At 38.7% G+C, this 72,089-nt stretch overlaps 1 protein-coding gene, 1 non-coding gene and 1 pseudogene across 2 annotated transcripts; all 3 read right to left on the bottom strand.

The window, feature by feature from the left end:
* Positions 1–40,427: 40,427 nt before the first annotated feature.
* LOC148562432 (small nucleolar RNA R71) lies at positions 40,428–40,535 on the bottom strand. Its single transcript, XR_015887222.1, has one exon. It is a non-coding gene; the product is annotated as a small nucleolar RNA R71 (small nucleolar RNA).
* A 10,193-nt stretch (positions 40,536–50,728) lies between these two features.
* On the bottom strand, positions 50,729–52,184 carry LOC148562431 (uncharacterized). Its single transcript, XM_088490887.1, has 3 exons — positions 51,633–52,184; positions 51,482–51,536; positions 50,729–50,919 (listed from the first exon to the last, which is right to left on the bottom strand). Exons 1-3 carry the CDS (start codon positions 52,182–52,184, stop codon positions 50,729–50,731), a joined length of 798 nt encoding a protein of 265 aa, XP_088347013.1.
* A 117-nt stretch (positions 52,185–52,301) lies between these two features.
* LOC148562430 (uncharacterized) lies at positions 52,302–57,241 on the bottom strand (annotated as a pseudogene).
* Between the last annotated feature and the right edge of the window lie 14,848 nt (positions 57,242–72,089).

The raw sequence follows: 72,089 nt of genomic DNA, 5'->3' as shown, positions 1-72,089 counted from the left end.
TTGCAACAGCCTACCATCCTCAGACTAATGGGCAAGCCGAGGTGTCAAATAGAGAGATAAAGCATATCTTGCAGAAGATAGTCAAACCTCATAGAAGAGACTGGAGCACCAGGATACAAGATGCACTCGGGCATACAGAACAGCATACAAAACACCCATTGGGATGAGTCCTTTCTGCTTAGTTTATGGAAAAGCTTGTCATCTCCCTGTTGAAATAGAGCACAAAGCCTTCTGGGCAGTAAAGGAATGCAACATGGGAATTGGAAAAGCCGGAGCTGAAAGGAAGTTGCAATTGCAGGAACTGGATAGCCTTCGCCTAAAAGCTTATGAGAACTCAAGACTATACAAGGAGAAGATGAAGGCTGTACATGATCAGCACATCAAGAGGAAAGAGTTCCAATCTGGGGACTTAGTCCTCCTCTATAAATCTCGACTGAGGCTCATGCCAGGCAAGTTGAGATCAAGATGGGAAGGTCCATACAGAGTAGAGAAGGCCGAACCGTACGGAGTTTATCACCTAAGCCATCCTTCAAGCTCTGAACTTATCAACGTTAATGGACATCGTTTAAAGCTGTACCATGGCGAGAAGCTGAAGAAAAATAAGGTGCTTGAGATCTTCCTCTTGGAAGATCCCCACATAGCCGAAGACTGAGCTAGTGGAGCGTCCAACTTATGGACGTTAAAGCAAAGTGCTAGGTGGGAGACAACCCACCATGATATCATCGTTCTTCTCTTTACTTTTAGTTTTCTTATTCAATAACTCTTCTCTTCATTAGTACATTTCGTGCATCTGCATTTACATACCTTTATTTAAAAAAAAAATCACGCAACGCGACTGCCTCATTGACGCGTCCGCGTCGCAAGGAGCTGGGAGATAATAATAATATGAACAGAGAGTTACGCAGGAGCAGGGCTGGAGGCGTGCCAATGGCACAAACCGTCCCACGCGACTGCGTCGCCGACGCGACCGCGTCATATGGGAACAATGGCCTCCCACGCGACCGCGTGCCTCACGCGGCCGCGTGACCTGGATTTCAACGTAACAAGGGTGCACGACCGAAAGTTGTGCTAGAGTAGTGCTGGATTGGTGCTGAGCGCATAATCCTTCCCACGCGGCCGCATGACTCACGCGGCCGCGTCACATCCTAATATTTGACCACTCACGCGATCGCATGCCCCATGCGATCGCGTCACCCAAAATTTGGCACTAATATGATTTTGAACAGAGAGTTGTGCGAGTGCGAGGCTACCCTCGCGCCAATGGCATAACTCGGACTACCGCGTCATTCAGTTTTAAGCGCAAGTCACGCGATCGCATGCCCCACGCGACCGCGTCGCTTGCGCCGCACTGTTTTTCTAATTTGCCAATTATCATATCTTTTTCTCCCTAAATCCTATTTTCTTTTTTCCCTCCTTATTTCTTCTCCCTCTCTTCCTTCTTTCTCACTTTTTTACTCTCTCTCACCCCCATTAACAAGGTTTTTCTTTTCTTTCTCCTTCTCTCCTTACTTTTCTATTTTTTTTCTTATTTTTATATGTTATCTTCTTTTCTTTTCTTTTTACCTTCATTATTCATATTTTCTTTTTCTTTCCTTTTCCTTTTTACTTGGTGTTATCAATTTATGTGAGTCATTATTTATTATTATATGCTTGTGGATTGTTGTAAATTTGTTTGGCAATTATATATTACCTTTTAAAGGGTTGCTTGCATGTTCAATTTAATACTTTCCTTACCCTATTTACCATGTATGCTATATGTTTGTGAAAAAGCCAATATAGCATTATGCATTCTTCTACATTATCCTACTATTCAATGCTTGCTTTTCACAAATTTCCTTTACTATTTTATTCATTAAATTTAATTGTCAATACAAACGTGATGGTTTGTTATGAGTGATGCTTGATCTATGCTACTCATGCCCTTTGCCGGCATGCCAATAAACACCTTGCATTCACTTGTCATCATGTGCACCAGCTATTTTCCATTAATAAGTTTTCACATGTACTCATGAGCGTGTGTTAACATCATTTACCTTTTAATGTGCATTTATAACCATCCTTTTCCGTTCTCTTCCTTGCTTTACCCCTTTAAATTTAATTTACTTTCTCTTCCTTTTTCAGGATGGCCACCAAGAAAGGAAAGGAGAAAGCCACCCCCAAACAACCAGCAAGAAGAGGTACAAAAAGAGTACTAGTGGCAGAACCTTCTTCAACTGCGGTAAAGCCTTCAACAAAGAAGATTAAGAGGATCATAAAGGTTGATGATAAAGAAAAAGCCTTCCCAGTAAAGGACACTGCGCGATTCCCTAATCGCTACTGTGAGCAGATGTTCCCCATCCTGGCTGAAAGGAGTTACAACAACGAATACCTTCTTCTCCTCCCGCCCAATACTACTACCTTTGTTGAGCCGCAAATTACCCGGAGACAATGGGGTTTCCTACAGAGACAGCCAAGGCAGGTCAATCTTTCTTGGGTAGTCGAGTTCTACTCCAACTTCCACCTGCCAACCCTGCAGTCTGTCTTTGTCCCTCAGAAACAAGTCCCCATTACAGAAGAGGCCATTCAAAAAGTTCTAAGTCTTCCCCCTATCCCTGAAGGATTGGACGCCTTTCAAGAAGCCGCACTCAAGCGCCAGCTGTACCAATTTGACTCGGACGCCGTTCTCAGAGTTATCGCACTACCTAGCAGCCGATGAATCTACGGATACCATCGTACCCGCCCTAAGGGAATTTCGGCTTCAGCACTTACCTTGGAGGCTCGCGTATGGGCACAGATTATGTCCCATTACGTCTTTCTGAGCACTCACGAGTCCTCCTTCACTGCGGACATGGCCGTTTTACTATGGTGCATCCTTACAAACCAACCTCTGAATCTACCAAGACATATCCGGAATGCCATGGAACACGTACAAATTGCGGGTAACTTACCTTTCCCTGCCCTGGTCTTAAATCTTGTCTCAGCAGCCAGAGCCTCCTACAGAGCTGGGGACACCAAAGCCATACTTCCACAGGATGATCAGTATGTCCCCAACGGGAAATACCTTAGACTTCCAGCAACCACTATTAGCCCGCCTACTGAACTAGTTGAAGATATTCCTTCTTCAACACCACAAGCACCCTCAACAGCCCAAATGCTCCAGCAAATACTTCAAAAGTTGGATCGGCAGGAACAGAAAGCTAAGATGAGAGAGCGCCGTAATAAGCGCCGATTCACATACCTCAAGGAGCTGATCATGGGAAAATTCAAGGACTCAGATACCCCGGACTCTACTTCCTTTACCAGCACAGGGAGCCATGATGGTCCCGACTGTGGAGATACTGCTACCAGCTCACCTTTGTTCTTGACAGATAGCACCGAGGACAGTGCAAAGCCTTAAGTGTGGGGAGGTCAGTCAGTACCTGACTTCCGGAGGTAAATTCTCTTCCCTAGCACCAATAAATTAGGATATTTAGTTAGATTTTTTCGTTTATAGAATAGGATAAATTGCATAGTAATAGGTTAGTTGCATGCATGTTTCGCTTGATTAAAAAGACAATAAGTTTCTTCTAAGACCCTATCTTTGGAACAAAATTTCAATAATTTTAATTAAAACTTTTATGTTAAATTTGCTTGAAGTTGTATTTGGAACATGATTTTTGAGCTAAAGAACACACAGCCTGTGAGATTTGAGCCTTTATGAATGGTTACATTATTTAACCATAATTATTTTATTCTTGTGTGTTTACTTCTCTATGATTGTAATCTATATTTTGATTCATCCTATATGTCCAATATTTATTATATTTATATGTTTGCATATGATTGAGGCCATTATTTGTTTAGCTCACTTATCCAAATAAAGCCTACCCTTCCAATTACCTTTGTTAGCCACTTTGAGCCTTTAAATCCCATTTGTTCTATATTTTACCACATTACTAGCCTTAAGCGGAAAAACAATTATATATCCCAAATTGAATCTTTGGTTAGCTAAAGATAGAATTGTGTGAGTCAATCAAGTATGGGAAATTGTGGGAACAAAGGATAATAAGGGAATGAGTCATGATAATATTATGGGAATTTGGATACCTACTCATGTGAAACTATAAGAATTAAAAATCTATGTGCATTAATAAGCTGTGTTATTTTTATGTTTCTATGTTTAAAAAAAAAACCCAAAAATATTCAACAAATAAATAAGGGGACAAAATTACCCCAATGTTAATTTAAGAATTCAAGGGTCAATGCATGTATGATAAAATCAAAATAAAAGATTGAAACATGAATATGGAATGTGAAAGGAAATTTCTGGGTAGCTAGGTACGAATTCTAAAGTTATATAGAATATATATATATAGGTTATGTTAAAGCTTGGGTTAATTAAAGATTCAATTTATAAGCTTACTCAGCCATATATATATCCTTACCCTTACCTTGGCCCCATTACAACCTTGAAAAGACCTCATGATGTTTGCATTGGTATATTAAATGTTGTTGATTGGTTAGGAGAAGAACAAAAATTAGAGAGCATGATTAGAGAAGGACAGAGTGATGATCCTATACACTAGAGAGACTAGAGTGTACATACATCATCAGTGAGGGTTCCATGCTTGAATTTCTATGTTCCCTGCTTTCATGAGCTATCTTCTTGCATTTTTATCTGTTCTTACTGTATAAGAATTGAGTTAGTGGAATTTGATTTGTAATTATTTTGAAGAGCTTATTTACTTTAGATCAAGTGGACAAGAATCATATAGTTGCATTCACATATATAGGTTGCATTGCATTTCATGGGTTTTACATGCTCTTACTCATTCATTTTATCTCCTTTAACTAAGCATGAGGATATGCTAATGTTTAAGTGTGGGGAGGTTGATAAACCACTATTTTATGGTTTATATTGTGTTTATTTATGTGGTTTTATCATGATCATTACCTACTTATTCGTTAAATAAGCATGCATTTATAATTCCTTCCTAAGTTATTGCATGATTGAAAACTTGCTTCCTAGAGACTTTTAATCATGTATTTTATTTCTCTTTTATTCCATTCGATGCCGTGATCTGTGTGTTAAGTGTTTCAGGCTTTATAGGGCATGAATGAGTTGGAGATTGGAAAGGAAGCTTGCAAAAATGGAAGGAACACAAGAAATTGAGGAGATGACCAGCGAGAAGCGACGCGGCCGCATGGATCACGTGACCACGCGAAAGAAAGAAAATCACAGTGACGCGGCCGCATGGATGACGCGACCGCGCGGCATGGAATAGCACAAGTAACGCGGCCGCATGGACAATGCAACCGCGTGGCAAAGTAGAAAGCCGAATGTCGCGGCCGCATGGATGACGCGACCGCGTGACATGCGCGATCTGCATAATCTGCAGAATCGTTGGGGGCGATTTCGGGCCTTATTTTGACCCAGTTCTCGGCCCAGAACAGCAGACTAGAGCCAGAGAACATGCAGAAACCAACAACAACACTCATTCCGCATAGTTTTAGTTTTTAGATCTAGTTTTCCTCTCCTCTAGGTTTTCTCTCTACACATTCATAGTTTTTAGGATTTGTTATGTTCATTGTTTTTGCATTGGGATATTGAGAAGAGTTATTGCCTCATCAAGACTTCGACATTCTAGTTCGTTCTCTTTACTTATCTCTTACTCTTCCATGTTCCTTAATTTACTTAATTTCACTATTGGATTATTTTAGCATTTATTAATACAAGAATTATTTTTATTTTTAATTAATCTTTTGATCATTATTTATTCATGTCTTTCTTTAATTCCCTTTCTTATGTTATGAATTTCACAATTACAATGAGCGATAGTTCCCTGACTTGATGGGGAGTTGATTGAAAAGAACCCTTGAGTTGGGATGCTCAAGAGAAAGATTGTAATTGGATTTATTGTTGGATTTCTCTCTAGTCACTAACACCAATCCTCCCAAGAGTGGATTGGAACTTGTGGATAGAACAGCATTCCAACTTGTTTGACTTTCCCTTACTTAGTAAGGGAAAACTAAACAGAATAACCCCCAATTATCAATTAATCTTGAGAGTACTGTAACAAGAATAGGGCTTCCAGCTAATCAACTTCCAGTCAAGGCTTTTATTTAAATTTATATAAATTCTCTAATTTAATTTGCCATTCAACTCAAACCTTTTTGAAAACATCTGATTAATAAAATAGCACACTTTTCTGCAACTCGTTGGGAGACGACCTGGGATTCATACTCCTAGTATTTTAATTTTAATTTCTGTGACACCCTTCTAAAGTGATAAGCAGATTTCTGGTTGGTTGAGAACTATACTTGCAACACATATTTTATAATCATTCTTAACTCGCCAATTTCCGCTCGCATCAAAGGTAACCATGTAACTAAGCTCAAATCTCACAGGTTGTGTGTTCTTTTGCTAAATAACCATGTTCCAAATACAACTTCAAGCAAATTTAACATAAAAGTTTTGATTAAAATTAGTGAAATTTTGTTCTAACAAAAATAGGGTCTTAGAAGAAACTTATTATCTTTTCAATAAAGTAAAACATGCATGCAACTAACCTATTACTATGCAATTTATCCTATTCTAGAAAAGAAAAACTAACTAAATATCCTATTTTATTGGTGTTAAGGAAGAGAAATTACCTCCGGAAGTCAGGTACTGACCGACCTCCCCACACTTAAGGCTTTGCACCGTCCTCGGTGCCATCTGTCAGGAACAAAGGTGGGTTGGTAGCAATATCTCCACAGTCAGGACCGTCATGGCTCCCTGTGCTGGTAAATGAAGTGGAGTCCGGGGTGTCTGGGTCTTTGTATTTTCCCATAAGTAGCTCCTTGAGGTATGTGAATCGGCGCTTGTTACGGCGCTCTCTTAGCTTTGCTTTGTGTTCCTGCCGATCCAACCTTTCAAGTATCTGATGGAGCAGTTGGTTTGTTGTAGGTGTTTGTGGTGTTGAAGGAGGGATGTCTTCAGCTGGTTCAGTAGGCTGGCTTGTAGTGGTTGCGGGAGGTCTGATGTATTTTCCATTAGGGACGTACTGATCATCCCGTGGGAGCATGGCTTTGGTGTCTCCAGCTCTGTAGGAGACTCTGACTGTTGAGACAAGATCGGAGACCAAGGCGGGAAAAGGTAAGTTGCCCACAATGTGTACGTGTCCCATGGCATTCCGGATGTGTCTTGGTAGGTTTAGAGGCTGGTCTGTAAGGATGCACCATAGTAGAACGGCTATGTTTGCAGTGAAGGAGGACTCGTGGGTGCTCGGAAAGACGTAATGGGACATAATCTGTGCCCATACGCGAGCCTCCAAGGTAAGTGCAGAAGCTGATATTCCCTTAGGACGGGAACGATGGTATCCATAAATCCATCTACTGCCAGGTAGTGCGATAACTCTGAGAACAGCGTCCCAGTCAAATTGGTACGTCTGGCGCTTGAGTGAGGCTTCTTGAAATGCGTCCAGTCCTTCTGGAGTAGGGGGAAGATCTAAAGCTCGTTGAATGGCCTCTTCTGTAATGGAGACTTGCTTCTGACGGACATAGACAGACTGCAGGGTTGGCAGGTGGAAATTAGAGTAGAACTCGACTACCCAGGAAAGATTAACCTACCGTGGCTGTCTCTGTAGCAAACCCATTGTCTTCGTTCAATTTACGGCTCAACAAATTCAGCAATACGGGTCGGGAGGATAAGAAGGTATTCGTTGTTGTAACTCCTTTCTGCCAGGATGGGGAACATCTACTCACAGTAGCGGTTGATAAATCGCGCAGTGTCCTTTGCTGGGAAGGCTTTCTCTTTTTCATCAACCTTTATAATCCTCTTAATTCTTTTTGTTGAGGGTTTAACCGCAGTTGAAGATGGCTCTGCCACTAATGCTCGTTTGGTTCCTCTCCTCGCTGTTGATTTGGGAGTAGCTTTCTCCTTATCTTTCTTGGTGGCCATCCTAAAAGAAAGAAAAGAGAGAGTATGTTAAAATGTCAAGGGTTAGAGCAAGGAAGAGGGCGGGAAAGGTGGTAAACAATGCACATAAAAGATGAATGATGCTAACACATGGTCATGACTACATGTGTAAAATCATTAATGGAAATATAGCAAGTGCATATGATGACAATTAAATGCAAGGTGTTTATTGGCACGCTGGCAAAGGCATGAGTAGCATAGATCAAGCATTCAATGTCCAAGTTAGATTACCAAGTCTTTCAAACTAATAACCTGTTTGTAATAGCAATTATATGGAATTAATATAATATGAAAAGTGTTTTGTGAAAAGCAAGCATTCAGAGTAGTAGAATAAAAGATATCAAAAAACAGTGCATAATGCCATACAGGCGTTTTCACAAAACACATAGCATGCATGGTAAATAAGCTATTGAAAATATTAAATTGAACATGCAAGCAACCCTATAAAATTAATATATAATTGCCAAACAATTCCTTAATAATCCACAAGCAAATCATAAGGAATAATAATGACCCTAATAAATTTTCAACACCAATTAAAAGAAAAAGAAAGAAAAAGAAAACATGGATAATGAAAGTAAAAAAAAAAAAGAAAAGAAGAAGAAAACATAAAAATAAGAAGAAGAATAGAAAAGTAAGGAGGAAAGAAGAAAAGAAAAACCTTGATAATGGTGGTGAGAGAGAGAGAGAAAGTAGAAAGTGAGAAAGAAGGAAGAAGGAAGAAAGGGGAAGAAAGAAATAAGAAGGGAAAAGAAAAAAGTAGGATTTGGGGAAGAGAAAGATAAGATATTTTGGCAGATATGGATATGTTGTGCGGCACTGGCGACACGGACGCGTAGGGTACGCGTTCGCGCAAATTGCACTTATATGAATCGACGCGGACGGGTCGGTCACGCGGACGTGTGACTCGTTCTGTACTACTGGCGCGAGGGCAGCCTCGCGCTCGCACAACTCTCTGTTCGAAACTCATTGTTGCCAAATTCCAGGGTGACGCGTTCGCGTGGTGGACGCGATCGCGTGAATGGCCAATATTGAAAGATGACGCGAACGCGTGGGGCATGCATTCGCGTGGTAGGGTCTCTGCGTCTAGCGCCATTCCAGCCCCAGTCCAGCGTAACATTCTGCCATACACCCTTTCTTACGTCGATTTTCATGGCACGCGTTTGCGTGCTCGACGCGGACGCGTGGGAGGCATGTTTCCCATATGACGCGGACGCATCAGCGACGCGGTCGCGTGGGGCAATTTGTGCTAAAGGCATGCCTCTAACCACGCTCTCGCGTGACTCTCTGTTCGATTTCTTTTTCTTCCTTACGCACATATGACGCGGACGCGTCGGCGACGCTGTCGCGTCGCGTGCCATTTTTTTTTCAATATGCAAACGCAGATGCAAACTATAGGCACTACTACTGAGAAGAGTTATTGAGAAAGGAAATAAAGAGATAAAAGAAAGAAACGATCATACCATGGTTGGTTGTCTCCCACCCAGCACTTTGCTTTAACGTCCTTAAGTTGGACGCTCCACTAGCTCTGTCTTCTGCTGTTGGTGGATCCTCCAAGAGGAGGATCTCTAGCTCTTTGTTTTTCGTCGCCTTCTTACCATGATATGGCTTTAAGCAATATCCATTAACTTTGATGAAATCAGAGCTTGAAGGATAACTCAGGTGGAAAACTCCGTATGGCTCAGCATTCTCTACTCTATATGGACCTTCCTATCTTGATCTCAACTTGCCTGGCATGAGCCTCATTCTAGAGTTGTAAAGGAGGACAAAGTCCCCAGGATAGAACTCTCTTCTCTTGATGTGCTTATCATGCACAGCCTTCATCTTTTCCTTGTACAGCCTTGAGTTCTCATAAGCTTCTAGGCGAAGGCTTTCTAATTCTTGCAGTTGCAACTTCCTTTCAGCTTCGGCTTTCTCAAATTCCATATTGCACTCCTTCACTGCCCAAAAGGCTTTGTGCTCCACCTCAACTGGGAGGTGACAGGCTTTTCCATAAACTAAGCGGAAGGGGCTCATCCTAATGGGTGTCTTGTATGCCGTTCTGTATGCCCAGAGTGCATCTTGTAGCCTGGTGCTCCCGTCTCTTCTATGAGGTTTAACTATCTTCTGCAAGATATGCTTTATTTCTCTGTTTGACACCTCGGCTTGCTCATTAGTCTGAGGATGGTAGGCTGTTGCCACTTTATGAATTATCCCATGCTTCTTCAGTAATCCTGTTAGTCTCCTGTTACAAAAATGGGTGCCTTGATCGCTCACGATTGCTCGTGGTGATCCAAAGCGATAAATGATATGGTTTCTAACAATGGAAACAACAGTGTTAGCATCGTCAGTGCAGGTAGGAATTGCTTCTACCCATTTAGAAACGTAATCTACAACTAACAATATATAAAAATGACCATTAGAATTTGGAAATGGACCCATGAAGTCAATGCCCCAAACATCAAAAATTTCACAGAAAAGGATAGTCTATTGAGGCATCTCATCCCTCTTGGATATATTACCAAACCTTTGGCATGGAGAACAAGATTTACAAAATTCAGCAGCATCTTTAAAAAGAGTAGGCCACCAGAATCCACAGTCTAAAATTTTTCTAGCTGTTCTTTGAGGGCCAAAATATCCTCCACTCTCAGATGAGTGGCAGGCCTCTAAAATGGACTGGAATTCTGATTGAGGCACACACCGTCTAATTACCTGGTCAGCGCCACATTTCCATAAATATGGGTCATCCCATATATAATATTTGGACTCGCTTTTCAGCTTGTTTCTTTGATGCTTAGTAAAGTTTGGAGGAAAAGTGCGGCTGACTAGATAATTAGCTACAGGCGCATACCAAGGGACTACTTCAGATACTGTTTGTAAGTTGTCAAATGGGAAATTATCATCTATAGGAGTGGAGTCATCCCTAATGTGCTCAAGGTGACTCAAGTGGTCTGCCACTAGATTCTGGTTACCACTCCTATCCTTAATTTCTAAATCAAATTCTTGTAGTAAAAGTATCCAACGTATAAGCCTTGGTTTGGACTCCTTTTTAGCTAATAAATACTTTAAAGCTGCGTGGTCTGAGTACACTACTATTTTAGCACCAAGTAAATAGGCTCAGAATTTATCCAGAGCAAAAACAATAGCAAGAAGCTCTTTCTCGGTAGTAGTGTAATTAGACTGAGCAGCGTTTAAAGTCTTAGACGCATAAGCAATTACAAAAGGGTCCTTACCTTCACGCTGAGCCAGCGCTGCTCCGACTGCATGATTGGAAGCATCGCACATGATTTCAAATAGCTGGCTCCAGTCTGGTCCTCTCACAATTGGACCTTGAGTCAGGGCGGTCTTCAGTTTATCAAACGCTTGTTCGCAATCCTCACTGAACTCGAACTCAATATCTTTCTGCAGTAGTCTGGATAAGGGTAGTGCTACCTTACTAAAGTCCTTAATGAATCTCTGGTAAAAACCTGCATGGCCAAGGAACGAACAAACTTCCCTCACAGAGGAGGGGTAAGGTAAACTAGAAATAATATCCACCTTTGCTGGATCTACAGAAACGCCAGTATTAGACACAACATTTCCTAGTACAATCCCTTATTTAACCATAAAATGACATTTTTCAAAATTCAATACAAGGTTTGTACTGACACATCTATCTAATACTCTAGATAAACTATCTAAGCAAAGGCTAAATGAATCACCATAAATGCTAAAATCATCCATAAAAACCTTCATACATTTTTCAATAAGGTCAGAGAAAAGACTCATCATGCACCTTTGGAAAGTAGCTGGTGCATTGCACAAGCCAAAGGGCATTCTCTTATAAGCATAAGTGCCAAAAGGACATGTAAAAGTAGTCTTTTTCTGATCTTTAGGAGCTATATGGATTTGAAAATAGCCTGTATAACCATCTAAAAAGTAATAATGGGATTTACCTGACAGGCGATCAAACATCTGATCAATGAATGGCAAGGGGTAATGATCCTTGCGAGTGGCTTGGTTGAGACGCCTATAGTCAATGCAAAATCTCCATGAATTCTGCACTCTAGTTGTCAGAAGCTCTCCATGCTCATTTCTTACTGTAGTGATTCCAGACTTCTTGGGCACCACTTGTACTGGACTGACCCATTCACTATCTGAGATGGGATAAATGATATATGCCTCAAGTAGCCTGTCACTTCTTTCTTGACAACTTCTAAGATGGTGGGATTCAATCTTCTTTGAGGTTGACGGACAGGCTTTTCTCCCTCTTCTAGGAATATCCTGTGCTCACAAACTTGAGGGTTGATGCCTACTATATTCGCTAGGCTCCATCCAATTGCTTTCTTGTGTTTTTTCAGCACACTGAATAGCTGTTCTTCTTGTTGAGAAGTGAGCTCCCTTGCAATGATAACTGGAAATTTCTACTTGTCCTCAAGGTAAGCATACTTGAGGTGTGGAGGAAGGGGATTTAATTCTAATTTCTGCTCATAGATAGGCTCTGGATCATCTGGAGCTGGCGATAATGGTGAAGTGCTCTCATTGTCCTCAGAAAGTGTCCCCACACTTGGACCTTGTTCCATGTACTTCTCTTCTAATTCCTCCTGGTGAACTTCAGCCATGGTTTCATCTATAATGTCACATTGGGAGATAGAATGATCATCCAGAGGGTGCTTCACAGCTCCATTTAAACTGAATTTCACTATTCTGCCATCTATTTCAAAAGAAGAAGTTCCGGAAAATGCGTCCAGCTTGAACTTTGAAGTCTTCAGGAATGGTCTTCCAAGCAGGATTGATGATGGCCTTCCTGAGTCATTAGGGGGCATCTCCAAGATATAGAAGTCAATGGGAAATATGAGCCCCTTAATGCTCACTAATACATCTTCAGCAATTCTAACCACTGTAATAATGCTTTGAGTAAACTACCATTTGTACCCACGAAAGTTGAAAACGCTGACATATCTACCCATAGAAAAAAGAAATTACCATTTGTGCCCATAAAAAATTGTTTTTACAGGCAAAATTATCCAAACCCTAAAAAATTATCTAAAATCCCTAAATTACCCTCCTCTCCACACTATCATCTCCTTCCTCCTTCCTCTCTCTCTCTCAATGTTCACAGCCACCTCCCTCCTCTCTCTCTCTCAATGTTCACAACCACTCAATCCCAGCATCAACCACAAACTACTGTCTCACCCTCCTCATCATCGTTCACCCTTCTCCGCTAGCAACGTCGCGGACCTCCGCCAGCCCAAGAGCACCGCGCCAGCTTCTCCTCGCCACCATCACCATCGGCCTCAAATCAGAGCCTACCGCGTCAGAGACCCTTGTCAGTGACCACCCCTCCTTCTCTCTTTCCCTGTCTCGGTCTTGCCGACCAGAGGACCTTCGCTCCCACTCCGCCCCTGTTTTGCCGTCGCTAGTAACCCTAGAGCCGCAGTGCCCCCTTCTCCTCTTTTCACCGCCGACCACCCTCACCTACCGGGGCTACCTTCTCCTCATCACCGAACCAGTGCCCCTGATGGGCCACTGCGCCAGCCGCCCGCCACCGCGGTCCCCTTTGCGAACCAAAATCGCGGTAAGCTCTCTCTCTCTTTCTGTCTCTTTCACCATTTTTCTTTTCCCCCAGAAAAAGTGAATCCAAATTAATACATGAGGCTTCTGTGTTTGATTGTTCAGATTTGATCCTCTCTCCTCACTCTCTTCTCACCTTGGATCTGTGTTCTTATTTGCCCTATTTCTATTAGCTTTCTCCATGACACCCTTTTCAATGTTTTGTTCTCTCAAACAGCTTCAGATTCAGCTGAAACCAAGATCCAATTTTGACTCTCACCCATCGTCATCCATTTTAAATTCCTCTCTGGGTTGATTTTGATTCCTCCAAAGGTGAAGGTTATGGTGATGAAGGAGTGACAATGAAGTGGTTTGTGGCAGAGGTGGTTTGTGGCAGAAAAATAGAGGTTAGATCAGAGAGTGTTCATGTGACCAAAGAGAGAGATGGGGGATGATGGTAGCAGTGGTAATGATAAGGGTATTTTGGGGTTTTTAGATAATTTTTTAGTGTTTGGTGCGAAACTCATGTTTTATGGGTACAAATGGTAATTTCTTTTTTCTATGGGTAGATATGTCAGCGTTTTCAACTTTCGTGGGTACAAATGGTAGTTTACTCTAATGCTTTTATCTGCTAACACAAAATGAGCTGCCGACCTTTTTAAGGGAGGGAGCCTCAAAGTATCATATATAGACAAAGGCATTATACTAACACACGCTCCTAAATCACACATGCAGTCAGAAAATATCACACCTCCAATAGTACAATTAACCATACGTGGACCTGGATCACTACACTTTTTAGGTATACCTCCCATTAAAACAGATATAGAACTACCTAAAGGAATAGTTTCTAATTCATTAATTTTGTCTTTATGTATACATAAATCTTTTAGAAACTTTGCGTATTTAGGTACTTTCTGAATAACATAAAAAAGGGGAACAGTTACCTCAACCTTTTTGAATATTTCTACCATTTTGGGATCAAGTTCCATCTGCTTCCTGGGCTTCCTTGCAATTTGTGGAAATGGAATAGGAAGGGTATTTTCTGCAGCGTCTGCATCCTTTGGTGCTTCTTTCTGTGGTTGAGCTTCTTCTTCTTCAACCATGTCTTGTATGTCCTCTTCCTCTTCAGCATCTTCTACTTCCACCACCTCTTCAGCTGAGGCGTGTTCTGATGGGATTGGCTCCTCCTGATTCCTCTCTTGCAGTGTTGTTCCAGACTTTAGGGTGATGGCATTGATGCCACCATTTGGATTGGGTAAGGGTTGAGAAGGAATTCCACTGGAGCTTGCATGTTGAGTGTTTGAGGTATTGGATGACCCCATCTGAGAGATGAGAGCTTGTATAGTGGATGTTAGACCATTAAATGAACTTTCCACGTTCTTTTGTCCTTGCGCAATGGATTGAAACACCTCGTCATTCGAAGAGGAATTAGAATAAGTGATCTGAGGAACTTGTTGTTGGTTGTGCTGTGGTCCTTGGGATTGCCTCAGGTGAGGTGCTCTGTAAGGCTGGTTCTGGTTCTGCTGCCTGTTGTTGTTGTTATTCCACCTCTGATTTCCTTAATTGTCTCTGCCTCCTCTGTTATTGTTGTCCCTCCAACTCTGGTTAGAATTATCTCTCCAACCTTAGTTGGAATTGTCCTGCCATCCATGGTTGTAGCTGCCACCTTGATTGTATCCTTGATTGGGGCGGTCATAGAAGTTATGAGTGGCTGCCACAGTGTTGTCTTCCTGTTGGAGCTACGGACATTCATCAGTATAATGGCTATAATCAGCACAGATTCTGCACAATCTCTGTGGGACTAACTGTTGACTTTGCTGTGGTGGAGAAGGTTGAGCTTGCTGAGCTTGTTGTTGACTCAACTGCATCTGCCTCAGTAAGTTGGTCATTTCACATATACTCTGAGTCAGAGCAGTAGTCTCTCTGCTAGAGGATACCTCTGCAACAGCTTTTGACCGGCTTTATTTCTGCCTATGATTCTGAGTAGATTCAGCCAAGTCGCTGATCAGTTGCCATGCCTCATCAGTGGTTTTATACTTTTTCATAGACACATTGCTAGCACTTTCCAATGTGGTCTTATCTTGAGGCCTCATACCCTGTGTGACGTAGCCGAGCAACACTATCTTGTCAATCATATGGTGGGGACATGCTTCCAGAAGATTGTTGAAGCGCTCCCAGTATTCGTAGAGAGTCTCGGATTTGTCCTGAACAATCATGAAAATGTCTTTTCTCAGTTTATCAGTAACTTCAGCTGGAAATAATTTTTCCAAAAATTCTCTTCTAAGTGTATCCCAGTCAGAAACAGTTGCTGCGGGTTGAGTGTAGTACCACTCTCTCGCCTTTTCCTCAAGAGAGAATGGGAAGGCTTTTAACAAAATAGAAGTTTCATCTGCACCATCGCACCTAACAGTAGAACAGGCTGCTTGGAAATTCCTAAGGTGCTTGATAGGCTCTTGAGCAGGTAAGCCATGAAACTTAGGCATCAAGTTGAGAAGTGCAGTCTTTATTTCAAAATCTGCAGCCACCGCTGGGTGATGCGCTTGAAACGGTTGTGATAAAACACTATTTTATGGTTTATCTTGTGCTCAATTGAGTGGTTTTTATCAACTCTTTACCCACTTATTCGTACTATTTGCATGGTTTTACATTTGCCTTCCTAATTATGTGCTATGATTGAAAACATGCTTCTTTGGCCTTAAGTTCCCTATGTTTAATCCTCTCTTATTACCATTAGATGCCTTGATATGTGTGTTAAGTGATTTCAGAAATTACAGGGCAGGAATGGCTCAGAGGATGGAAAGGAAGCATGCAAAAGTGGAAGGAATACAAGAAGTTGGAGAAATTACTAAGCTGTCCAGCCTGACCTCTTCGCACTCAAATAGCTATAACTTTAGATACATAGGTCCAAATGACGCAGTTTTAGTTGCGTTGGAAAGCTAATGTCTGGGGCTTCGATTTGATATATAATATACCATAGTTGCCCTGACGCTAGATGACGCGAACGCGTGCTCCACATGGACGCATCGTAGTGACGAAAAATCAGCGTGTATGAATTTGCAACCAGCGAATTCTGGGTTGTTTCTGACCCAGTTCTCGTCCCAAAAAACACAGATTAGAGGCTATAAAGTAGGGAAATGCATCCATTCATGAGAAGAAGCTCACAATTCACAATTTTAGGAGTAGATGTAATTTTTAGAGAGAGAGAGGTTCTCTTCTCTCTCTTAGGATTTAGTTTTAGGATTTAGGATTATTTCTTCTTCATCACAGGTTCAATGTTCCTTTTATTTATTTTTCTAATTTAATTTATGAACTCTTCCATGTTACATTTGATATCTTTATTAGTGCTAATTGAGGTATTTCAGAATTATGATTGTTTTCTTTTATTTATTATATAAATAATTTGGATTTTTCCCTTTTGGCTTTGGTTGAGTCATTGGAGACTCTTGAGTTATCAAACTCATTGTTAATTGAAAATTGGAATTCTTCAAGAATTAATTCGAGTTCCACTAACTCTAACTTTTCCCAAGGAAAGACTAGGACTTGAGGAGTCAGAATTAATTCATCCACTTAACTTACCTTCATAATTAGAGGTTAACAAAGTGGGAGAAAAATCTAATTCTCATTACAATTGATAAGGATAACCAGGATAGGACTTCCAGTTTTCATACCTTGCCAAGAGTTTTATTATCTATTTAATTTAATACAATTTCCTTTCTTGCCATTTACTATTCTCGCTTTTTATCTTATACATTTAAAACCCCCAATTTACAAACTCATAACCAATAATAAGAACACCTCCCTGCAATTCCTTGAGAAGATGACCCGAGGTTTAAATACTCGGTTATCAATCTTAAAGGGGTTTGTTACTTGTGACAACCAAAACGTTTGTAAGAAAGGTTGATTGCTTGGTTTAGTAACTATACTTGCAACGAGAGTTTACTATAACTTCTAAACCATCAATCTCCAGTTCTTTCAGGTTGCATTGTAAAATCAGGGGCTCCAGCTTCCTGGATAGTAACTCTTCTAGGTGCTGCCATGTCACCTGCACGTAAATCAACCGAATCAGTAGAAAGGGAGCTTGTTTCTTCCTTACGTGACGTTTCAGATTCGCCCTCGGGGAGGACTAACCGACGCCGAGCTTGCCTTATACGTGAAATAGTTCTTTCAATCTCAGGATCAAATACTGGCAAGCTTGGATCAGGAAGTGAACGCGTCATTTAACGAAAGAAACATTCAGCTCATAGTAGCAAAAATAAAATAAAATGCAAATAAATAAATTCCAATCAATAACTTAGCACTCCATTGCAACTCCCTGGCAACGGCGCCAAAAATTGACGTGGCGGAAATTGGCGAGTTAAGAAATTATTATAAGAGATACGTTGCAAGTATAATTCTTAACCAACCAAAAATCCGCTTATCAATTTAGAAGGGGTTATCACAAAATTAGAATTAAAATACTGAGAGTATGAATCCCAGGTCGTCTCCCAACGAGTTGCAGAAAGATGTGCTATTTTATTAATCAGATGTTTTCCAAAAGGGTTTGAGTTTGATAGACAAGAAATTAAATCAGAGAATTTATGTAATTTAAATAAAAACCTTGACCGGGAGTAGATTAGTTAGAAGTCCTATCCTTGTTGGAGTTCTCCCAAGATTAATTGATAATTGAAGGTTGTTCTGCTCAGTTATCCTTTACCAGATAAAGGAAAGTCAAGCAAGTTGGAAGTCAGTTTCTATTCACAAGTTCTAATCCTCTCCCTTGGGAAGGACTAGTGTCAGTGACTAGAGGGCGACCCAACGATAAACCCAATTACAATTTTACTCTTGAGCATTCCAACTCAAGGTTCTCCTTTCAACCAACTCCCAAGCAAGTTATGGAACTACTCGCTCATTATGAATGTAACATTCACGAAATAAGAAAAGGAAATAAAGAAAGACATGATAAATAATAATAATCAAAGAGACCAATTAAAAATAAAAACAGTTCTTGTATTAATAAATTCTAAAAAAATAATCCAATAGTAACTCTGAATAAATTAAGGATATAAAAGAGTAAGTGACAAGTAAGGAAAACAAACTAGAGTAATAAAGTCTTGGCAGAGGTAATAACTCTTCTCAATATCCCAATCCAAAAAGCAATAAAAACAAAATCCTAAGAACTATGAATGTGTAGAGAGAAAAACCTAGAGGAGGAGTAAATTCAGATCTAAAAACTTAAAATTATGCGGAACGAATATTGTTCCTGGTCTCTGCATGTTCCCTGGCTCTAATTTGCTTTTCTGGGCCGAAAACTGGGTCAAAACATGGCCCAAAATCGCCCCCAGTGAATTCTACAAATTCTGCAGATCGCGTACATCACGCGATCGCGTCATCCAGCATTTTGCCTTGCCACGCGTGCGCGTCGTCCACGCATTCGCGTCACTCATGCAGCTTTCAGTTCACGCGTTCGCGTCAGGCACGCGAGTGCGTCACTATGATTTCTCCCATTCGCGCGGTCGCGTGAGCCATGCGTCCGCGTCGCTTCTCGCTGGTTATCTCCTTAATTTCTTGTGTTCCTTCTATTTTTTGCAAGCCTCCTTTTCAATCTCCAAGTCATTCATGCCCTATAAAGCCTGAAACACTTAACACACGGATCACGACATCGAATGGAATAAAGGAGAATTAAAATACATAATTAAAAGTCTCTAGGAAGTAAGTTTTCAACCATGGAGTAATTTTGGGAAGGAATTGTAAATACATGCTAATCATATGAATAAGTGGGTAAATATTTGATAAAACCACACAATTAAACATAATATAGACCATAAAGTAATGGTTTATCACTCTTTTTCTTGTAGGCCGAGCTTGTCGAAGGCGGATTTGAACAGGATATCCACGGAGCTTCCTTGGTCTACCAATGTTCAGTGGAGATTGGCATTGGCTAGTATGACGGTAATGACCACAGGGTCATCATGCCCTGGGATGATGCCTGCGGCATCTTCTTGAGTGAAGGTAATAGTGGGGAGGTCGGGTGACCCGTCCCCTTCTCCGACATGGTACACCTCTTTAAGATGTCTTTTACGGGATGATTTAGAGATCCCTCCTCCTGCGAATCCACCGTTTATCATGTGGATGTGTCTCTCAGGGGTGTGAGGGGGACGTTCAGCTCGTCCGACCTCTTCCTCCCTTCTTCTCTTTTTTGGTTCATCCGCTCTATTGGCTAAAAACCGATCTAATCTCCCTTCTCGTGCCAATTTCTCTATGATATTCTTTAGATCGTAGCACTCGTTGGTAGAATGCCTGTAGACTCGGTGGTATTCGCAATACTCTGTCCGACTTCCTCCTTTTTTGTGTTTAATCAGGCGAGGTGGTGGGATCTTCTCAGTGTTGTATATCTCTTGGTAAACGTCTACAAGGGATACCCGAAGAGGGGTGTAGTTGTGGTACTTTCTAGGTTTCTCGGTAGGTTGGTCTTCTTTTTTCTTGGACTCTTTATTCTTATCCCGATGTGGGCAGGAGAATCCGGATTTTGAAGTTTCTCCTAATCGAGAGTTCTCCTCCATATTGATGTACTTTTCCGCCCGCTCTTGTACCTCATTTAGAGATGTTGGGTGTTTTTTGGATATGAAGTGGCTAAAGGGTCCTTCTCGCAGACCATTGATAAGTCCCATATTTACTGCTTCTGTTGGGAGATTTTGTATGTCTAGGCATGCTTTGTTGAATCTTTCCATGTAACTGCGGAGACTTTCCCGATCTCCTTGCTTAATCCCCAGTAGGCTTGGAGCATGCTTGGCTTTATGCTTCTGGATGGAGAACCTAGCCAGGAACTTCTTGGCGGGGTCATCAAAGCTAATTGATCTTGGCGGCAAGCTGTCGAACCACTTTATTGCTGTTTTGGTCAAGGTCGTTGGGAAAGCTTTGCAACGAGTTGCATCTGAGGCATCCGTGAGGTACATTCGGCTCCTGAAGTTGCTGAGATGATGACTTGGGTCAGACGTACCATCGTATGGAGTCATGTCAGGAGCTTTGAAGTCTTTTGGGACTTTAGCTTTCATGATTTCCTTTGTGAATGGGTCTTGGTCCTTGCGGGGACTATCTTTGCGATCGGACCGAGTAGCCTTTATTTTGAAGTCGGCCTCAAGTTTGAGGAGCTTATCTTCTAGCTCTCGACGCCTTCTGATTTCTCTTCAGAGATCTTGCTCAGCCTCCTGCTACCGGTCGGCTTCTTGTTCTAGCTGTTTAAGGTGATTCTGTTGTTCATGGATGGCCTCCAAAATTTTTGTATTTGGGGGTTGTTTGTCACCTTTGTTTTTGAGGTGTATCCTTCAGTGTGGTATCCGTGTTCTTATGTGGCGTTCTGTCCTCCAAACTAGAGTTGTGATTGTTGTCAAGGTTGTCTTCCATGATGATGGGATGACTTCTAGGTTCCCCGGCAACAGCGCCAATGTTCCGAGGGTTACCTGAAATTGAAGGTCGATCTCGGAGGAGATCTGCTGTTGTGGCCGGAGCTGTCGTGTCCGACTTGCTGGATCCAGTGGTGCTGCTGATCCTTGATCACCGGAGGGTGGTGGTACCTACAAGAGACTCCGATGCTTAAGTTATCATGTGCTTTAGGCAGGTTTTTTGTGTAGAATCAGAATGTGTGTTATACCTGGGTGCTCCAGTGTATTTATAGTAGTGTGGAGTGGCCATTCTTGAGATAAGTTAGTTATCTTATCTTATCTTTGGGTAAGGCCACCTATCTTTTAGGCCAGCCGCCTTTAGAGTGGGTTGTGTCCTTCTGTTTGGGCCTGCTTGGGCCTCTGTAGAGATGTTGGCCAAGCTCTTTAGGGAGAGGTCAGTGATGACCAACTTAGCAAGAGGTCGGTCGCTTTGTCTCCGTCCAACCCAGACCGTTTAGATCGGTCCATGGTATGAACACTATCATAATCATAGACCACGAACATGATAATTGCTAAGAATAAATCACAATTAGTCTATCCTAACATCGAGAATAAGTCAAAAGGGCATAATTGATCTCAATCCACAAGTCCTAATCAACTCACTAATTAACTTAGTGAAAGACTAGCGTTGGTGGAAACCAAACTAACTAACAATCCTAATCACAATATCGAATGGACATCTATGGCTCAAGGTCACCTAATTATCTAATTCCAAGCCAAGAGTGTGAAAAACTATACAAAAACTAGAAAAGACATTTTATCAAACACCTAGCATGCATAAAAGGGAAAATATCATAAATTGCAATAAAAATAAATTCTATAACTACCAATTGCAATAAAATGATAATAACAACTCAAATAAGCATTAAAGAAACATAAAACATCAAAATTGCATTAAATGAAATTAAAAGTAACAAGAGTGTTCATAAACTAGAAATGATAAAATTGAGAAAATAACAAAATAAATGAAGATGATCAAGACAAGAGAGCAAGAAACATAAATAAAACTACATTAAAATAAGAACTAAATGCTGAAATTAAAGAGAAAGTAAACAAAAAATCCTAATTCTAGAGAGAAGGGGAAGCTTCTCTCTCTAGAAAAACTAAACAAAACCATGTAAAAACCTAAACCTAAGTGCTCCCTCCTTCATCCTTCCTCACTCTTGGCTTGGAATTGAGACTTTGGTGACCCTTGAGTAATTGATTTCCATTCTTGTTTGATATATTAGAGTAGTTAGTTGATTTGGTTTCTATTGACTCTAAGCCTCCCATTAATAGAGTTGGCTAGGACTTATTGATTGGAATCAACTATGCCTATTTGACTTATCCTCGATGTAGGGTTAACTAAGTAGGATTAACTCTTCATAATCATCATATGTTTGTGGTCAATGGCTAGGATAGGTAACCTTAGCTCTCAATTACTTGCCAAGAGGTTTCTTGCATTTGAATTTCCCTTTTCTTGCTTTAATTGCTTTGACTTTAAATTCCTTGCATGATCATTTACTTTCTTTCTATTTACATTACTTGCTCTCTCTTGCATTCCCAACCCCCATTCCTCCATAGCCAATAATAGGACACTTAATTACAATTCCTAGGGAGAACGACCCGGGACTTAAAACTCCCGGTTTATATTTGTTTTGGATTGTGACATTTATTTGAATTTAAATTTGATTGTGAGAGTTCATTGTTGGTTTGGACTATGCTATTAACAAAGTGATTCTTATTTTGATTAATTCTAAACTGGCAATAATTCTTGCATCAAGATTTTAGGTCAGGATGGACAGCTTTACAAATCCTTCATTTCTTAAATTCTTCCACTTTGTATGCTTTCCTTCCACTTTCTCAAGCCATTCTTTCCTTCAAAACCTTAAATCACTCAAAAAAATATATCAAGGTATCGAATGGGAGAAAAGTGAATTAAAATTGGCAATTTAAGCATGAAAAGCATGTTTTTCACAATTAAGCACAATTAGGAAAGAATTCACAAAAGTATGCTATTTCAATGAATAAATGCAAGAAAAGTGAATGAAATCCACCTAATTAAAACAAATAAATACCAAAAAATATGGATTCATCACCTTGCTTTACCATCACATATTGAACTATGTCATCTTTTGCATTAAGCCTGCCTTGTAATTTCTGCTTGCAATCATACCTCTACCCTTACATCTTTGTACCATCTGAAAATCCTAGTATTTGAAAACTCTATGTATACATATGCTGAGATCTTTTTGCCTTTTAACTTAAATGTGTTCAAGAGTGAACTGTTATGAAATCTCTTTCATTTTGTATCAATTTTCGAGGATGAAAATTTTTATAAGGTGGGTAAAATGTAAGACCCAAAACTTTTGAAAAGGGTTATCATGAGCTAATTTCAAATTCAATATTTTTGTAGCTTTAATTTCAGAAATTTATTTATTAAAGATAATTAAAGTAAATTTTGATTAATTGAATTTAAAATAAATTAAGATCTTTATTCAATTTTATAATTATTGAGTTATTTTCTATATTTAAATTATAACGTTAGTAGTTATGAAATAATAAGATTTTATATGATTTAATTTAAATAGTTGATATTTTTATAATTCAATACTTTAAGTTTTAGAAATAAAGGAAATTAATCTTATTATCTTGTAATTTCAATTAAAGTATTTGATTCTAAAGTAATTAGTATTTTGGTACAATAAATAATATTTTAAAATAAATTTTAAGGATTTAATTAGAGTTCAAATTAATATCCTATGCCCTAATTTTATTCAAATTATCCTACTCTAATTAAACCCTATTTTTCATCTAACCCTAATCCTAATTTGGCCTAATCCTAACCCTAGCTACCCAACCCCCTCTCACACTCTTCCCCACTTAAACACACACACCAACAACAACAACAACACACACACACAGTAGCAGTGAAATAGAAAACAAAGAAAGAAAAGGAAGGAGAAAGCAGAATCAGGGAAGGGGAGAAGAGAGGGAGATCTGAGAGACGAAAGATTCAGAGAGAAGGAAGACGCCGTCATCCTTGTCGCCATTTGTGGAGCCGCGAGGAGCGTCGCCGTCGAAGCCACATCGTTTGTCCCTGTCCAGTCGCCGTTTTACCGTCCATCAACCCCGTTGCGCCGCCTGAGAAGAACCACGAAGACGAGAGAGAGCTCGTGCGCGAAGGGTAGCGCCGCTGTGCCTCCGTCATGCCTTTATCACCATCGAACTGCTTTACTATTGCTAGCTCTGTCGCTACTGATCCGCTGCCGCCACTAATAGGGTTTGTCGCTGCCATTTTTGCCACTGCCGGTGACCACAAAGAGAGACAAAGATAGGAGTTTGCATAGCAGAGAGAACGCGATAGGGGAGCCCCGTTGAAGCTAGTCACTACCGCTGAGATGCCATCGCTGTTTCCTCCATTTCCGCCACAGATGCCCTCGGCGCTGCCACTAGAAGGTCGTCGGAATTTGTTAGAGCTACAGTTCTGATTCTGCTCTATTTCGGTTAATGCCGTCGTTGCCATTCCAGCGCCGCTGTTGTCGTTGGCGTCGCCGGGAAGAGGAGCACGAGCGGGAGAGAGAAAACAGGGAAGTTGTCGCCACGAGTGTCGCTGTCGGTGGAGGAAGGAACCGTGCCGCCATGCCTGGCTGCCGGAAAACCTCACTACCGTTGCCGGAAAACTCTGCCGATAAGGGTTTTAAAGTTTTGATTTCTGTTCTTTTGGATTCCAGGAAGGTTTTTAACGCTGTGTAGTTGTTACAGTTTCCGTCACTGGGGTTTGCTCACGACTGTCACTTGGGGTTATTGTTGGAGCCATTACCGGGTCAATTCGGAATCGCATCTGCTTTATTTTGTTATTTTAGTAAGTAATTATGTTTCAAAAAGCCTCACATTAGTATTCTGTTGTGTTTGGTTAATGAATCTAAGTTTTGGTAACATGGGGTCGAGTCTTGATTATTATATGTTGCGATTAGAGTCGTTGTGGTTGCTGAGAAAGTGGTTTGGAGCGAAAGTTGCGGCTGCCACAGTTTCGAGCCAGGAAAAAATGAGTTGTGATGAGTTTTAGAGTTTTCGAGTTTCGACAATTGAGGTAGGAGTTTTTCTAAAAAGCTAATTTATATCTGGAATTGTTATAAATAGATACTGATGTGAGAATTTTATACTTTTTAGTGATTGTATAAGTCTTATGTATTGTCTGGCTGTTTTGGATGAATATGATCATATGTTTGATTGGATTATTGTTTGGTTTTGATAAATGGATTGTTGCTGAATGTTTTCTTTAAAGTTTTGGAAATGAGTTTAATCAGTTGATAATGATTTGATCTTGAGACAGTTTCCTTGAGATATGAAAATGAGGTGAATGTTAGATTCAGCTTGCTTTTAAACTGATTTTGGGTTTTGGACCGTTAAAAAGGATTGTGGAATGGTTTGGTTGGGACCCGAAAAGCGTGGCAGAGTCTAAGTTTTAGGGAAGGTGCTGCCGAAATTTCTATAAAAATCTTAGACTTTGTTTGAAAAGTTATTTAGAAAGGCTTGGATTTGAGAAATTGTATTATTTGATTTATTAAGAAAAGTATTATATTCTAATATTGATTTTAAATATAAAAAGGGCTTATGCTTTTCGTTAGACTTAAAGATTTTGTTCAGAGGAGCTTTTAGTGATTTTAAAGGAAATTGGACTTTTGATTGAATAATTGCGTTTGTGACATTTTGGAAGAAGTCAGAGAATTGGTTTTAAGAAGGGACCTGAAAGTGGTTTTCATAAAAATGGATTGGCTCCGTTTCAAGTGAATTGGTTTTGAATTAGGTTGGGACTTGTGACTTTATATGATTCGATTTTATAATAAATTCTGTTTCTATTTACTTAAACTAAGAATCTATGATTTTAAGAGTTTCAAAAATTTTTTAAGAAATTGAGATAGGTTGTCCTTCCTTAAAGTCTTGAGACTCTGTTGAGAAATTTCTATACCAAATTCTATTTTCGAATGACTGATTTTTGGATCTTTCAAAAGAGATTTTTATTTTGGCCTAGTTGCTGAATCGCTTGGAAATTTTAGAAGGATGTTGTGAAAATGTGGCTTGTTTTGAAAAAGGAAACTTCTTTTGAGAAAGATGGCTTATAGGCTAGAAGTGATTTGAGAAATGTGGATTTTTGAAGTTAAGGCTAGGATGAATTGAATTTGATTTCAAAGAAAAGTGATTCGAGAAAAGTGATTTATGGCTTGAATGATGATTTTATGAGTTTTACGATGTTGGATGTTGGAAGTGCTATTATGTTATGAGCTAGAATGGCTGTATATGATAATGAATTATGGCTGATTGTGGAATATGTTATGAGCCGGAATGACTGTATATGACAATGAATTATGGCTGATTGTGGAATATGTTATGAGCCGGATGGCTGAGTATGAATATGGATGATTATTGAGTTGATAAAGTGATTGTTGCACTTCTACTTATCTAAGATACGAGTTTCCCTGGGTAAAAGTAGTGGCTAGCCACCACGTGCTCTAAGTTGAGACTCAATACTTTGCTGACTCTATATCGTAAGTGTGGCTGGACACTGTGAAAGTTCCAGATGAGCTCATCCCCGTGGATAAACACCAGTGTGGGTGTTGTGTGATTATGATTATGATTGTGAATAACTCGAGTTGGGGATGCATGATAGAGGGACAGTCCAATGGTTAGCTACCAGGACTTGTCAGGTTGGCTTTATAACTGACAGATGAGACTCATCAGCCACTAGGACAGGCATTCATCATATGCATCTATGTGACATTGTTTGGGTGTGCATATTGTACTTGGTTTGCCTATGTGATTAATTGTGTTTAACTGTTAATTGTTCTACTTGATGTAACTGCTTGTTTGTGCTTGAGCTTTCCTACTTGTGTTTGCGACTGAAACTCTGTTGGATTGTGATGGATTGGTTGTGGATTGAATTGTTTGGGCCTAAGGCCGTGACTGATTATGATATGGGCCGAAGGCCATGTTTGGCTTGTGTTCTTGGCTTAGAAAAGTATAAAAAAAACTAAACTGGTTTAGCATAGACTTAATGAACCTATGTTTGTAACAGCTTGGTCATTCATACTGTCTAGGAAAGACATTTAGAAAGGCTTTTTGATTTTTGAAGAATTAACAGTTTTCTCTTCCAGAAAGAATTTCGGAATTTTGATATTAAATCTTTGGTTTTGAAAAGATGCATAAGGCGGGTATTAATCACTGTAATGGTTTTATTTTCACGTATCCTATTATAGTAATTCTGCAACCCTATAGTGAGAACCCTTTCAAGGACGATGTTCTCACTCCCTTAGAGGTGTTTCCTTTTTAGGATATGGACGAGGAAGTCAAGAAGAGTTTATTCTGTTTTCAATTTATATGATGTATTGTATTGTTTTAGATATTATGTTTTCCATCGCCTTTATCTTTATACATTCTGTAAGAGGGATAGGAATTGTATTAGGTAATGCTTGTAAAATTATTAGGTAATACGATTTAAGTTTTAAATAGGCTCATATTTTAGTATTAAATATTATAAGAGTTGTCGTAATACTCGAGCTATCAGAGTGGCGCAGCCGGAAGCGTGACATTTTCATAGTTATAGGGTGTTACACAGTTTAATATAGTACCTTTTATAGAAGGCAACCATTGTTATCCACAATTGACTGCTATTTTATAAGTTTCATATTTATTTTATTGTGCACATCAATTAAACTATACTTTATTATTTCATTTTACATGTTTTGAAATAATGTCATCATATTATAAGGATGAGATTAATTTTTATAATCTAATACGAATCTTCTTATTATTTTGTTATTCATTTGAATACTATCCATAAAAAATAGTTACTTAAAGTGAAATACTATATAAAGAAAGACAGAAAACTTTTAAATTTATCGTTCTGGTTTGCTTCTTAAACTCCACTTAATATACTCAAATTTAATAGTTTTTTATGGTGATGATTATTTGTAATTAGTTCAAAAGTTTCAACTTTCTCTTTCTCTCTCTCTAACTCTTTCTACGATTTTGAACAAACTTAATTTTGTTATTAAATAATTTTTTAATTTTAGAATATTTTTAACTTCTTATATAATAAGTATCTTTTAAATTATCTAATACATAAAAGGTTACATCTTTTCATGTGTATCTTGAAAGTTAAAAATTAAAGTTAAATGATATTAGTTTTTTTATTAAGTACAAAAATAAACGTAGTCTGAATGATATTAGTTCTTTTATTAAGGTAGAGAAACTCGATAAAAGGAAAATATTAAATCCCATATTCTTATATATGAGAACGTGTACCATTTATTATATTATATATAGTCTTTGTACCATATAACAAAAGGTGTAATCTATAAAGCTAATACAAAGAGTTGACTATGACTTTAGTTTCTAATTTTTTTGGACTATATTTACTTTCTAACAAACCATTTCATAAGGCAAATTATAAGGACAAAATAGTTATAAAATTTATTTTGAAAAATTCAATAACCTCCCACTAAAATAAAAATAGTTTTGTTACTCCTATAACCATAATAACACATCTCCGAACAAAAAAATACAGAATGTCTGCAAATTGTTAATAAATCAGAAAATGGACTAAGTGAATCTTCACATTTTTCACCATCTTCATGTTTTGTTTGATTTTATATTAGTTTTAGTTTATAACCTTTATTTTATCAATGTCTTTACCTTCTTCACCATCTTTATATTTTGTTTAATTCTATGTTAGTTTTAGTTTATATCCTTTTGTTTTGAGTAGATGTGCTCTCACCAGTAGTTTGATTTCACTCTAATTAAAGGGTTTTTTTATTCTTTAGAAAAATCTACCAATTTTATCTTTTATGCACATTTTTATGTGTTTCTCTTACTATCGCCCTTCTCCTTTTTTTTTTTCAACACCATCAATTGCATCACCTCTATCGTCTTCTATTACCTTCATCCATTGTAGTTGCAAATTTCATTCGGTTTCAAGCATGACTTCCACTTATATTTTTCCTTCTCTTCAGTTTATTTATTAAATTTATATTTTCAGTCATTCTTCTATTATTTTAATTTATTTCTAACTTTTCACGTAAAAAATAGTTTTGTCTTTTTTTTTTATCAATTTGATGTAAAAAAAATTTATATGATCGATTTGATGTAGAAAGAAAATTTTTTTTATCTGATATGTGTTCTTATATTTTTTTATTAATTTTTTATTAATTTTTTTAATAATTTTTTTATCTAATTAAACTATCTTTTATTTAACATGTCAAGAATTAAACTTAACTTATTTTATAATGAGTAGTTTTTGAATCATCTAATTTATAAAAAAAAGTCACATTTTTTATTTATTCTAAAAAATAAAAAAATTAAAATTAATATTAGTACTTTTAGACTAACAAAATTAAAATAAAAATACAAAAATAATTTTTGAATAAAAATAAAAATACAAAATTTTAAATTCTAAAATATAAAATAATTATAGGACAAAAAATTTACTTAAACATCATTTTTTGTAAAATATTTTATGAATTGACATAAATATAAAATGAACTTTGAAATTGTGATGTGAGCACTACTGCTGTCCACCACCACAAAAATAAAAGATGACATATAAATACAAATTTTTTTAAAAAAAAATTCAATAAATATGTACCCAATGCTCTTCATTAAGAATAGTTATTTAAGTTCAAATCTATTCTCTCAAATTATTGATATCTTCAAATACTTTAAAGTTTTATGATGACCTTGAATAACAGGCATAGACTCTATCTTTCGATGTTGAGAAGGTTTCGTATCCATGATTAAAAAAAATAAAACTTACATAACTCAAGAGATAGAAGAAAGCAAAAAAAAGTTAATGTAAATGATGACGCAATGAATAACTATATGTTAGTTACAGTAAGAGATCTGACTTTGTTAACTATACTTTGTAAATATGAGACTAATAGGATTACGGAGTACTATCTGTACTTGGTGAAACAAAGAAGAAGACACCATGACTGGGAGTTGTCTGTAAAATAAAAAAGTAACCGTAATATGAATGAAGGAAAGTTAATGATAATTATATTTTATACCAGTTTTAAAATGCAGTTATTTATTAATAAGGTTAAAATGGGAATACGAAAATTGAACACCATTCTCTCTGTATTCTCTTTATATATTATTATAGAGAGGTAATGACCAAATCAGTACCCGAAATATTCAAACGCTGACATTTTGGTACCTCACTATTGTTATTGACAAAATAGTACCTGAATGTTTTAAAAATTTTTCAAGCATGTCCTCGTGCTTGCCGGACCATAGCTCCAGTGAGTACGATGCTTAGGTGGACACCAGTTTTTGCTGACAAGATAGGTTTTATTTGAGTTGGAATTTGTAATTAAAAAATCATTAGCCTAGCTGAAAATTAACCTAATTCAATTTAATTTTGTCCCAAATCAAATGAATTTGCCCTAAAACCCAATATGCTCTCTTTGTTCACTCGTAGTACAGTATCCAAAATTGGAATATGCATGGAACTAGGGCTCGTGGAAAAGCTGCAACCGTGAGAAAGCAGTCATTGATGCAAGCCTTCGACGTGGATGGTAGTTCAGGTATTGTGAGTAAAACCTACGACGGCTGTTGCTTTTGTCCCCTTCCAGTGGTTCTGTTGAAGTCGAAGACAAGTAATAACCCTGATAGATGGTTTCTACGCTGCCCTATGTGGAAGGTAAGCTTGGAATGTTGATGGATATGTGACAAAATAATGCAATATTCCTTACTTTGTTGTCTCTGCTTATTCAATTTTAGTTTTCAATAGTTCTCTAATCCATGAAATTGGTGTCGTGCTAGAACACACAAATGCGTTGCAGGTATTTTCAATGGTTGAATGAAATACAAGAGTAATGTGTGGAAGGAGAAGTTTCTTCAGAGAATAGTAACATGGTGGGCAAATCAGAACGAAAAAAGAAAAGCAGAATCAATCTCGAGTGTGGGGATAGCCTGGAAATTGATAGTATGATGATGGTGCTATCTGTGGTTAATGACATGAAGGAGCATCTGAAGAGGGTTGAGTTGTTCCTGATTTTTATTCGTATATTGATTGGGTTAAATCTGGCTTTGAGTATGTTTTATTTGGCTAAGTAGGTAGACAATGGACAGTTTAAGAGTTTAACAATGACATTTTATTCCTTTGTAATGTTCTCCTCATTGTAATTGAGATGATTTAATGGATGATATGTTATGCTTGTTCTGTGACTGAGTTATTGTTGTTGTGATGTGAGCAAGCTATATGGAAGATAGGTAAGCATTTAAGAAGAGATGCAGAAACAGAAGTTGAATAAAACACCTGTGGCATAACATGAAATAATAATCCATATTTATGCTGAGTAACATACTTCAGACCCAAAATAACACAAGCAAGCCCCAAAAAAAAACTAAGATGCCATCATGACACTTATGTTCATAGCAACTACTACAAATCCAAAATGACACTAACAAAATCACAAAAAATTTGGTTAGCACTTAACATGCCATAATGGCACTTAGGTGCATAGTAACTAAATCAGGTCTAACATGGAGCTAACAACAAACTGAAAACCCAAGATTCTGAGATCACTTCTTGTCATTTGCGGATTGCTTTGATGGTGGTGGTCCAGATGGCTTTTTCTTCTTCAAGGATGGGGGCATGAAGCCTGTGAACCTGCTCTGTGTGGCTGGGCTTGCTGCTGCCATGGTTTTTCTAGTCACATTTGATGCCCTAAATGGAGCTGAAGGTTGGGCTTGAAGAGTGGGCCTAACTAATGGACCTTATGCCATTGACCCAGACCCACCACATGGTCTTGCAGCACCGGTTGGTGAGGGTGGAATCTAAGATTTACACCCAACAGTATGCCTGACAACCCTAGGTTGAGCAGGGGGTGGTGGTGCAGCTGCAGTATCTTGTGTAGGAGTGGGAGGTGTTGTTGAAGTGGCTGTGACGTTGGAATTTTTGCCAGTAAAGAAGTTCATAAAAACAGTCGCGTTGTAGATATAGTCTCTAAACCAACAAAAATCCCTTCGTGCAAACGTTTTGGGTGTCACAAGTAACAAACCCCTTTAAAAATTGTTAACCGAGTATTCAAACCTCGAGTTGTCTTCTCAAGGAACTGCAAGGAAGTATGTTCTTATTATTGGCTATAAGGGTTGTAATTGGGGTTTAGAAGGTGAGAAGCAAGTGATTTGAATGACAAGTAAAGTAAATGGCAATTAAAATAAAAAAATGTTGTAAAGCAACTTTTGGCAAGGTAAGAGAAATTGGAAGTCCAACTTAATTATCTCTCTCAACAATAATGAAAGTTGAATCTAAATTCCACTTAGTTAACCTTTACTAAAGCAAAGGAAAGTCAAGGGACTAATTAGTTTGACCTTCGAATCCTAATTATTTCCTAAGAAAAAGTTGGGATTATTGAAGTTCAGTTCAATTAGCAAGATAGCGATTATCATTTATGTTGAGTTTGATAATGTTGAGTTACTAATTTCTTAACCAAGACCAAAAGGATAAGAAGTAAAATTGCTGGAATAAAAATGTCCTTAGATGGAAAGCAATTGTAACACAAATTAAAGAGAAAGCAATCAATAACTGAAATACCTCAAATAATCATTAATTCAAATCATAACATGGAAAGGGTTCATAAGTCAAGTTGGCAACATTCATAGATACGAATAAAAGCATTAAAGTAAAAGTAGCATAGAAACATAAATTAAAATAAATATTAAACCTGGATCGAGAGTCACTCTTAAAAACTAAGAGAAGTCCTAAAACCTAATCCTAATCCTAATCCTAAGAGAGAAGGGAGAGAATCTCCCTCTCAAAACTAATCTAAATCATGGAAAGTAATAAAAATGCGAGCTCTCTTTGAATGGATGCATTCCCCCACTTTATAGCCTCTAATCTGTGTTTTTTGGGCCGAAAACTGGGTCAAAAACAGCCCAGAAATTGCCCCCTGCGTATTCTGGTACGTTCAGGTCGCGGACAAGTGACGCGGAGGCGTCGTCCACGCGGCCGCGCGGATTGAAGTTCGCAGATGCGACGCGTCCGCGTGGATCACGCATTCACGTCGCCTAGCGTCAGGGAAACTATGGTATATTATATATCAAATCGAAGCCCCGGACGTTAGCTTTCCAACGCAACTAGAACCGCGTCGTTTTGACCTCTTTAGCTAAAGTTATAGCCGTTTGAGTGCGGAGAGGTCAGGCTGGACAGCTTAGCAGTTTCTCCAACTTCTTGTATTCCTTCCACTTTTGCATGCTTCCTTTCTATCCTCTGAGCCATTCCTGCCCTGTAATATCTGAAAACACTTAACGCACATATCAAGGCATCTAATGGTGATAAGAGAGGATTAATAATAAGCAAATATAAGATCAAAGAAGCATGTTTTCAATCATAGCATAAAACCAGGAAGGAAAATGTAAAACATGCAAATAGTATGAATAAGTGGGTAAAGAGTTGATAAAATCCACTCAATTGAGCATAAGATAAATCATAAAATAGTAGTTTATCAACCTCCCCACACTTAGACATTAGGATGTCCTCATGCTAAGCTCAAGAGAAGCTATAAAGATGAAGAGGAATGGTAGAATGTATGAAATGCAACCTATGAATGCAACTACATGCAAAATGTTTCTACCTACTTGGTCAAAAGTAAATAAGATCTTCAAGACAAACATAAATCAGATTTCACTAATTTAAATCGTACAATAAAAAGCAAGTAAACTTGTAAGAAGATAGCTCATGAAAGCAGGAAACATAGAATCAAGCATTGAACCCTCACTGGAAGTGTATATCACTCTAATATCTCAAGTGTATAGGGTAATTCACTCTAGTCTTCTCTAATCATGCTTTCTAAAACTTTGTTCTTCATCTAACCAATCAACAAATATTTAATGTACCAATGCAAACATCATGAGGTCTTTTCAAGGTTGTAATGGGGCTGAGGTAAAGGTAAGGATATATGTATGGCCAAGTGAGCTATAATATGAATCTTTAATTAACCTAAGCTCTCACCTAATATGCATATATTCTATATACTTTTAAATTCATGCCTAGCTACCCATAATTCCCACTTTTGTATAATTCCCACACTCATGTACCAAATTTTCTTTAATTTTTATCACATGTGCATTGAACTTTTATTAAACTTAATATTGGGGTAATTTTGTCCCTTTATTTATTTATATTTTTTATATATTTTTTTTCTTTTTTTCTCTCTCTTTTTTTTGAATCATAAAAGCAAACATAACTTATTAATGCACATGGATTCTCCATTATTTTTCTATTTTGGTTTTTCATGAGTAGGTTCCCAAATTCCCAATATTCAAATAAATTAGAAACATGATACATTCCCTTATTAACCCATGTTCCCACAGTTTCCCCACACTTAATTATTACACAATCCATATCTTAAGCTAACCAAAGATTCAATTGGGATATTTAATTATTTTTCTGCTTAAGGCTAGTGATGTGGTAAAATACAGAATAAATGGGGATTAAAAGGCTCAAGGTGGCTGACAAGGGTGATTTAAAGGGTAGGCTTATTTGGGATAAGTGAGCTAAAATCAAACAATGGCCTCAATCATATGCAAGCATGTAAATATACTAAATAATGGACATATAGACTGAAAAAAAAGTAAAGATTGCAATCATAGAGAAGAAAACACACAAGAATAAAAATATTATGGTTAAATAGTGTAACCATATAAATAAGCTCAAAATCTCACAGGTTGTGTGTTCTTTAGCTCAAAAACCATGTTCCAAATACAACTTCAAACAAGTTTTAACACATAAAAATTAAATTTTTTTTCAATTTAAATTAGTGAAATTTTTCAAAAATGGAGTTACTTTAAGCAAGTAGTAACTAAATGCAAACAATCAACTACACATGCAATCTATTATGCAATGCAACAATGAACTAATAAAGAAAATAAAACATTGGTGTTGAGATAGAAGATAACTAACCCCTGGAAGTCGGTATCGACCTTCCCACACTTAAAGATTGCACCGTCCTCGGTGCATGCTAAGATGTGCAGGTGGATAGGTTGTTCCAACTGATGCTTTTCTCTAAAGATTGTGCAGATGGACTTGTCTGTCTCCCCATGTAAACGTCTTCCGCTTCCCTTCCGGGTGGCCATCCTGAAAGAAAAAGGGAAGAAAAGTAACCCAATAATAGAGATAAGAAAATAAATGAAGTATTAGTTGGGTTAATTCCAAATGAAAAGGGTCTCATTTATATGGAAGCTTCAACATGTACGTGAAAAAACAATAGAAGCCATGGCATACCAATGGTGCAAAATTTGCAACAATGGGGAAGAGAGTGGGGGAGGAGAGATAATATAAATTCATGTCAATGCAAAAGTTATACAGATATAAAAGATTGGCATTGATTTAAATAATATTATTCAATCAGAATTAAACAAGTCACTAAGCACCAAGAAAATACCAGAAAAGATGTAACAGTTGAATAAGAACATTTGAACACCAATGGTAAAATAATAAATTTAGAAAAATAAAAATATGCAATGAATGAAAATATGCAATTAAATTAAGTAAAATAAAATAAAAGATAAGAGGAATGAGAAGGGAAAGAAGGGAAGAAGAAGTAAGTAAGAAAGGAGGGAGGAAAAATTAGGATTGGGGGAGAAAAGATAAGATATTTGGCAAATTAGGATAAGCTGTGAGGCGCAAGCGACGCGGTCGCGTGGGGCACGCGGTCGCGTGACTTGCGCTAAAACTGATTGACGCGGTCGCGTCGGTCACGCGGTCGCGTGACCCGTTTTATGCTACTGGTGCGAGGGCAGCCTCGCTCTCGCACAACTCTCTGTTCAAAAATCATTAATTGCCAAATATTGGGTGACGTGATCGCATGGGGCATGCGATCGCGCGAGTGGCCACTTAGTAGGATGTGACATGGCCGCGTGGGGCACGCGGTCGCGTGCGATGGACTGCGCGTCCAGCGCCAATCCAGCACCACTCTAGCACAACTTTCGGCTGTGCACCATTATTACGTCGAAATCCTGGTCACGCGATTGCGTGGGAGGCCATTATTCCCATATGACGCGGTTGCGTCAGCGACGCGGTCGCGTGGGATGATTTGTGCCATTGGCACGCCTCCAGCCACGCTCCAGCGTGACTCTCTGTTCATTTTTATTTTCTCCCCTCTCCTTGCGACGCGGACGCGTCAGCGACGCTGCCGCGTCGCATGCGTGCTTTTTTTTTTATGCATGAAAAATGTAGAATGCAATGATTAATATGAGCGCTATGCATGATTCCAGGTTCAATAAAGTAAAATAAAAAGGAAGTAAAAATAAAAACAAATAACATGAAATAAACTGAAAAAGAAGCAACCATACCATGGTGGGTTGTCTCCCACCTAGCACTTTTAGTTAAAGTCCTTAAGTTGGACATTGAAAGAGCTTCCTGTTATGGTGGCTTATGTTTAAATTCGTCCAAAAATCTCCACCAGTGCTTGGAATGCCAATAGCCTCCGGGGTCCCAAACTAGGCATGTAAAGCTTCTGAGCAGCTTCAAACAGATTGTTAGGCACCCGGGGTGACAAATGTCAAAATAAACTCCAGGATCCCAAGCCTTGTTTTTAAATCCGCCTTCGTTTTGATCTATACTTTTCCATCCGTGCGGTTGATGAGCGGATAATTTATACGCTTTTTGGTATTGTTTTTAGTATGTTTTTACTAGAATCTAGTTACTTTTAGGGATGTTTTCATTAGTTTTTATGTTAAATTTACATTTCTGGACTTTACTATGAGTTTGTGTGTTTTTCTGTGATTTCAGGTATTTTCTGGCTGAAATTGAGAGACTTGAGCAAAAATCAGATTCAGAGGTAGAAGAAGGACTGCTGATGCTGTTGGATTCTGACCTCCCTGCACTCAAAGTGGATTTTCTGGAGCTACCGAACTCAAAATGGCGCGCTTTTAATTGCGTTGGAAAGTAGACATCCAGGGCTTTCCAGAAATATATAATAGTCCATACTTTGGCCAAGTTTAGATGATGTAAAAGGGAGTTGAACGCCAGTTCTACGCTGCTGTCTGGAGTTAAACGCCAGAAACAAGTCACAAGCCAGAGTTGAACGCCAGAAATACGTTACAAACTGGCGTTCAACTCCAGAAAGTGCCTCTGCACGTGTAACATTCAAGCTCAGCCCAAGCACACACCAAGTGGGCCCCGGAAGTGGATTTATGCATCAATTACTTACTTCTATAAACCCTAGTAGCTAGTTTATTATAAATAGGACTTTTTACTATTGTATTTGATATCTTTGGACGCCTGGTTCTTAGATCATGGGGCCTGGCCTCTAGGCCATGCCTGGACTTTTCACTTATGTATTTTCAACGGTAGAGTTTCTACACTCTATAGATTAAGGTGTGGAGCTCTGCTGTTCCTCAAAGATTAATGCAAAGTACTACTGTTTTTCTATTCAATTCAACTTATTCCGCTTCTAAGATATTCATTCGCACTTCAACCTGAATGTGATGAACGTGACAACCATCATCATTCCCTATGAATGCGTGCCTGACAACCACTTCCGTTCTACCTTCGATTGAATGAGTATCTCTTAGATCTCTTAATCAGAATCTTCGTGGTGTAAGCTAAATTGATGGCGGCATTCATGAGAATCCGGAAAGTCTAAACCTTGTCTGTGGTATTCCGAGTAGGATTCAGGGATTGAATGACTGTGACGAGCTTCAAACTCGCGAGTGCTGGGTGTAGTGACAGATGCAAAAGGAGGGTGAATCCTATTCCAGTATGATCGAGAACCTCAGATGATTAGCCGTGCTGTGACAGAGCATTTGGACCATTTTCACAAGAGGATGGGGATGTAGCCATTGACAACGGTGATGCCCTTACATAAAGCCAGCCATGGAAAGGAGTAAGACTGATTGGATGAAGACAGCAGGAAAGCAGAGATTCAGAGGAACGAAAGCATCTCTATATGCTTATCTGAAATTCTCACCAATAAATTACATAAGTGTTTCTATCCTTATTTTATGTTTACTTATTATTTAATTTTCGAAAACTCCATAACTATTTTATATCCGCCTGACTGAGATTTACAAGGTGACCATAGCTTGCTTCATACCAACAATCTCCGTGGGATCGACCCTTACTCACGTAAGTTTATTACTTGGACGACCCAGTGCACTTGCTGGTTAGTTGTATCGAAGTTGTGATTGAAAAACAATTTATTAAGACGTGCGCATAGAGTTTTTGGCGCCGTTGCCTGAGATCACAATTTCGTGCACCAAGTTTTTGGCGCCGTTGCCGGGGATTGTTCGAGTTTGGACAACTAACGGTTCATCTTGTTGCTCAGATTAGGTAATTTTCTCTTTGTTTTATTTTCAAAAAAATTTTAAAAATCTTTCAAAAATTCCTCCTTTGTTTTCGAAAAAAATTTTTAAATAAAAATATTTTCAAAAACATATTTTTCTTCAGAATTTTTAAGAATGAATTCTAGTGTTTCATGAAGCATGTTGAAGCCTGGCTGGCTGTAAAGCCATATCTCATTCTTCTGGATAGGGTATGTCAGGCGTGTCATATCTGAGTTACATACTAAAGCTTGGCTGGCTATTAAGTCATGCCTGACCCTTTGATTGGAGCTTTAGACTAAAGAGCATAAGATTCCTGGAATTCATATTAAAAATTTTGGAATCCTTATTTTTCTTTTTCACATTAATTTTTGAAAAATCCAAAAAAAAAATTCTATAAAATCATAAAAATCAAAAAAATATTTCATGTTTCTTGTTTGAGTCTTGAGTCAAGTTGAAAGTTTGGTGTCAACTGCATGTTCATCTTGCATTTTTCGAAAAATTCATGCATTCATGGTGTTCTTCATGATCTTCAAGTTGTTCTTGGTAAGTCTTCTTATTTGATCTTGATGTTTTCTTGTTTTGTGTTGTATGGTGTTTTTCATGTGCATTTTTGCATCCATAGAGTCTAAACATGAAAGATTGCTAAGTTTGGTGTCTTGCATGTTTTCTTTGCATTAAAAAATTTTTTTCAAAAATATGTTCTTGATGTTCATCATGACATTCAAAGTGTTCTTGGTGTTCATCTTGACATTCATAGCATTCTTGCATGCATTCATTGTTTTGATCTAAAATCTCCATGCATTGAGCATTTTTAGTGTTTTTCTCTCTCATCATTAAAAATTCAAAAAATCAAAAAAATATCTTTCCCTTTTTCTCTCTTAAAATTTCGAAAATTAGATTTAACTTTTTCAAAAATTTTTAAAAATCTAGTTGTTTTTATGAGTCAAATCAAATTTTCAATTTGAAAATCTTATCTTTTTCAAAAATCAAATCTTTTTCATTTTTCTTAGTTATTTTCGAAAATTTTAAAAATATTTTTCAAAAATCTTTTTCTTATCTTCATCTCCTAATTTTCGAAAATAACATCATCAATTAATGTTTTGATTCAAAAATTTCAAGTTTGCTACTTGCTTGTTAAGAAAGATTCAAACTTTAAGTTCTAGAATCATATCTTGTGATTTCTTGTGAATCAAGTCATTAATTGTGATTTTAAAAATCAAATCTTTTTCAAAACTAATTTCAACCATATCTTTTCAAAAATATCTTTCTATCATATCTTTTTCAAAAATTTGATTTTAAAATATCATTTCTAACTTCTTATCTTCTTACCTTTTCAAAATTGATTTTCAAATTTGTTTCAACTAACTAACTAACTTTTTGTTTGTTTCTCATCTTTTTCAAAACTACCTAACTAACTCTCTCTCTCTAATTTTCGAAAATATCTCCCTCTTTTTCAAAATTTCTTTTTAATTAACAAATTATTTTAATTTTTTATTTTAATTCTCGAAAATTACTAACCTTTTTCAAAAATTATTTTCGAAAATCCTCTTTCTCTCTCATCTCCTTCTATTTATTTATTCATCTACTAACACTTCATCTCACCAAAAATCCAAACCCTCTCTCTCTGAGTTCAGATTTTCTCTTCTTCTTTTCTTCTACTCACATAAGGGAACCTCTATGCTTGGGCAAAAAGGATCTCTATTATTATTATTTTTCTGTCCCCTCTTTTTCATATGAGCAGGAGAAAAGACAAGAATATTCTTATTGAAGGAGATCTAGAACCTGAAAGGAATCTGAAGAGAAAACTAAGAGAAGCTAAATTGCAACAATCCAGCAAGCACCTTTCAGAAATTTTCGAACAGGAAGAGGAGATGGCAGCCGAAAATAATAATAATGCAAGGAGGATGCTTGGTGACTTTACTGCACCTAATTCCAATTTACATGGAAGAAGCATCTCCATTCCTGCCATTGGAGCAAACAATTTTGAACTGAAACCTCAATTAGTTTCTCTGATGCAGCAGAACTGCAAGTTCCATGGACTTCCATCTGAAGATCCTTTTCAGTTCTTAACTGAATTCTTGCAGATCTATGATACTGTTAAGACTAATGGAGTAAATCCTGAAGTCTACAGGCTCATGCTTTTTCCTTTTGCTGTAAGAGACAGAGCTAGAGTGTGGTTGGACTCTCAACCCAAAGATAGCCTGAACTCTTGGGATAAGCTGGTCACGGCTTTCTTAGCCAATTTCTTTCCTCCTCAAAAGCTTAGTAAGCTTAGAGTGGATGTTCAAACCTTCAGACAGAAAGAAGGTGAATCCCTCTATGAAGCTTGGGAGAGATACAAGCAACTGACCAAAAAGTGTCCTTCTGACATGCTTTCAGAATGGACCATCCTGGATATATTCTATGATGGTCTATCTGAATTAGCTAAAATGTCATTGGATACTTCTGCAGGTGGATCCATTCACCTAAAGAAAATGCCTGCAGAAGCTCAAGAACTCATTGACATGGTTGCTAATAACCAATTCATGTACACTTCTGAGATGAATCCTGTGAGTAATGGGACGCCTATGAAGAAGGGAGTTCTTGAAATTGATACTCTGAATGCCATATTGGCTCAGAATAAAATATTGACTCAGCAAGTCAATATGATTTCTCAGAGTCTGAATGGAATGCAAGCTGCATCCAACAGTACTCAAGAGGCACCTTCTGAAGAAGAGGCCTATGATCCTGAAAACCCTGCAATAGCAGAGGTAAATTACTTGGGTGAACCATATGGAAACACCTATAATCCCTCATGGAGAAATCACCTAAATCTCTCATGGAAGGATCATCAAAAGCCTCAACAAGGCTTTAATAATGGTGGAAGAAATAGGTTTAAAAATAGTAAACCTTTTCCATCATCCACTCAGCAACAGACAGAGAATTCTGAACAAAATACCTCTAATTTAGCAAACTTAGTCTCTGATCTGTCCAAGGCCACTGTGAGTTTCATGAATGAAACAAGGTCCTCCATTAGAAATTTGGAAGCACAAGTGGGCCAGCTGAGTAAAAAGATCACTGAAATCCCTCCTAGTACTCTCCCAAGCAATACAGAAGAAAATCCAAAAGGAGAGTGCAAGGCCATTGAATTGATCACCATGGCCGAACCTGTAAGGGAAGGAGAGGACGTGAATCCCAAGGAGGAAGACCTCCTGGGACGTCCAGTGATCAATAAGGAGTTTTCCTCTGAGGAACCAAAGGAATCTGAGACTCAACTAGAGACCATAGAGATTCCATTAAACTTCCTTATGCCATTCATGAGCTCTGATGAGTATTCTTCTTCTGAAGAGAATGAGGATGTTACTGAAGAGCAAGTTGCCAAGTACCTTGGTGCAATCATGAAGCTGAATGCTAATTCATTTGGTAATGAGACTTGGGAAGATGAACCTCCCCTGTTCACCAATGAACTGAGTGATCTGGATCAACTGACATTGCCTCAGAAGAAACAGGATCCTGGAAAGTTCATAATACCTTGTACCATAGGCAACATGATCTTTGAAAAAGCTCTGTGTGACCTTGGTTCAGGGATAAACCTCATGCCCCTCTCTGTAATAGAGAAACTGGGAGGGATGAGGATGAATCCATCATCCTAGGAAGACCCTTCCTAGCCACAGCAAGAGCTGTGATTGATGTGGACAGAGGAGAACTGATCCTTCAATTAAATGAGGACAACCTTGTGTTTACAACCCAAGGATCTCTCTCTGCATCCATGGAGAGGAAGCATAAAAAGCTTCTCTCAAAGCAGAGTCAACCAAAGCCCCCACAGTCAAACTCTAAGTTTGGTGTTGGGAGGCCACAACCAAACTCTAAGTTTGGTGTCAAACCCCCATATCCAAACTCTAAGTTTGGTGTTGGGAGGTCTCAACAAAGCTCTGCACATCTGTGAGGCTCCATGAGAGCCCACTGTCAAGCTATTGACATTAAAGAAGCGCTTGTTGGGAGGCAACCCAATGTTTATTTATCTAATTTTATCGTTATTTCATGTTTTATTAGGTTCATGATCATGTGGAGTCACAAAATAAATATACAAATTGAAAACAGAATCAAAAACAGCAGAAGAAAAATCACACCCTGGAGGAGGATCTCACTGGCATTTAAACGCCAGTAAGGAGCATCCGTCTGGCGTTCAACGCCAGAACAGAGCATGGTTCTGGCGCTGAACGCCCAAAATGGGCAGCATCTAGGCGTTTGAACGCCAGAATTGCACCCTGGAGAAGAGCTGGCACTGAACGCCCAGAACAAGCATGGTTCTGGCATTCAACGCCAGAAATGGGCAACAAATGGGCGTTCAACGCCCAAAACAAGCACCAATCTGGCGCTGAACGGCCAGAGTTGTGTGCAAGGGCATTTTGCATGTCTAATTTGGTGCAAGGTTGTAAATCCTTGAACACCTCAAGATCTGTGGACCCCACAGGATCACCTCAGGATCTGTGGACCCCACAGGATCCCCACCTACCTCCACTCACTTCTTCTCACCCCTCTTTCACACAATCCCATAAACACTCTTCCCCAAAACTCTTCACCAATCACCTCAATCTCTCTTCCCTATCACCACTCCACCACTCACATCCGTCCACTCTTCCCCATAAACCTACCTCATAAACTCCACCTACCTTCAAAATTCAAAATCAATTTCCCACCCGAACCCACCCTATATGACCGAAACTTACCCCCTCCCTTCCCTATATAAAGCCCTCCATTCTTCCTCATTTTCACATAACACAACCCTCTCTTCTCTTCTTGGCCGAATACACCTCTCCCCTCTCCTCCATATTTTCTTCTTCTTCTTCATCTATTCTTTCTTCTCTTGCTCGAGGGCGAGCAATATTCTAAGTTTGGTGTGGTAAAAGCATAAGCTTTTTGTTTTTCCATTACCATTGATGGCATCTAAGACCGGAGAATCCTCTAGAAAAGGGAAAGGGAAGACAAAAGCTTCCACCTCTGAGTCATGGGAGATGGAAAGATTCATCTCCAAAGCTCATCAAGACCACTTCTATGATGTTGTGGCCAAGAAGAAGGTGATCCCCGAGGTCCCTTTCAAGCTCAAGAAGAATGAGTATCCGGAGATCCGACATGAAATCCAAAGAAGAGGTTGGGAAGTTCTAACAAACCCCATCCAACAAGTCGGCATCCTAATGGTTCAAGAGTTCTATGCCAATGCATGGATCACTAGGAACCATGATCAAAGTAAGAACCCGAATCCAAAGAATTATACTACAATGGTTCGGGGAAAATACTTAGATTTTAGTCCGAAAAATGTGAGGTTGGCGTTTAACTTGCCTATGATGCAAGGAGATGCACGCCCCTACACTAGAAGGGTCAACTTTAATCAAAGGTTGGACCAAGTCCTCATGGACATATGTGTGGAAGGAGCTCAGTGGAAGATTGACTCCAAAGGCAAGCCGGTTCAACTAAGAAGACTGGACCTCAAGCCTGTGGCTAGAGGATGGTTGGATTTCATTCAACGCTCCATCATCCCCACTAGCAACCGATCTGAAGTTACTGTGGATCGGGCCATCATGATCCATAGCATCATGATTGGAGAGGAAGTAGAAGTTCATGAAGTCATCTCCCTTGAACTCTACAAAATCACCGAAAAGCCCTCTCCTTGGGCAAGGCTAGCTTTTCCTCATTTTATTTGCCATCTATGTTACTCAGCTGGAGCTTTCATAGAAGGAGACATTCCCATTGAGGAAGAGAAGCCCATCACTAAGAAAAGGATGGAGCAAGCAAGAGAACCCATTCATGGATCTCAAGAGGCGCATGAAGCTCATCACCATGAGATCCCGGAGATGCCTCAAATGCATTTTCCTCCACAAAACTATTGGGAGCAAATCAATACCTCCCTAGGAGAATTAAGTTCCAACATGGGACAACTAAGGGTGGAACATCAAGAGCACTCCATCATCCTTCATGAAATTAGAGAAGATCAAAAAGCAATGAGGGAGGAGCAACAAAGACAAGGAAGAGACATAGAAGAGCTTAAGGACATCATTGGTTCCTCGAGAAGGAAACGCCACCATCACTAAGGTGGACTCATTCCTTGTTCTTATTCTCTGTTTTTCGTTTTCTATGTTAAGTGCTTATCTATGTTTGTGTCTTCATTACATGATCATTAGTAGTTAGTAACTATGTCTTAAAGTTATGAATGTCCTATGAATCCATCACCTCTCTTAAATAAAAACTATTTTAATTCAAAAGAACAAGAAGTACATGAGTTTCGAATTTATCCTTAAACTTAGTTTAATTATATTGATGTGGTGACAATGCTTCTTGTTTTCTGAATGAATGCTTGAACAGTGCATATGTCTTTTGAAGTTGTTGTCAAGAATGTTAAATATGTTGGCTCTTGAAAGAATGATGACAAGGAGACATGTTATTTGATAATCTAAAAAATCATAAAAATGATTCTTGAAGCAAGAAAAAGCAGCAAAGAACAAAGCTTGCAGAAAAAAAAATAGGCGAAAAAAAATTTAGAAAGAAAAGCAAGCAGAAAAAGCCAAAAGCTCTTAAAACCAAGAGGCAAGAGCAAAAAGCCAGTAACCCTTAAAACCAAAAGGCAAAGGCAAATAAAAAGGATCCCAAGGCTTTGAGCATCAGTGGATAGGAGGGCCTAAAGGAATAAAATCCTGGCCTAAGCGGCTAAACTAAGCTGTCCCTAACCATGTGCTTGTGGCGTGTAGGTGTCAAGTGAAAACTTGAGACTAAGCGGTTAAAGTCAAGGTCCAAAGCAAAAAAAGAGTGTGCTTAAGAACCCTGGACACCTCTAATTGGGGACTTTAGCAAAGCTGAGTCACAATCTGAAAAGGTTCACCCAATTATGTGTCTGTGGCATTTATGTATCCAGTGGTAATACTGGAAAACAAAGTGCTTAGGGCCACGGCCAAGACTCATAAGGTAGCTGTGTTCAAGAATCAACATACTGAACTAGGAGAATCAATAACACTATCTGAACTCTGAGTTCCTATAGATGCCAATCATTCTGAACTTCAATGGATAAAGTGAGATGCCAAGACTATTCAAGAGGCAAAAAGCTATAAGTCTCGCTCATCTGATTGAAGCTATGTTTCATTGATAGTTTGGAATTTATAGTATATTCTCTTCTTTTTATCCTATTTGATTTTCAGTTTCTTGGGGACAAGCAACAATTTAAGTTTGGTGTTGTGATGAGCGGATAATTTATACGCTTTTTGGCATTGTTTTTAGTATGTTTTTAGTAGAATCTAGTTACTTTTAGGGATGTTTTCATTATTTTTTATGTTAAATTCACATTTCTGGACTTTACTATGAGTTTGTGTGTTTTTCAATGATTTCAGTTATTTTCTGGCTGAAATTGAGGGACTTGAGCAAAAATCAGATTCAGAGGTAGAAGAAGGACTGCTGATGCTGTTGGATTCTGACCTCCCTGCACTCAAAGTGGATTTTCTGGAGCTACAGAACTCAAAATGGCGCGCTTCAAATTGCGTTGGAAAGATGACATCCAAAGCTTTCCATCAATATATAATAGTCCATACTTTGGCCAAGTTTAGACGATGTAAAAGGGAGTTGAACGCCAGTTCTACGCTGCTGTCTGGAGTTAAACGCCAGAAACAAGTCACAAGCCAGAGTTGAACGCCAGAAATACGTTACAAACTGGCGTTCAACTCCAGAAAGAGCCTCTGCATGTGTAACATTCAAGCTCAGCCCAAGCACACACCAACTGGGCCCCGGAAGTGGATTTATGCATCAATTACTTACTTCTGTAAACCCTAGTAGCTAGTTTATTATAAATAGGACTTTTTACTATTGTATTTGATATCTTTGGATGTCTGGTTCTTAGTTCATGGGGGCTGGCCTCTCGGCCATGCCTGGACCTTTCACTTATGTATTTTCAACGGTAGAGTTTCTACACTCCATAGATTAAGGTGTGGAGCTCTGCTGTTCCTCAAAGATTAATGCAAAGTACTACTGTTTTTCTATTCAATTCAACTTATTCCGCTTCTAAGATATTCATTCGCACTTCAACCTGAATGTGATGAATGTGACAACCATCATCATTCCCTATGAACGCGTGCCTGACAACCACTTCCGTTCTACCTTCGATTGAATGAGTATCTCTTAGATCTCTTAATCAGAATCTTCGTGGTGTAAGCTAGATTGATGGCGGCATTCATGAGAATCCGAAAAGTCTAAACCTTGTCTGTGGTATTCCGAGTAGGATTCAGGGATTGAATGACTGTGACGAGCTTCAAACTCGCGAGTGCTAGGCGTAGTGACAGACACAAAAGGAGGGTGAATCCTATTCCAGTATGATCGAGAACCTCAGATGATTAGCCGTGCTGTGACAGAACATTTAGACCATTTTCACAAGAGGATAGGATGTAGCCATTGACAACGGTGATGCCCTTACATAAAGCCAGCCATGGAAAGGAGTAAGACTGATTGGATGAAGACAGCAGGAAAGCAGAGATTCAGAGGAACGAAAGCATCTCTATATGCTTATCTGAAATTCTCACCAATAAATTACATAAGTGTTTCTATCCTTATTTTATGTTTACTTATTATTTAATTTTCGAAAACTCCATAACTATTTTATATCCGCCTGACTGAGATTTACAAGGTGACCATAGCTTGTTTCATACCAACAATCTTCGTGGGATCGACCCTTACTCACGTAAGGTTTATTACTTGGACGACCCAGTGCACTTGCTGGTTAGTTGTATCGAAGTTGTGAATGAAAAACAATTTATTAAGACGTGCGCACAGAGTTTTTGGCGCCGTTGCCTGAGATCACAATTTCGTGCACCAGTGGTTTAGAAAGTAGATTCTCACCATGGTGACCAAACGTTCTCTGTGATCCATTCAATTGAGCATGATACCAATCCATGCACTTCAAGTTGAAGTGTGGAACCTTATTGAACCGTGTGCACCAACTCTGGGTACGAGCCATTTCCCTCTTACTCTTAAAGCCACAAAGAGCTCTAAGCTGGCCATCTGTTTCAAGCAAACCATATTCAAGTGAATAAGTAAAGTTATAGGTTAAGGATTGTACCCACTTGAAGCTTGTATTGGGTGGCAATGGCCTTGGGGTAGGTGTTTCTGGTGATTCTGTAAGTTCTTCTCCCTTGGGTTCTTCTATGAATTTCTCCACTTCCTTGCAAGAGTCTACAATTGTATCTGTGTCCTGGTCAAAGTCTTCTATGTCTTCCTCATCACTTGAGTCATAGATTGGAGGATGAGAGAAATCTACCTCCGCATCGTCTTCGTATTCACTTGGGGAAGATTCTTCGATCTCAGAGAATTCACTTGCAGATGCAAATTCATTACTAAGAGAATTTGACTTGTGACTATCATCATCAAGGGAATTTGTGTCCTGGGTTATTCCATCTGATTCTTCATAAACAACTTGCCTTGGAGATTGTACAATATCCTCCTTAGCATCAACTATAGCGTCTTTGACGGAGTTCTCCTAAGTTCTGGATTCCCATGGAGGTTCAGCATCTCCTAGATCTTCAACCAACTCTTCTTCTTGAGCAATGACAGCTTCTTCTACTTGTTCTAGTACGAATTCATTCTCTGTCTTGTCCACTGGAGTTTCTGGTATCTCCTTCATGCTACGCTCTTTGTTAGACTGTTCACATGGGGCTGTGGCTGATCCTTGTGTATTTGAGCGCCTAAAAATCCATTGAATTACTACTTTCTCCAGTTGTCGAATGGTTGTTTGAAATTTATTTACTGTTTCTTTTAGGCGAACCTCTGCTTCTCAGGTTGCCAGACTTGGACATGATACATAGAAAAGTAGTGGTGATTGGGAGTGATTGGATTGGTACTGGGGTAAGGAAGGATCATATGGTGGCGAATGGTGAAGAGAAGCTTGTGAGTGTGGTGGTTCGAGGTTATGTTGAAAAGATGGTTTATATGCACGGGGTGGGGCTTGTTGGTAGTTACAAGGTTGTCCACCATATCTTTCAGCTGGGTATGCACGGTAGAATGGTCTTTGTCCAGGATATCTCAGAGGGTGTTGCTGCCTAAAGGGTTGATTAGATCCTCTTGGCTCCATCCATCCTTGATTGATCTGACCTTGATGCATATTCCTGCTGTAACTTCTATTTCCTTCAACAAAGTTAGAACGAAACTCAAAGCGAGAGGGGTGAGGTTCATGGTAGAAAATAAAGATAAAAAGAAAAAAAAAACAAAAATAAATAAACAAGCAAAAGAAAAATATTTACAATAACCAATAATAAGGCACACGTTAGAAGTTCCCCGGCAACGGCGCCATTTTTGACGATGGGATTTTTGCCAGTAAAGAAGTTCATAAAAACAATCGCGTTGTAGATATAGTCTCTAAACCAACAAAAATCCCTTCGTGCAAACGTTTTGGGTGTCACAAGTAACAAACCCCTTTAAAAATTGTTAACCGAGTATTCAAATCTCGGGTCGTCTTCTTAAGGAACTGCAAGGAAGTATGTTCTTATTATTGGCTATAAGGGTTGTAATTGGGGTTTAGAAGGTGAGAAGCAAGTGATTTGAATGACAAGTAAAGTAAATGGCAATTAAAATAAATAAATGCTGTAAAGCAACTTTTGGCAAGGTAAGAGAAATTGGAAGTCCAACTTAATTATCTCTCTCAACAATAATGAAAGTTGAATCTAAATTCCACTTAGTTAACCTTTACTAAAGCAAAGGAAAGTCAAGGGACTAATTAGTTTGACCTTCGAATCCTAATTATTTCCTAAGAAAAAGTTGGGTTTATTGAAGTTCAGTTCAATTAGCAAGATAGCGATTATCAGTTATGTTGAGTTTGATAATGTTGAGTTACTGATTTCTTAACCAAGACCAAAAGGAGAAGAAGTAAAATTGCTGGAATAAAAATGTCCTTAGATGGAAAGTAATTGTAACACAAATTAAAGAGAAAGCAATCAATAACTGAAATACCTCAAATAATCATTAATTCAAATCATAACATGGAAAGGGTTCATAAGTCAAGTTGGCAACATTCATAGATACGAATAAAAGCATTAAAGTAAAAGTAGCATAGAAACATAAATTAAAATAAATATTAAACCTGGATCGAGAGTCACTCTTAAAAACTAAGAGAAGTCCTAAATCCTAATCCTAATCTTAATCCTAAGAGAGAAGGGAGAGAATCTCCCTCTCAAAACTAATCTAAATCATGGAAAGTAATAAAAATGCAAGCTCTCTTTGAATGGATGCATTCCCCCACTTTATAGCCTCTAATCTGTGTTTTCTGGGCCGAAAACTGGGTCAAAAACAGCCTAGAAATCACCCCCTGCGTATTCTGGTACGTTCAGGTCGCGGACAAGTGACGCAGAGGCATCGTCCACGCGGCCGCGCGGATTGAAGTTCGCAGATGCGACGCGTCCGCGTGGATCACACGTTCGCGTCGCTTAGCGTCAGGGCAACTATGGCATATTATATATCAAATCGAAGCCCCGGACGTTAGATTTCCAACGCAACTAGAACTGTGTCGTTTGGACCTCTGTAGCTAAAGTTATAGCCGTTTGAGTGCAAAGAGGTTAGGCTGGACAGCTTAGCAGTTTCTCCAACTTCTTGTATTCCTTCCACTTTTGCATGATTCCTTTCCATCCTCTGAGCCATTCCTGTCCTGTAATCTCTGAAAACACTTAACACACATATCAAGGCATCTAATGGTGATAAGAGAGGATTAATAATAAGCAAATATAAGATCAAAGAAGCATGTTTTCAATCATAGCACAAAACTAGGAAGGAAAATGTAAAACATGCAAATAGTATGAATAAGTGGGTAAAGAGTTGATAAAATCCACTCAATTGAGCACAAGATAAACCATAAAATAGTGGTTTATCAGGCTGTCAGTCCTCTTCGAATGGTGCTGTCTCTTCTTCTTAGCAGAACTGAGTTGCCCCTTACAAAAGTAGGTCTGCCTCTCCTTGTTGGTGTTGGTGCTATTGGCCTTGTTGCCACTGGAGGTGCTGGTTCTGAGCTGGTTGCTGGTCTCACCAAGGTGGATACTGTTGATGAAGTGGCTGCATTAGGGGGTGCAGCAGCTGTTGTAGTAGACACATCGTTGACAGTGTTCTGTATCAATAGGGTCATTAGTTTAAAAAAAAGATTTTACAGTTCCAGGTCCAACATTTTGGAAACAACAAAGTAGGCCAAATTACAATTGTTTACCTCATCAGGCTAACTTTTTGGGTGGTTTTGAGTGAGGTCTTCCTCATCTGCAACATGTGCAGCATGTACAGCCTCCATGGTCTCCTCCCAGTTAGCTTCTTGATCTCTAGCTTCTTCCTTATCAATGTCTTGTTCTTCAGCTGCTATTCCAGTTGGTCTCTCAGGGCAAGTTCTACTATTATGTCCAGCCTTGCAGAGAGACAATGAATAAAGTAAATCAGCATTCATCAAATTCAGATTTAGTTAAATATTATGTAAGTAGATACTAATTAAAGATTTTGTTTGACTGACTCTCTTGCAGGTTTGACATGTTATCTAGCCATATCTTCTCTTGGCATTATATTGGCTCCCAGAACTTTGCTCAGTGTTGTCCTTTTACCTCTTCTTTGTAGGTCTGCCAATAGGCCTCTTGTATGTAGGAGGCAGACAAGGCAACCCTTCATGATGCTCCCAATACTCTTGACTTGGTATGCTGTTAATGTGAAACTGGTAAGTCCTGTTGTATGCCTCAATGGTGAGCTTGTGACGAACATAGTCTTCAGGCTTCTCATTCTTTCTCTGGATTGCTGCAATCCCATGACAGCATGGTAGTCCAGTCAGCTTCCATTTTCTGCATGAACATGTTCTCTCTCATGTATTCACTCTCACTCTATGTTGCCACTTTCTAACTTCAAATTGGTTGTGCTCATCATCACCACACCATTGTGCTTCCCAGTAGTTAGCTTGTGTTTTCTCCTTCTCTAATCTACTGGCTTGTATACGGGCTATTTGTCCAGTGTAAGCCACAGTGCGTCCTTGTGAGTTGCCATCATTTTCATGATATAGAACCTGAGCTCCTCAAGCATTGTCAAAATGCTTTTCCCCGCAAACCCACAATTGTTGAATTAAATAATTCACAGTTATTGCTTGTCAAACTATCTACCTTCGGCCACTCAGGAATCCTTGATCTCGACCACTGTTCTTGCTCAAATTTGGACAAATACTCCCACGCTTGTTTATTGATCTATTTCACATTAGCCATTGCATCATTGAACTCTTGATCAGTAGTTGCTTTTGCACATTGCCAGAATGCTCCCTTAAGTTCCTTATACTTTCAGCTCTTGTTCAGGTTTCTCCACATATGCATACAACAAAATCTGTTCTTGACACCCGGCATCACGTCCTGTAATGCTGGTATCAATCCCTGTATTGAAGGGTAGCCTCAGTAATTAGAAGATATTGATGCAGTAACTTAAAGAAGAATATAAGAAAACAAGTGAGTGGTTAAAGTGCATATCACCTTCTGCTGGTCGGACATAAAAACCCAGGCATTCTCATTGTAGTCCCCTATGTCAATATGTAACTCCTCAAGAAAGAATCTCCAATTTTTCCGAGTTTCTGCATCCACAACCCCATATGCAATTGGAAAAAGCTGGTTGTTCACGTCTTGACCAATGGCTATTAGTAATTGCCCTCCAAAGTAACCTTTCAGAAAGGTCCCATCCAACACTATAAAGGGTCTACACCCTGCTTTAAATCCATTTGTGCAAGCAGCCAAACAAATGTACAAGTTCCTAAACCTAGGCAACCCTTCCGGCTGTGGAGTAGTCCCCATGTTGGCTATTGACCCAGGATTAACCTTCATGATTTCGTTCATATAGTCTCTAAGCCTTAGGTATTGATCCTTCTCTGTTCCTTCAATAACATCTTTGGCCTCGTTCATAGCCCTATACATCATCCTCTCATTAACCGAAATATCATACTCCACCTTAAACCACTCCTGTGCCTCCCTCTGTAACAGGTTGGGATAGATTCTGAGCTTCGGCACAGCTCCTCCGCAACCCAAGCACATATGACTGACTTACTCTTGTTGCTTCTCGGACACGTATGTTCATCCACAAATGTCTTAATCTGAAACGAGGCTGGATAGTTGGTCCTGGCACAGTAACACAACCAAGAACAGTCGGGGTCATAGCAAATCACCCTGCACCGCTTCTGTAGGGTTGGTTGAACCTCTAAAACTTGGAGGATGAACCTTGAGAAAAGTAGCCAAGGTCATCGGAGCACCTCCCATGTTATCACCATTCCCTTCCGTATTATCGTTTCCGTTTCCATCGCCGTTTCCGTTCCCAGCCGGTTGGCCAATCCTCTGCACAGCTTGCAAAGTCGCAGCAGCATTTGCCTCTATGGTGTTTGCAAGATTAGCCATTACCGCCATGAACTCGGCATGATTATCGGCCGGTTGCTCGTTCTTACCCTTTCCTTGTGAACGTGTACGACCTCGTCCGCGAGTGGCCATTAGGGTTCCTGTCTACACCAATCAATCGATATCAAGGTGATCAGTCTCAATATCAAAAGCCTAGTGTTTCAATTATCCCTAGACGGCACTCACAAACAAGCATGCTATAAAATACCAAGTAGATAACCTAAATAGCATGAAAGAAAAATGACCCAGAGTATGCAATGAAGCACAATCGGTCCATCCCTCAAGCTCACGAGGACGAACCGCTCTGATACCACTAAATGTAACACCCCGATTACCCTAATCCTTACCTCTAGCCGTAAAGCAAAGGTTAATCACAGGTTACGATAATTCTAAGGCTTATACATATTTATATAGAAAGAAATAATATATTCTAGACGCCCAATGAAGGGTTGAGCTCAAAGACAAAATTTAAAAGCGCAAATCGTACTCACGAAGTTACAAACTTAAAGCATAAGACATATGTATAATATGATAAGAGGTAATAATATAGTAGCATAAGAATCTTACCTCGGCTCGCAGAGTTTAATCCGGCTAGCTATGTACAGATAGTATAGAAGTTTGACAATTAAAAACAGCTTATACAAATTGTTCTCTCAAAGGTAAGCCGCTATGCAAAATAAATACAAAAGATGAGACATATACGAAATAATCAAAAGACTCCCAATACAGAATGAAGATCCTCCGCTCTATCACCACCAAGCAACTCACCGAGGTGGGTTGCGACCTGCATCTGAAAACTATAACAGAATATGGTATGAGAGGCGGAGGTTCTCAGTATGGTAACAGTGCCCAATAATGTATGATATAAGGTTCCGAGACGCCGAAGGCAATCCTAGAACTTCATATCGCTACAGAATATTCAAGCCTTAACTAAATAAAATAAATAACTTAATCCATAAACCATAAACAGGGTTATCTAAACTTAGGGAATTTCTAACTAATACTAAACCACACCGCTGTATCCCACAGCCTTCGCCAACCTACCCTCCACGCGACCTATCGCCACCACCTTCCTATCCTCCTCAGCACCAGACAATCATAGATAATGCAAGCAAGTAAAGCACGTATAGTATTCATATATAACAAGTAACTCAAGAAGCAAGTAAGCATGTTATACAATTAGGCAAACTCAAGTAATCAAAGCAAACAAGCACATAAAAGATGCATATGATGAATGTCTATCCTATTGGCTCGTAATATCACTTGTCGGTCCATAAATGCCAACCTGACACATCCTTTTGGATGTAGCTTTTCTGCCACGCCCACGGATATAGTGCCGAGTACACTCTATTGACCCTCGGATATAGTGTCGGGCACACTCTCTTCACCCACAGATATAGTGTCGGGCACACTCGCATGGATAATCCAAGGATATAGTGCCTGGCACACTCTTGTAGCAGAAAAGGTTATTAATCATAATTCATTCACAAGAACATAGTACCCTGCACATTAGCATGCTTAACCCAAGGATATAGTGGCTGGCACACTCTCCATATTCAACAAGATCATCATTCCTTGCTGAATTCTCCTCGTACTTAACCCAAGGATATAGTGCTTGGCATACTCTCAACATTCAACAAGATCATTATTTTTCTCTGTGTCCTCAGCTCATCATAACAATCATCAACTTTCCATTCTAAACTCATTAGTTCATCAGTTTTCTCAATTTGTTGTCAGTAATCACCAGGTTCACTACTCTTCCTTCTCTCTCAACTAAACTCATCCTCAATACACCAGAAACCTAAACCTCCGTTCTCTAACTCTTCAAAGAAAAACCCAAATTAAATCTCCTTGGACCTTTCCCATGCTTTGATACCCGAAAATAAGTCAAAGAATCTTAAATAGGTGTCACAGAAGTATATAACTTGTTGGGAAGGTGAAATAGTTTATAAACAAGGTTTAAGTTGTAAAACAGGGCGTGTGCGTACGCACAGGGGTGTGCATGCGCACGCCCAAAAGGATTTCAAAACGTGTGCGTACGCATAGGGTGTGCGTGTGCACAAGTACCAAATTTTACAATTTTGTTCGCTCGCACAAGCTGTGCTAGTGCCCCAACAGACTGCCTTTCCCAATGTGTGTGAGCGCACAGGTTGTAAATCTTCATTGGTTGTGCGCGCGCACAGGCTGTGCTAACGCTGCCAACAGTAAGCCTTCCCCTGTGTGTGCGTACGCACAAGGCTGTGCGTGCGCACAGATATCGAAAAATCACAGGGCTATGCATGTGCACAAGGCTGTGAGTGTGCACATACCAGAAATCACAAAATTCTGCAACATTACAGAATTTTAGATTTTGACACCAAATTTTGAATGATCATAACTCCCTCTACAAAAATCCAAATTTTACAAACTTATATCAATTTGAAGAGTTTTCAATGAACTTTAAATCTAAACAAGTTTCAAAAAATTTTGAAAATTGAGGCACAAGTTATGACTCGTCAAAGTTCTCTAAAAATCAGTTTTTACCAAAAGCTCACAAAGCTTCAATTTTCCACAATCCTTAACCAAAATCAAACCAAACCATATCAAACCCCAATTTACATCATAACTCACTCTTTGTATCACATTCTACCATTCATACCAAATTTTCCTTCACATTTCTATTTTTTCAACCTCAATCATCAAATATAAATAGCATTATAAACGATCCTCCACCATCACATTCCTCAATCATCATAAAGACTCATGACTCTACCCATTCACCAATAACATTCTCATTAATCATCATTAATTTATCATCAACAATACCAACAACTCTCAACCACCATAACAAATCTCAATATTTAATATCTCAATTTATCAACTCCTTAGACACTCATCTCCAATTACCAACATTAATATTCATCATCAATCATCAACCATATCAACAAACCCTCATCAACAACAATAAATCTCACATTCATCATCAACCTTCATAATCATTAAAATACCAACAATCATTATAAAATCATATAATCATTATCGTTATTATTCAAATTCCTTCCACACAACACCACTACAACATCAATCAATCCACATCAACAATACCAATTATCAATTTTCTCGTCAACATCATAATCAAACTCTAACATACACAACTCATAAAATCTTTATCACAACTCACATGCCACATACATAATTCAATCCTATCTTAAGGTCAACTAGTCTAAATGTCCAGAAACATTACATATTACATAAAGGAAACCGAAACTATACCTTGGCCGATTTCCAAACGCACTAAACACCAAAACGAAGCCACCAAGCTCGATTCAAAGCCTCAACCAACTCCAACAAACACCAAAACTCAATCTAACATCACATATATAACAAAATCAAAACCTAGAAACCACAACATACAACACCACAAGGATTTATGAGCAACTTTATCTTGTCTAAAGAGAATTGGGGCAATTTCCAACAATTACCCGCTACAAGAGATCACCTAAACAAGCAAAACCACAAAATCCACTCAAAAACCAAACCCCCAAAAATGTAGAAGTTAGGGAAGGAAACTGGGGAGTGGATTTCAAGTTCTTACCTAATTTTCTTAGATAGAAAGGAAGATCTCATCGAGAGCTTCGCGTGACCGTGAACGGCTCGTCAATCGGAGTTTCGTAGCTCAAGTTATGGCTCCCGGAAGATGGAGGTGAATAGTGAAACCCCTCTTCTCCTCTCTTCCCCTAAAACCGCGCCTCTCTCTCTTATTTTGGTGGAAATGAGCTGAAAAGCTCATTTAATGAGCTTATATATGTTGGGCCTTGGGCCCGGTTTGGGCCCGGTCTAACCCGTTAGCGTTTTTGGTCCGTTTAGCCCACTTTGGACGAAACCTTTAAGATTAGTACCCGGTTTTCAATTCTAAATTATTTTTATCCTTTCAAAATAATAAATCAACTTTCAAAATCTTATTTTTCTCAAAATACAGTACCGGACAGACTTAAACCGGTTCGACCGATTCAACTGCCAGTTCACGATTTTTTTCGATTTTTTGCAGAAAATACATTTTCTAACTCAGAAAAATTCATTAAAATTAAATTTTACCTTTATATTTTCAAATTAAAACTTTTAAATTTGAATCTATTCCGGGCATTAAAATTATTTTATTAAAATGATTTTACGTGAAAAGCTCTGGTTCTTACAATTAGCATCATCATCATTGGTCTCATGTGTGGATTCATTTACTATTTTAGCTTCTCGAGGATCACCCTCAGGTTGTTCAGATTCAACAGCTCTTCTTTCTTAGGATAAACCACTTGGTGGTGGCCTTGGATGCCTCTTTCTCACCTTCTTAACAACCTTCTCTGGAGCTGCATCTTCTTCAGTGTCTTTATCCCCATTTCCATCATTCACATCTTCATTCATAACACCACCCTCACATTTGTTCGACTCGTTAACATCAACATTCTCCTCAATCACAACTTCATTCAAAGTCTCGTTCACAAAAACAATCAAAGCCTTATTCAACTCATTAACCTCACCAGTGGCCTCATTCAGTCATTCACAACTTCAGTTTCCCTCTCATCACCAAGTGAATTGACCTCAACCACACTCTCACTGCTACCATCAGACACCACATCTTCGTCAAGGATTTCAGGGTTGGCATCAATGGGATGATCAAAATAGAGATGGATAGTGTTGTCATTCTTCATCGCACTCTCACACATCCTCATCACTTCAGCATCCGTCCTAAGCACTTTAAGACCCTTACCTAAGTTGAAACCAGGTTCTAGCCAATATACTTCATTATATCCAGGGTAACCCAAGTCTAAAAATAACCGCTCAACAAAAATAAATTGCATGTCTCCACATTCACCCTGTGTATCTTAGTAACTAAACCCCCATCGTATATCACATTACCGTCTCTACCCCTTTTCAAGGAACCCATGTGATGATATACAAACATAACTATACGATCCATCTAAGAAATATTAGAGGGAAGATACAATGAATAAATAAGATGTTACAAGCATATAAAACAAACCACAATAACGGCCATTACTGAAACAATCAACATGAAGCAGAGCCTATCTATTCGTAGAGTAGCTCCTAGCGAAGAATAGAGAGGCGATGATGCCACTTGCTAACCCTTGCACTTGATTCGACAATGTCTCTCACATCGTCTAGTTCTTCTTCGCGCCAAGCTTTCAGAGCAACGTCTCTCCCTCTCTACGTGACCTTTCAATTTTACACGTAGTGTGACACACCAAGTCACAGTAAGTCAGTAACTAATAACAGCAGTTGCTAATTGGGTTTTAGCTAGGCCAAATCCATTTGATTTGGGGCAAAATTAAATTGAATTAGGTTAATTTTCAGCTAGGCTAATGACTTTCTTAATTACAAATTCCAACTCAAATAAAACCTATCTTGTCAGCAAAAATCGGTGTCTACCTAAGCATCGTACTCATCGGAGCTATGGTCCGGCAAGCACGAGGACACGCTTGACAAATTTTTAAAACATTCAAGTACCATTTTGTCAATAACAATAGTGAGGTACCAAAATGTCAGTGTTTGAATCTTTCGGGTACTGATTTGGTCATTACCTCTATTATAGATTATAGATATAGATATTATTGCTTGATTATAGGTTATTGCCATGATTGGGATATACTGCTATATTTTATTTGGCACATTTTTTGCTTGTTATGCAGCAAATCTAAGTCAACTTTCATGTGATTAGATTAGTACTATATTCAAAGAAGACTCTGTGCTGCTGATTCATTATGTTCCTTTCTTCACCTGATTTTCAGGATTGTAGAGAAACAAACAAGGTTCCTCTACTTTGATGCAACAATGACTATGAGAGCCTTAGAGGGCTTCTCTCTATACCACATGAGCAGCAGTACAAGGGAGACAGCTTCTTACATTTTAGGTGTAATCAGTGTCATTGTTTGAGTTATTGCTGAGATACCTCAAATAATCACAAACTACACTGCAAAATCTGCTAAAGGTCTCTCTCTCACTTTCTTGTTCACATGGATAATCGGGTAAATTAACTACTAACTTTATTCTTTGTAGCTATTAAGCTATTGACTATTCATGAATAAATATGATGAGTTGTATATGGTAGAGTATATTATTCTGATTCATCATTTTTTTTCTACTGGCAGATAGATATTCAACCTCTTGGGATGCATGCTTGAGCCTGCAACTATGAGTATTTATTTTCTCTTGTAAGGATTCAATAAGTACCTACATGTTAGGCGCAAATTATCTTTTAGAGTTTGCTTTGCTCTATTACTTTCTCCATAACTTAGTTTAGATTGATTTTTTTGAGTGAAAAAAATACTTTCCTTCAAAATAAAGTAATTTTATTCAATTTAAAATCTATTTGGATACATCTTAAAAAAATACTTTTATTAAAAAAAATAGATTATTTGCTTTTTTAAAAAACTAACAATATTCTGTTTTAAAAAAAACAAAAACACACTACAAGAAACATCGTTCAAATCGACGGCTAGGCCGCCGATAATATTAAAATCGACGGCTAATTCTAATAAAATCGATGGCTTGCCTAGCCGTCAATAATAATTTGATAAAATTAACAATATTTTCGTCTAAAATATGAGTTTGAGAATTTTACCTTCTTACTAAAATCGAAAATGTTGCCGTCGATATTAATATATAAAATCGACGACATTTCTGTCGATATTTGATTCAATAAAATTGACAATATTTTCGTCTATAATATGAGTTTGTGAATTTTACTGCTTAATAAAATCGACAACATTGCCGTCGATATTATTATATAAAATCGACAACGTTTTTGTCTATATTTAATTCAATAAAATCGACACAATGGCCGTCGATTTAATTGTTTAGATACCGACAAATTTTTTGTCTATATTTTGTTTTATTTGTCTATTTTAAATTTAAAAAGTGACAACGCTACCGTCGATTTTAATAGCTATATTTTTTTAAATTTTTTTATTTAAAAAATAGTAAACAATTACACTAATTTATCTCATACCCTATTCAAAAGTAATAATGAGAATAAATAGCACATCTCAATTTTAAAAGTAAAATACTTAAATTTTCATATAGGAACCATCAGTCAGAGGAAACTTATTGCTAAATCATCTGCTTTTGAGAAGGACTAGCTATTCTAAATGGATTATTTTATTTTATTGTCTTCTTTTAGAATATTTATTATTAATAGCGGTGACTAATCCCTTAAAAAATAACTTCTCAGAAAGAACATTTTGAATAGAATAAATTTTTAACTTTAAGACCTTTATACAGATTACTAAGAATTAAATCTCTACAATACAAATCATGTCATAAAATCATTTGGTTTTAGACACAAAGACTGATCGTTCGTATGATATAAGTACGTCAAGTGTTCTATAGAATTAAATGAGAGATTTGACAAACCTTATGCAAATGAAAGCTGGATTGATCAACTTGTATGATCAAATCAACAGGGGAACTTGCCTTGGGAATCCTACACCAAATGGTACAAATAACAACATAAATAAATAAAAGACTGCAGTATCATAGTTGTTGATAGAAACTCTTGAAGAGAATAATGCTCATGCAACATGGAGATATGTACCAGGTATGGTTTCTAAAAGAAAAGAATGCGGATCAGATATTTGATAAAAGATCAATATATGTCGTGATTTATTTCACCCCAATTTGACCACCAACATCCATTATGCTATATAGATTTCCTCGTATCCAACAGCCCTTTCATATGTACTGTAGTATAAATATATAACTTTTAAAAGTCTAAATAATAATTGAAATAGCTTTCAAAAAAAAAAGAAAATATTTTGTCTCAATATAATCATTAGTATTGAAATTCTATATTATATTAAACCTAAAATATAATCCAATCTAATCCAACATCAAATTTGAAACTGTAATATAAGATAAGATGGATAACAGAAGGAAGATGACAAGGCTAGATGAAATGTGATCTTCTATGTAATAATTTGATGACCCCTTCCTGCTCGACTAGGACCAGAGTATGCTTGATGAGCCACCATGAAGCCATTGAAGGACAAGGAAGAACATGGTATAAGCCTCAAGGCTTCCATGTGCCATGATGAAATGCATAACAATACCATTAAGACTAACACAATAATTTGCCATGTGAACAAGACCACACTACTACTAGGATAGTACCTTTTCAGATATTTGTTTGATACCATTTATCTCAACCAACTCATCCCCTTGATGAATACCAGTACGAGCAACTGGACTGCCTTCAATGCAGGATAAAACCACCTGTGATTTCAACTCGAAAATCAATGAGTTTGTTACCAGGTGATATTAAGAGATAATATTGTTGTAGTAAGAAACTCATGAAACAACAGATAAAAGGTTCTATGGCGTAAACTGACATGAGTCTCAAGAATGGGAAGGCGAAACCAAGTTTTCCTTAAGTGGGGGTAAGTCTCAATAGCATAACAAATTGACCTCATAACAATCAGCACAAATTTTTAAAGTGGTTCGTTGCAGATCACTAACCAAATGTCCAGTTCTTGGTTCAATATTTATGAAGAGGCCTACTCCTTGTAAGTTCCCATCACTTCCAATTCTAAATCCTTGGTATTCTTATAAATTGAAACCTCCATTAAACCAAATCACAGAAGCTGAAGAATAGATTTATCGATCTAAGAAATAGTATTATTTGAATAGTTCATTTATGACCTATAATCTATTGGATTCTTGATCATCTCTCTAGTTATGAATAGTATTTTCTGTTCAACAAGAAAGTAATACAGAGAAAGGGAATGTTAGTGTAAGACCTTTGGAATGATAATCCGAGTGAATGGATCGCCAAGGGTAGAAAGCATTCCTTTGATTTTTGTGTATGTTGCATCAGCTGAGTTCAAGGGAAACATTTCCACCATGGTTTGCTACAACTTCAAATCCCAATCTAAAGCAGAAAACGAAAGAAAAAAAATGAATGTAGATTTTATTATTGATCCATCATTTATGCACACATTAAAATTGGGGGTTATTCATGTTTATCGAGAATCAAGTTATGAAGAGTCACCTCACTTGTTTCTCTATAATGCACAAGAACAATATGCTCATATGCCCTGCCATGAAACAACAGAATATCAGTTATTCTGAACAACTGTTACAATAACATATGCACAAACACATCTCAAAGAGCAGTTATGTATAACCAATGTCCCTATCATCAATTCATATCAAACATACAAGCTACAATTTCCAATTTCATATTACATCATCAAATTCTCCATATATAATATGTATGAGAATCACACCATCGGTCCTATAGTTCTTAGGAATTTTGTTCCTAAATGTTCTTGTCACTACCCAGGCTTTGAGGCATCACAAGTTTATGGTATATATATATATATGCTTACCTAGATTCTTGCTTAATTAAGTCATATATATAATTAGCATTAACATATAACAAATTAAATTATATTGCAGGTGAGAGATGCTCCCTTCACAAAGCTTTGCAGTACAAAGAATATCTTAACCGTAAATGGAGAATTTTCAGGGCCAACATTGTATGTTACGAAAGGAGAAAGCATAATTATTGATGCGTATAACAGAGCTAACTATAACATCACCATTCACTAGCATGGAGTGAACCAACCAAGATATCCATGGTATGATGGCCCTGAATTCATCACTTAGTGTCCCATTCAACCTAGTGTTTTATCTAATCACATTGTAAATCTAATGTGTGAGACTAGTTGAGCTGAAGTAATGTGATGAATTGATTATGTTAATTAGGTTTAACAAACAGCAAATTCATAATTTCATAATGAAAATAGTAGATACAAAAATTACAAAAATAAATATAATAATCAGAGAGAGGCAGAGAGGAACTTACAAAAAGCTGCGACAGCGACGGGCTCATAACAGCGGCAACCGGCAAAGACGTTGCAATGACGAGTCTGTAGAAGAAGAAGAAGTTACATGCAGATTTACAAATCACAATGTGTGTGTGTGAGAGAGAGAGAGAGAGAGGAACTTACATGAAGAGGATGGCGCGGCGGCGAGCTCGGAAGAGGAAGCTCTGCTCTCAGGCGGAGGACGGCGGGTTTTCTCCAAAGTCAGAGAAGAAGAAGCTCTGCTCTCTGCCTCTCTCCATGACCGTGACTCCATTCTAGTCTCTACTCTCCAGCATTGGAGGAGAAGAAGCGTCACTCTAGACTCTGATTCTCTAAAGATTTGGGGTTAAATTTTGGGAAAATGAGTGAAATAAGTAGGGACGCAAGAAGCAAACGGGGGAGTAGTTTTTTGTTGATTTTTTTTGTTGTGATTGAAATAAATTAAACAAAGAAAAATAAAACAAACAAAACAAAGGAACTGTTTAAATAGAGGCACAGTCCCATTTAAGACTACTCTTAAACTCCTCCCAAGGTGAAGGAAGCTCCACATGAGAAAGTTGTAACTTCATCACCATCTTTGCCATAGTATTTGTCAGTGTGTTTGCATCTCTCATATAAACGTAAGTCAACACGCCAATTTCAATGCATGATATCTCTTATTTTGAGCACCAATGGATCAATAAACCCAAAACCATCTTGGTGATTAGTAATAAGATTAAATGCTTCCACACAATCTGTCTCACAGATAACATTTCGTTGACCCACATCCCAAGCTAAGAGATATCCTCTCCAAATAGCAAATAATTTCCCTTGAAGAATATTATTACTCTCAATCATTCCCAAACACCCCCTTTGCCAACTTTCATTACAATCTCTAATAACACAAGCAAAACCAATACTATCACCCGAACCAAGATAACTAGCATCACAATTAATCTTAAAAGTACCAATAGATAGGGATTCCAAAAATCATTTAAAGTAGAGAGAAGGGACATACGTTGTAATTCAAAAATATTCCTAAGCTCCTCTTCTGAAGTTAATGCCAGACAAATCACTTTTTCCGGAGGCCACGTTTCATGAGGATTAAAGATATCATTATTCCTTGCTCGTCATATCCACCAAAGTCCCGAAAAGAACTTGAACGGATGCTCTTTGCTATGATACAAGGACCAGTTCTTCAAATCCAAAGGATGACAAGAAATATCCAACATATGCCATACAATGTAAAACGGATTCCTGGCTAGAAAGATATCTTGGGCACCTATCCGATGACGACATCCCTCTTCTAAAGCGATAATTTGCAGTAGGAAGAGCCTCCTTAAGACATAACCAAGCCAAAAACTTGTGCTTTTCCGGAACAAGCTGACGCCAAAGTCAAAGTCAATTATCCCGCTCCACCGAACCAAACAGCTGCTTACACAACCACAAGTAACCATTGCGTGAGTCATAGACTTTGGCAGCAGACCCAAACCAATACCAACCTACTTTCGGACCTGCTTGCACATCTAGATTGTAAGAGAGAATATTACCTTTCATATTTTGAGATAAAGGAGAATAAAGAGTATCCAAATGCCACCTACCAGCAGACCAAATATCCTGTATCCGGAGATTCAAATTAGAAATGTGAACATAATCCATCTCATTAGATAACCGTTCTTTTCTCCTTCAGCTAGAAAACCAAAAATTCTGGTTCAAATTCCCAATACACCAAGAAAATCCATCATTCAACACTTCCCAAGCCTTGCAAAGACTCCTCCAAATGGGAGAGTCCTTATTCTTAGGACAACTAAAACAGTCATATAGAGATGATCGATATTTGGCATCCAACAATTGGAGCCATAACTTGTTTGGCTGCTGGGAAAAAGTCCAAACTAGCTTTCCAAGAAGAGCAATATTCACACAATAAGGATCTCTAATCCCCAAACCTCCATATTTTTTTGGAGTAACCAGTACCTTCCAACTAACAAGATTCAATCCTCTTCCATCAACTTGTCCTTCCCAAAGAAAATTTCTCATCATAGACTCTAATTTACTAATGATTCCTTTAGGAAAAATAGAGACCTGCATCTGGTACGTGAGAATAGCGGTTACAACAGAATTAACCAAGCAGAGTCTACCAGCCCGATTGAGTAAACTCCCTTTCCAACTTGCTAGTCTACTCCAAATCTTATCCAGGACACCATTGAAAGCTGAACGGGTCACCCTAGAATGGCTAAGGGTAACTCCAAGATACTTGCCCAAGTCCTGGACAAATCTGATAGAGGATACCCCAGTGAAAACCTCTTTCCTTGTTGTAGAGACATTCTTGGAGCAAAGCGCTTTAGACTTCTCCACATTAATCTTCATCCCAGATGCTTTGCAAAAAGTCTCTAAAACCAATATCATATTTTACACTTGTCTCTTTGTAGCTTTACAGAATAGAAGCAAGTCATCCGCAAACATTAAGTGGGATATTCTTGGTCCCCCTCTAGAAACAGTAACCGGCTCTCACAAGCCCAAATCAACCTGATGACTAATAAAGTATGCCAATCGCTCCATACACAACACAAAAAGATAGGGTGACATAGGGTCTCCTTGTCTAAGACCTCGGCTAGGAGTAAAGTCATTCAGACGATTCTCATTCCAAAGAATAGATAAGGAGGAAGCAGTAACACAATTCATAATCAAATTAATTGTAGGAATAGGAAAACCAAAGCTCTTAAGGGTATGAGCTAAAAACCTCCAGTCAACTCTGTCATAAGCTTTCTCCAGATCAATCTTAAAGGCCAGTGTGCCTTTCTTTGATTTAGTCTTCTTCATAAAGTGGAGGACTTCTTGAGGAATAATGATGTTGTCAGGAGTTCCTCATCCCGGAATAAATCCTCCTTGAAGCGGGCTAACAATCTCCGCAAGATGACGACGGAGCCTATTAACAAGGACCTTCGTAATGGTCTTGTAAACTACATTGTAGAGACTAATCAGCCTGAAATTTTTCATAGATACCGGTGATTCAACCTTTGGAATAAGAACCAGTAAAGTCTCCATCATTCTTGGATCAAGAGTAACACCGGAGAATGCCTGCTTAACCATCTTCCAAACATCAAGACCAATGATCTCTCAATATTCTTTGATGAAGAAAGCTTGAAACCCATCAAGACTTGGAGCTTTAAAAGAGTTCATGTGAAAAGCAGCTGTTCTGACGTCCTCCATAGTAACTGGTGCCGTAAGATTATTGCAAGCTTCCTCATTCAGAGAAGGAAGAGGCACATCACCAAGGTAACCCAAATCAACATCAACCAAACGACAGAATAAGCTTTTATAGAAAGACTCTACTTCTTGACTCAGAACCTCTGGATCAGTTTCCCACACTCCTTCCTTGAGAAAAAAGCCATGAATCTTATTATGCTTCCTTCGCACAAGAGTTTGAAATTGAAAGAATCTTGTATTCCTATCCCCGAACCTTACCCACTGCTCTATAGACTTATGGAACCATATGAGCTCTTCTTGCACTAGAGTATTATTATAATTATCAAGCAATTGTTGCTCTTTCTGACACAAATAAATGCTATCCACCACTTCCAAACGCTTCTGTAAATAATTAATCTGCTGCTCTAATTCACATTTCCTAACAAAAATGTTACCAAATACCTTTGAGTTAAACTCTAGTGAATTCTTCTGTACTTCCGAAAGCTTGCCATGAATCCCTCTATTACCAAACCACCATGACTGATTCACAATATCCCTATACCCGGGATGAGTAACCCAAGCAGCAACAAATCGAAAAGGTCGATTCTCTTTAGGCTGAGGACGACCTTTACAATGCACTAGAATAGGGCAATGATCAGATTGAAGCCTATTTAAAACTTCTGCATAAGCCTCTGAAAAGATAGATAACCAACTACTATTTATACAGACTCGGTCAAATATTTTTGCCACGTCAACATAACTTTTCACCCTCCTGTACTAAGAAAACTGCCTCCCAATAGTCTTCAGGCCAAACAAACTACTATTCCCTAATGAAGTAGCAAACATGTCTGCTCTTTGATGAGAAAATTGACAGCCCTTAGATTCATGAGAAAATTTGACTTCATTAAAATCACCAAGAACAATCCAAAGTCCTTGAAAAACTATGGATTGTGCAACAAGATAATCCCAAAGGAGAACCCTTTTATTAAATTGAGGACTGCCATAAATACCACTACACCTCCAAATTAAATTATCAAATTGAACCTCAACAGTAACACCCTGATCAAAAGCATCAATGAACTTACAACAAACACCCTTCATAGAGGATAGAAACCAAATACCCCCTAATGCCCCTCTACTTCTACTATACCAACAGAGTGATATCCCAACCTTTCCCAAAATAATTTTAAATGCTGAAAAGGGGAGTGAATTTCAACCACAATAAAGAAAACAGGTCTAAATTTCCTAACAAGTTCCTTACAATGCACCCGGGCTAACTTATTAGAAGCACCCCTAATATTCCAAACAATCATATTTAAACTATCCAGAAATAATAGAGACAGAATAAATAAGAACATAAACTCTAAATAGAATCACCAACCTCAATAGGTGGTTTGTCCTGCGGTACTGGCACACTCTGATCCTCAATAATTACCACCTTCGGACCCCCTAACGCTGCACCTGCCATGCTTCAATCTACTAAGGTTTCCTCCGTTGCGCCACCATTTTTATCAACTGGCGAGTTCTGCAGGGAGGAAGGCCGCGGACACTTCCGTAGAAAAATTCCACGACGTGCAGGAGTTATGCGCGATGGAGATGGCGCAATTTCATGTTTTTCTCGCTTCCCTATCATAATGCCAATTGATTTGCCTCCATCACTATGCAAATTGGGCCTTGAAACCCTTCTCGAACCATACTTGTGCTGCTTTCCATCTTGGTCCTTCAAACCTGATGGCTGGCCCATTGTGAATTTTCCCTTACGCAGCACTTGTTGCCAGCCCTCTCCATCATCCATGCATGCCTCATTAACATGACCATCAAGCACGTAAGGAGCAAATGATTCCGTAACCGCATCCTTCCCTTTAACAACTCCTTATTTCTCACCCAAATTACGAGAATTCTCACCCAAATCGCGAGCTTCTGATTCAGCCTTTTTGAATCTCGTGATTGTTGTGTGGCACTAGTGTCGGGGCTTCATTATTTTTTCCATCACCAAAAGAATCATTGTTTCCTTCCAAGGACTCCTTCTCCATGCACAATGATTTATCATGCCCATACCGTGCACAAGTAGCACAAATAAGCTGTAAACTCTCGTACTCCACTTCATGAGTCATACCCTCCACTATAATATGTTTGATTATAGGCAACCTAAGATTAATTTGAACACAAGCTCGGGTATATTTTCCTCTCTTTGCAAGCTTAGTGGCCAAGTGTACTTTCACCGGAACCCCTATTGCAGAAGCAATTTGCAACATTGCTTGTTCCTGGTAGCACCAAATTAGAAGTCCCGAGACTTGAATACATACTAGCGTTGATCCGAAAGATTTTTCGCATGGCCTAAAATCTACGTCACATGGCTTTACTGCAACATAGTGACCGTCTATCAACCACAGGCCACCAAGAATGACTTTCTCATGATCCGCAGCAATATCAAATTTAACCAAAAAATACCCAAACCCTACATCCAACAAATCAAACCGTGTAGCCATACTATCCGAAGCTTATGCATAAGAGCCATGTAGCCATAATGCTTATCCAACACCTTGACCACGATGGCTTCTATTCTGAGGGTTACCTGAAACTGTAGGTCAATCTTGGATGAGATCTTCTGTGCTGGTCAGAGATGACGTGTCCGGCTGTAAATGGAGGCCGGAGCTGTCGTGTACGACTTGTTGAGCTTGGCTGCACTGTTGATCCTTCATCACCGGAGGGTGGGGGGTACCTGCAAGAGACTCCAATGCTTAAGTTAGCATGGGTATTAAATAGGTTTTTAGTAGAATCAGAGTATGAGTTATACCTGGGTGCTCCAGTATATTTATAATAGTGTGATAGTGACCTTTTTAGATAAGATAAGTTAGTTATCTTATCTTATCTTATCTTATCTTATCTTATCTTTCGGTGAGGTCAGCTTATCTTCAAGGGAACCGCCCCTCTCTCTATAGGCTTGGAATGCCTTTGGATTTGGGTCATATTCCTTAAGTTGGGCCCCCTTTTTGGGCTTTCCTGTCGATTTGACTGAGCTCTTTGAGAAGAGGTCGGATAGCCTGACCTGAAGAGGTCGGTCGCTTTGTTACTGAACATCCCAGATCGGATAGCTCGACCCAGGGTGTGAACAGTGCCCCTGCTTGAGTTCAGTCTTCTTTTTTGAGGTCGAGTCCTTGACTTTGATCCTTCTCTAGTGAAGCCGAACTCGAGCATTTGTCGATTTCTTTCCTTGTAGAAATTTTTTGAATGTGGAACGTTTTCTTCTAAAAGCGCGCGCTTTTTATATCAGCGCTTTGTTCTTGGGAACGTGTGAGGGTTTAATACCTTCATTAATTGATATTAATTGCCCCGTTTCCCTTGGCTTTTATTTTGAATTTTTGCAATCAGAAACGGTTTCTCTCCTTCATTTTCTTTGTAACTTCTCCCTTCGTTCTCTCGCTTTCTGTTTTTTGCCTATAGCTTGGCCTTTTCTTGTGTTGCGGCATCATTCAGCGATCTAGTGATTCCGTCTTTCCATCTTCAATTCTTCTGAAGCTTTCCGCTTTTTTCCAGGTTGGTTCTATTTACAGTTTCTTCACTTTTTTCGTCGCTTTGCCTTTGGTTTTCTTTGTCATTTGACTGCATGTTGAAAAAAGCTTGAACCTTTCTATGATCTTGTGTTTACTTGTCGCTGTGATGTGTTTTTTCTTTTTCGTTTTTATGCGTATTCCTGGTATTTCTGTTTGAGGCTTCCTAGGGTTTTGCATGTTCTACTGTTGCTTCTGGCTGCTTTTTGAAAAAACTGTATCTTGCTCACAATTTCAAAAGATTGCCCATTGACTTCTGCTCTGTTTTGGTGGCTTTCCTTGTTGTTGTACCTTTGTAGGAGATAACGATACCCATAATTTAATTTTTGCCTTTTGTTCGGAGTGCATTTTCTTGACTTCCTTTTGATGCTTTTGTTGCTTGTTAGTTCTGTCTGAGACTATGAATTTTGGGAGGTAATTATTTTGATGATTTTTGATTTGTAACTCGCGACTTTTCTTCTCAGAGTGTTATCTTCCTGTCAGGTCGTGTAGAGATGTAAACTTGTAGTGTTTCCTTAAGTCCTTGCTCCCTAACTTACCCCCAAAAGGATGCCCCTAGATCTCTAGTGTGAGTCCCGGGGTTTTTCTTTTGTTTGTATTGCTCCGAATCGCGCTTATCCGAGCTGTTCTGAGATGTTTTGTTTTTATCCGAGATGTTTTTGGATTAGTAATCTGTTTTCTTCTCTTCTTGCTGTAGGACTAGTTGACTTCATGTCTTCTCGCAAGAACATTGTTGAGACATCTTTCCAGGTCCCTGAGGGTATGGCTGATTTGGTGGATTCAATGGTTCTCTTGTGTGTTTCTTTGGTTGATTCTGAATTTTGTCAGTAGCTTAGGCAATTTCATAGGGTTTGTAGTAGTGCTGGTGAGGAAAATAATTACAAACTTGTACCTCCCACTTCTGAAGAGAGAGTTTGTTTTTCTACTTGGGTTGCTGGAGATCGCCCTTTTTTCTATGCTTACGATTTCTTTTTTGGCCCGATGAGTATCACCCTTCCTTTTACTGATTTTGAGACCAACCTGTTATGGTCCTGTAATGTTGCTCCTTCCCAACTTCACCCCATATCCTGGAATCCTTCAATTGTTGTGTCATGGATTCGGTATTCCTGCCTCGCAATCTCTTTTCTTCTATCTCTTTGTTTTGACGAAGCCTGGGGTAGTAAAGAAAAAAGCTGCTTGGGTTTCTTTCCGAGCTTCCCAGGGAAAGAAGGTCTTCTCCATGTTTGATGAATCTTTTCGTGATTTTAAAAATTACTTTTTTAAAGTCCGAGCTGTTGAAGGAGCTCGACCATTTTTTCTAGATGAAAATGACGAGCCCGCCTTTCCCTTGGAATGGCAAAAGGATGTGAGGGTATCTAGATATTCGTGGGAAATATTGGATGCGGCTGAGCAAGCTTTTGTGACTGTTCTGGAAGAGACCTGGGGTCAACCTCTCAATCTCGACACAAAGAAGTTTTTAACCAACCCCTCTCTCCTCTGAACTGAACTGGGTAGTTAATTTTTTTTATTTTCCTCTTTTGTCTGCTCCTATACTGTTTGCAAGCTCTTTTCTGATTTGTTAATTGATTCTTTACTGCTTGTGTTTTGCTTTGCAGAGATGATTAAGGATAATGAATCTATGAAGGCCTTCAAAAGGGCGAAGAAAGCTACCGCAGCAAAAAACATCTCGGCCAAGGCGGCCGGGGAGGGATCTTCCCAGGCTCAGTCGAAGCCGTCCGTTCCGAGCTCACCTGGGGCGAGGAAGGTAATCCCAACTCCCCGGGTTCGTTTGATTGATCCTCCCCAAGCCTCTGTTGTTACTTCTGGTGCTCCTCCCAACAAAAAGCAAAAAACCCTTGAGCCTTTCAACCTTGATGCCCCAGATTTTGACGCGGTTGAGTTCGTAGATTAGCAGATCGGTCCTTACGATGTCCTCCCTATGGATGATGTATCGCTCCTTTGCCATTTGGAGTTTATAACTCGGAGTAGTGTTAAGATCGCGCACATGGGGGCTGCCTTGTACCGCACTGCCCAAAATCTTCCTCTTCATGCCACCAAAGCCTTCATGGAGGAGGCTAAACAGGAGTTTGATCGGATGAAAGGCTTGAAGGAGGGGCTCGAAGCGAAAGTGTCCAAACTGGAGAAAGAGCTGGAGAGCAAGAAGGCTAGCTCCCTTGCCTTGGCGGCTTCTGTGAGGTTGGCCGAGGACACGGCATTGAGGCATAAAGACAGCTATGTTACATCCTATCGGGACGTAATGCGTCTGAGGGAGGAGTTGGAGTCTGCCCGAACTGATTACTCCGAGCTCCAAGGTCACCTTGTCGGCAGCGTGAATGCTGCTTATGAGAACCTGAAGGAGCAGGTTCGAATTCTGGCTCCCGAGGTTGATCTGTCTCTCTTCAACCTGGACAATGTTGTGAGGGATGGTAAGATTGTCCCTGATGACTCGGATGATGATGATGTTGAACCTCCCCCTGTGCCTGCCGCTAAAGTGTCAACTTCTTCAGTTCCTTCAGCGGAGGTCGGTCATTGATGAGAGAACTTTTGCGTGGTCTAGAAAATTGCGGATGGATCCTCGTTGCAAGTATAGTTTCTAAACCTTCAAAAGTCCTTTCATACAAACATTTTGGTTGTCACAAGTAACAAACCCCTTTGAAATTGATAACCGAGTATTCAAACCTCGGGTTGTCTTCTCAAGGAATTGCAGGGAAGTATGTTCTTATTATTGATTATGAAAAAGTGTGTTTTTGGGGAATGTTGAGTTTGGGCAATGGGCACAGATATATTTAAATGACAAGTAAAATAAATAAATAACTGTAAACTAAACTTTTGGCAAGGTATGAAGACTAGAGGTTCTATCCCAGTTATCCTTATCAATTGTAATGAGAATTGGATTTTTCTCCCACTTTATTAACCTCTAACTATGAAGGTAAGTTAAGTGGATGAATTAATTCTTGAAGAATTCCAATTTTCAATCAACAATGAGTTTGATAACTCAA

Source organism: Arachis ipaensis, chromosome B6 (assembly GCF_059453495.1).
Source record: "Arachis ipaensis isolate K30076 ecotype BB chromosome B6, ASM5945349v1, whole genome shotgun sequence".
In the NCBI taxonomy this organism is placed as follows: domain Eukaryota; kingdom Viridiplantae; phylum Streptophyta; class Magnoliopsida; order Fabales; family Fabaceae; genus Arachis; species Arachis ipaensis.
The sequence above is the reverse complement of the archived record's forward strand: the minus strand, read 5'-3'. Positions and strand labels throughout refer to the sequence as shown.

Excerpts from the sequence above, each read along its gene's own strand:
- LOC148562431 (XM_088490887.1), bottom strand. The coding sequence starts at position 52,184 with ATGTGCTTGGGTTGCGGAGGAGCTGTGCCGAAGCTCAGAATCTATCCC. Across the intron at positions 51,537-51,632 it reads TTATGTCCGACCAGCAGAAG|GGATTGATACCAGCATTACA; the intron begins GTGATATGCACT and ends CCTTCAATACAG. Across the intron at positions 50,920-51,481 it reads TGTCAAGAACAGATTTTGTT|CAATCCAGAGAAAGAATGAG; the intron begins GTATGCATATGT and ends ATGGGATTGCAG.